Genomic DNA, 60948 nt, shown 5'->3' with positions numbered 1-60948 from the left:
TCTATTCCGTCCACAACCATTTGAACCATTTGAATTGTTCTGCAGGTTCAGCCCGTGCAATGCTTGTTCCTCTTCTTCTAGTACGTTTACTTTCTGTTGCCCTGCAATGAGGAAAACAAACTCACGTTAGTAACGTCACATGTAACGATTTATAATACTGTTACATAAAAATGTCTTGATTTGACCGCTTCTGAAAAACTTCATGCATTGTCGACGTGACGCACAAATAATCTTGCGACAGCTTGACCTTCAAGTGCTCGCAACCTCCGTCAGTGGACGATACCACTGAAGCGTTGCCTTAGTGTCTCATGTAAGTGCGCTATATATTATACAATTTTTATGCTCACCGTAGATTTAAAAGGCTTGGTCAACGCTTTTTCTAAATTGTAGTATGTATACTGTGTTTAGTACTTGCATCTAAATCTCCAATTCCGTAAATACTTTAGGTCTCAATCGGTTTTGTTTAGCAAGATTTGATTTCTATTTTGATCAACAATTAGCAGTCTAGTGTAATATTCACGAGATATCGTGTGGTGCGGCGTCTGAACATTTTTTTGAGCTCTTGATATCAACTTGTGCGCTACTGTCATTTATCCAGTTTCTCACTTCTGTTTTAGACCTGGGGACTTCAAACTTCGAAATGCCTGACACTACTCCTGCAGAGGTAAACAATATGTTCTTCTTTTTTTCTATTCTGTTTTATTCGTGTCGTTACAAAAGGGTATCGCAATAAACATGCGCCCCGTAATAAGGAAATGAGATTGTAATGACAAGGAAAGAAATGTGAGCATAATAAAAAGAACAATAGGTGAATAAAAACAAGTGAATGTGAGTAAAATGCGATGGGAAAAGTTGTACAGTTGAAAATAAAACCAAGAAGAATGCTTGTTAGAAAAGTTTCACTTTTGGGAAAGTAAAAGCAATTACTACAGGACTTCCATTGGCTTTCACTGTCAGACATGTCTATTAACATCTCAAGCCACTGTAATGCACTGTCGCTAGGACCCGAACTAAGAAATCGCGAAGGACATACAAATGAATAACACAGGTTCACCAACCTACTATCCTTATTACTGAAGACTGAAAAGCCAGTTTTGTGCTTCGTCATTCACTAAATGACCATCCCGTCTAATCCAATTAGTCCTAGCGTTGCGGATAATGCACGATATGGAGTTCGCTGGGGGGGGACATTCACAGCACATTTCCAAGCTACTGAAACTGATGTTTCAAGACTATAACACCGACTAAATTAGTCACTGTCCAAGATAATGATATAGTTAAAACACGTCCGATGTATTTTACTTTTACAAATTGGATTGTTAATATTGTGCTACTCTGGATGCATTGTAAGGTTTATAAACTCCATTCCAAAACAGTGGTTGTTGTTACCGTCTATGTTTTCTTGCTGAATCCAGTCGTTCGTGAAAAATAGTTCCATGAAATGCATCACCACGGTAGTCTTATATCTGAGTTGTCTAGAATACAAGTTGAAGGAAAGCTGAAAGCGTTCAAATCAATTTGATATCTGTAAACTAACGATTACAAGCCCAATTATTCGATTACTAGACCATCATACCTTCATAGTTTCCAAGTACTGATCTAAAAACATGGTGCTGTGAAGTATCTTTGACCATCAGTTAGTTTTTTGAGAACCATAATTCTTGATAGTATTCAAGCAAATAACATCTTTATTACTAGTAGGATAAACTGAACACTTGCAGGTGGTTTACTATTTTGTTTTAGTAATGGTCGGTATAGCATGACACCAAAGAATACGCTACTTCAGCTGTCTAATTCGGCTCTCACCAATTATGGCAAACGGTTCTAATACTCAGGTTGTGATGCATCTTATTACTTTTCAGTTTTGAATTCCATTCTTTGTCAGGTTTTCACTTGGCAACATCTGGTAATATGCTAACGTTGTAATGATATCGTTAGTTGATAAGTCGGGTTTGTATGTATGGTTGTATTTGGTTGTTACATTACATTCTCTTATAACTGTTACTTTAGTATTGTGATCAGGGTTGTCTCTATAATTAGTAGAACCTGGTACTTTAAGTAAAAGTACACAATTGCTAACTTCTAAAACCTCACTGCGTAGAATTATAATGTAATCATACCGAATATAAATCAATTGTGTCACAACTATCACAATGTAAAACATTTTATTTTTTTTGTTCCGTTCCTCCAATTTGTCATGTTTAGGCCATGCCAACTGTCAGTGAGACAGGAACACCTGCTGTTCAACAACAAGCTCAACCGAACAAATGGGGGATGTTGAAGGCATTTGCTTTCCGTCTGCTCACAGCATACTTTGTCCTCAACTTGTTTCGTCGTCCATCACCTAACCAAATGGATCCGAGCAAAACAGTTATCCCAGCTACAAATCTTTATCAGTCGGGTTCTATGATGGATTTATTTGTCTATTTAAGTGAAGATCCAACATTTCATTCCTTTAATAACTCGAATGCTTTATTTTGGTATGAACCCAATATTACGTATGGGGATTGGAATGGCGGGCCAGGCGGAGATGGTTCATATTCAAAGATCAGTGAAATTCAATGCAGTCAGGTGAGCTTTTGTGGGTCTTTTTGCTGTTTTGAGTGTGTGAACACCGTAATATAGATAAATAATAAGTTACTGTTTAACCTGTCCTTCAGTATTTTATAATGTTAACTGTCATAAAACGGTTATGCTGTTCAAATGTAGTTGACGACTTTATGAACATGTCTACATAGTTTCTGCCCACACATTCACTAATTACAGTTTTGTCCTAACTGTTATAATCTCTTTCTTACGGTTATAACCCAGCTATTCCTATTGCTTAGTATTCTTGGACACCAAATCACTCGACAAGACCCCAAATCAGAACACGGTTGAACAGGAAAGAGATTATATTCCAAATAACAAGGTTAGATGGAAGCAAGAAGCACAGTAGAGAAAACGTTAGTACATTTATAGTTTTTACATGAGAAGAATCTAGAGTATTCTCCAACTACTGACTAGTGCTGATTGGATAAGAATTAGCCAATCAACGTGCACCGAAGCAATCGTGCATTGAGCATGCTTTAATCCAGTCTATGTTCTGCAAACACCTAACAAAGTAATGGTCTTATGGATGTCTAGTCTACTTTGGAAGTCAAATGTATTCTGTATGATTAGCTTCAACATCTAGCTAACTTTAATGATAATGGAATCAAGACATAAGTAAACTTTAGAGTTCCTTGTCACCATTGGTAAGAGTGAATAATCAGACTACCACTTTGCGATCATTCCGTTTCGAGCATATGTTTATACACCTTAATGGGTCCAATGTAGTTACATTTGAAAGATCACACATCGGTAGCGATTGTATTGTATAGATAGCTAAGTCAAAAGTCTTTAATTTGAGATGGTGGGTAATATTATACATACATAGGAAAAAACTAAAAACTGTTCTGTTAGAGTGGCTAATGTAAAATAAAAGTAAAGACTGCTATTATCTTTCAACATTTCTTTTCATAGGGTGAACGAATCTCAATAACTACTTGTAAATTAATAAGTGGTTGTAAATTAATTCCGGTTTATTCAGCGAAGCACATTATAATGTGTAAGCTTAGTGAATCTAGACTAAAAGTTTTTGGCATTAAACTTAAGTGCGACAGTGGCAATATGCAATGTTAAGCGATTGTTTAAATTTATAAGAAACGAGTCTAAAAAAGGTAGCAATCTACATGGGTGTTGCTAAGAAAATTTAGTGTGACCAATTTTTATAACGACAGTTGATTTTGATAGACAGTCCAACTTGCTTCTGGCTACCTTTCCGTTGTCCACTATGCATCAGTCATGAATAAGACACTTTACCCAAAGTTAGAAATATATGAAAAGATGCCAGGCCTTCATTTAGTCACACTCAAATATATAACAGTCTACCAGCAACTAGTTTACGATATAAATTTATAACACTAAATGCGAATTTCACGTCACCTGCGTAGTCTAATCAATTTTTGTATTTTAATGACTTACAAAATCTTGGCATTTATACAAATCTCATTTACTTCTGATTATTGTTTATAGTTGAACTAAAAGCGAAATATCAGGACGATTGAGTATCCTAAGAGATTTTGTGTCACTGTACGTCTTCAAAATGATCCTATAAAAATTATGGACAGGTAGGAGTTACAAGTAGTCAATTATACGCATTTTTGAAACTGCCTGTGGATGGCAAACCATCTGGTAATTCGTGCTAGTGCTAGTTGTGCACTATTGGATAAAAAAACTTATCGATGAGGTTTTACACCTGAATTGACTGAAGCAGCTCAAAAACATTCCACACATAATTAACCGCTGGTTATAGTGATTTTATGTATTAAAGTAAGAATGGATTATAATCAAGCTATCCTAGAAAGTCATCCATCAATTTCTTGTACGACAATAAGCCTTTACGTTGAGCATTCAAGTCTTGGCGTGGTCCCTTTCTTTTAGCATATACCTCTTGGTTTTTATTACTTCAGCCTTTTCCTTAAAGTATATGCCTCTAACCTACTTATCTCTCTTTCCTTTGTCGTTTAACATACCAAGGTTTGGATAAGCGGTTAACGTAAATAACCCTCACAAAATGAATGTCATCCATTATTCATGAGTCATGAAGTATGGCAACTTAGATCGATGCACGTGTGTGCCTGGTCCTGCGTTGTAGCTGGCTGACTGACTATTCATGAGTCTATTAAGATTACCAAACTAGACTTATATTTTTGTGTAAATTGTTTAATCCTGTCCAGATTTTCGATTTTCCTGTAAATAGTAGGTTATCACGATAGAAAGTGACCAATCCTATCGACGTGTATTATTTGCCTTAAACTATGTTAAATCAATCATTCCCCCATTTTTCTCTTTTTATTTTTTTAGTTTCCCAACCTTATGTCCAATGGTTCATTGTATATACATGTATATTTTGTTAAACCTGGTTTCTCACCAGATCCGAATACGGGCAATAACTATTCACTGAAGTATACTGTATATAAATCGAAAAGTAGGTATTAAAATGCTCCTCTTTTTTTCCTTTTACCTAACATACATTTCGTACTGCTTACAACTCTATTGCAGTCATTTAAAAAAGACTCAGTTTAAATATTAACACATGGTTTATTAATTATTTTACTGTATCGTGTTTCAGTGTTGACGCGTTACAAACGTCGTCGTTTATCCCGTACCACAAATCTGATCACAGGTCATACTGATTCCCATCCAGATTTGGTAGCTGACTCTTCGACACCATCTGATGTACAATATTTACCTCCAATCACTCATTGGCATCCAAATTTAACTATTAACTTAGTCGATGACCATTCTCCATGGGTAAAAGGTTCTGTTCCAGTTCCTTTAGATCAATGTAAGTATTTTATTGTTCTCAGTGAAAAGTGGTGTACAATTTTACTTTTATCAGCTTTAATCTAATACGTATACTTGGAAGTTTAAGTTTCCTAGTACCAAACATTATTACTCTTTTATTTCAAATCACCTGTAACTCAATAAAAGAAATGTGATTTTCGTTTCATAGTGTGTCATACAATATTATCTGATAGTTGTTCATGAAGTTATCGATATATACAGTAAATATTTAATTCATCGATATATCATTTTTCAAGTTCCTACTTTTATTACAATCACTAGTGTTCAGTCTCTTAAACAGTCACTGCTCGTTTTCACATTGTTCTCTTTGTGACTTCTATCATAACAACAAATTTTTCCTACTATTAGTGCTACAATTAAAAACTCGGAGAAGTAAATTGTTTGATAAATAGTCTGCTTATTAGATTTTCAAATTTTCATGAACCTGAATATTTTCACAGGTTAATATCAAACCAGTGAAACTTGTTAACTAGGGATAAAACAGTAGGTTATTTAAGTGTATTCTGGATCAGTATGTGATCATTTTAATCTACATGTACCATTGGGACCAAATGTTTGTCGTCAAGACCAACACTAATCCAATTTCCTTTTCAAGTTCCTCAAGAAATACCCTTCCACGGTGTGGGCAGCCGGGAAGTGATATCAGCCCTCATACCCGTAACAGCACAAGAGACCAAGGTGGTCACATTCAAATCCTTCCTATACCTTCTAATACCTCTCTTATCTCCCCGACTAACCCTCCTCACGTCTCTTTATCACCTTGCACCGCTAGGGCAAACGATTCGAGTACGTGGAACGCCATTCCTGGTCTCCTGAAACCACGCTCTAAACTACACGTTGGAGCTTTTAACGTACGAACACTTTGCCAAATAGGACAGCAGGCTTCCTTAGCTAAGACTTTAGAATCTCGCGCCATCGATGTGTGCTGCGTCTCCGAAACGCGCATACAGGATCCAAGTAGCGTCATTCATTTGACCTCACCATGCTAAAATAAAGAACCGACTCGATTTACGCTTCGTGTATCTGGAAGCCCTGATTCTGCTTCCCGTGGCCTCACCGGCGTAGGTATAGCATTGAGTCCTAGGGCAGAACTAGCTCTCTTAGAGTGGATCCCAGTAGACAGTCGTTTGTGCGCTGTCCGACTGAACGGAACAGTAAGAATCCGGAAAGATAGGGACACTCGTCGTTGCCTCTTCGTCGTCTCTGCCTATTCTCCCACTGACTGCAGCTCAGATGATGTAAAAGATGAGTTCTATAGAAAGCTTTCGGACCTTCTCCGAAAAGCTAAGCGCTCGGATGTAGTAATAGTGGCCGGTGACTTTAATGCTCAAGTAAGTAAACTAAGCGATAGGGAAAGACACCTAGGTGGATCTTATGGTGTCGTGGCTCAGAGAACAGATAATGGCGACCGTCTGTTGCAGCTATGCTCAGATAACCGCCTGTTCCTTGCAAATACTAACTTTAAACATAAGGAAAAACATCTTTTAACATGGCGACCCCCTAATTCGTCCCAACGTTGGACCCAAATAGATCACATCGCTATCAGCCACCGATGGAGGGGCTCGATAGAAGACTGTCGCTCATTCTGGAGCACATGCCTAGATTCAGATCATGCTCTAGTGCGAGCACGTATTTGCTTGCGTCTTACTGGACGTAGGAAAAACGCTGCAAGGAAACCTCTTAGGGGCCTACTTAATGATAGTCAAGCTAAGAGTATATTTCAGGAACAACTAGGAAAACAGTTAGGCAGCCATGTATGTGATGCCCACCCCGATACAGCATGGAATGATATCCGAAAAGCTGTGGAAACAGCAGTGATATCTGCTAGTAAGGTAAACCAGAAGGTTAGGGAGCAACACTGGATCTCAGCATCATCTATCTCACTGATAGATGCTCGGAAACTCATTCCACCTGGCTCTGAACATAATGAAGAGCGGAGTCAGCTTAAGGGCAAGCTGACAAGAAGTCTACGCAATGATCGCGAACAGTGGTGGGTAGCGAAAGCAAGAGAGATGGAAAAGGCAGCGGCAATAGGTAATAGCAGACAATTGTTCAGACTCGTTAAGGAAACCGGAATTAGGAACCCGACCGTTAGCGAAACAATCTCAGAGAAAGATGGACATATTATTCATTCTCAATCCAGGAGATTGGATCGATGGGCAGAACACTTTAGGGATCAGTTCAACTGGCCTTCAGCCACACTTCGGTTTCCCACGATCTCTAGTCAACCTGAATGGCAAGTTAATGTAGGTCCTCCGTCCCTTTACGAAGTTGAAAAAGCCATAGGAAATCTGAAACGAGGGAGAGCAGCAGGCCCTGACAGGTTTACTCCTGAGGTTTTTAAGGATGGTGGTCCAGTATTAGCAATGAGATTAACCGAGGTCTTAGGTAGGATTTGGGAACTGGACGTAATCCCATCTGACTGGTCTCAATCACTGATTGTGCCAGTCTATAAGAAAGGACAAAAGTCCTCTTGTGACAATCACAGAGGAATCAGTTTGACTAATATAGTGTCTAAAATATTAGCTTCAATAATACTTCGGCGCCTAATCAAAGCTCGTGAAGAGCAGATTAGAGAAAACCAGGCCGGTTTTCGACCTGGACGTGGTTGTATAGATCAGATATTCACACTACGTCAGGTTCTGGAACACAGACACACATTCAGACGCCCCACAATGGTAGTATTTCTCGACCTTAAGGCGACATTCGACTCTGTTGATCGTGAGGTTCTATGGCAGTGTTTGTCACTGAAAGGAGTACCAAAGAAGTACATTAACCTTATAAAGGCTCTCTACTCGAACACAACTGGTCGAGTGAGAGCTTATGGCGAACTGTCATCAGAATTGATTACCTCAAGTGGTGTTCGTCAGGACTGTCCACTCTCCCCATTCTTGTTCAACTTTGTGGTCGACGTACTTTTAGAGATAACACTCTCCTCATCTAAATTTCCAGTGGTTGAACTTTTACCGGGAGGTTCACTTGTCGACTTAGAATATGCAGATGACATAGTTTTATTTGGTGAAGACGCTGACAAAATGCAGAGTCTTCTGACCACTCTAAGCAACAATGCAAGCATGTTCGGGATGCGATTCTCTCCCTCGAAATGCAAAATGTTGCTTCAGGATTGGGTTACATCGACACCCGAACTAGTGATAGGGAGTGAAGTAGTTGAGTGTGTCGACCGCTTCACTTATCTTGGAAGTCTCATCAGCCCTTGTGGTCTGGTGTGTGACGAAATCTCAGCGCGGATACAGAAGGCTCGACTAGCTTTTGCCAACTTGCGTCATTTATGGCGTAGGCGAGATATCCGTCTATCAACCAAAGGACGTGTTTACTGCGCAGCAGTTCGTCCCGTCCTTCTTTATGGCAGTGAAACATGGCCGGTAAGAGTAGAGGATATTCGTAGGTTACTAGTATTCGATCATAGGTGTCTTCGAAACATTGCTCGTATATCATGGGACCATCGAGTAAGTAACGCAGTTGTTAGGACACGGGTACTAGGTAAGGATGGCAAATCAATTGATGAAGTAGTGAAACTTCATCAGTTGAGATGGCTGGGACACGTGTTACGTATGTCCAACCACCGACTACCTCGACGTGCTATGTTTTGTGGTGTATGAGTAGGTTGGGAGAAAGCTAGGGGAGGCCAGACCAAAACATGGCACAAGTCCATGAAGTCACTGACAAGTGAACTGAGTCATGTTGGTAGGTGTAGACTACCTGGTTGGGGACCGCGAGATGATAGCAACCGATGGTTAGAGACCCTGAATGACATGGCTCAAAATCGTTTGCAATGGCTCAGGTGCATCCACTCTCTGTGTTCTCCCAAATTCTAATCTTCTGAATTCTTCATGTCCCTTTTTTCCTCTTTCCAAATTTATCTCACTGGATTATACTCTTTAAATAACATCTCCAAACCCTAATCTTCCCGATTACTGCTTATACTCTTATTACCTCTACCACTGTGGGATTTGAATCGACAACTGTATCTCTGTGCTAATGTGATGTGGCAACTCGAACTGATGTACGTACGTACGAAGTTCTACGTTGTTACTGACTGACTGACTGACTGTTTGTTGGGATTTGAATAACATTTCAGACAATGACAACTCAAGGTGGTAGTCTGAAATTTGGTCTCATAAAATCAATAATATTTTAAAGTTGCATTCGTAGTACATAAAGCAAAAAGAAAGTAAGGTTAACATAGCATCTATGCACGAGTATTTTGTCTATGCTCCTGAATTTGTTTTTCTTTGATTGTATCAGGTTATGTAGAAAGTTAAAGATTCACTATAAGTTGGAGTATTGGATGTTTTCAGCTCTACTTTTCATTAAATTTCATATTTAGTTGGTGTGGTTAACTTAACCGACTAGCTGCTATTGTTCCTGTTTCATATGTATGTAATTTGTAAAGCAATGGTTAATTGTTGTTGCTAACTTCTATTAAAATAGACCTTTACTTCATTTCGATGGTTAGCAGTTACAAAATTAGTCGAAAAAATTATTTTGCATGTTCGCATTATGCTTTTTTCGTTTTATGTAAATAATGGGTTCAATACAAAGTTCTATTGTATATTCCAAACTCTGGTGAAACTCTTGGCCGCCTAGTTTTAAATCCACATTCAGCTTTGTATCTAAGTTTTTTATTCTTCGGTAAATCTCATTGTTATATGTTTCAATTGATTGATCAACTTTTATTCTTTGGTGGAATTTAGTCAGAGAAAAGAAATAAGTGGTAGCTATTTTTCAATGTCATTTGCTTATTGTTTCAAAATTTGTTGTTGTATGTACTTCCACAGTAGATTAGTGACTCACATTGTATGCTGTTTATTTGTTTGTGTTAATTAAACGTGATTAAAATGCGCTTTTTGACCGTTATTTATCAAGATAATAAACATATTTAACGCAGTTTTTATGGAATGTTTTCAACATTTTGTAAGCTTGGCTTCTATCGATTTTCTAGTCTGTGCAACCAAACGTGTTCTTTGTGCACAAAGTTAAAGCGAAAAATAAAGACTAATTTATAATTTTGCATCAAGTGAACTTATAGAAAACAACGAGATTTTCTCGTCATTTAAAAGTTAAATTTTTATATTTATCATAAACTGATATTTATTGAAAATCAAAATTTCTCTGTGGTGAAATATTTGAGTTCCATTGTTATCGAGCTTTCTCACCGACTACTTACAACATCTTCCAGGGTCTAATTAAAAGATTCATGATCCCTAAGCATGCGTACTGCGCTCAGTAATTCCCTCACCGTACAGCTCTAATTCATCATTTATACAATGTGTAGATTGCGCGTCATTGATTGATACTAGTACTAACTAAAATTACACAAATTGGCATTTGTCGCATGTCTCATTTCTTTTATTCAACAGCTTTTTTGCTTAATATTTAACGTATTTCTCAAATAAAATGACGATTGTTTTTTTAAAAAAGACCTCAAAATATGCAAACTATTTTAATCGACATCGTGCTCTCGATTTCTTCATACATAGTAACCATATTTCCACTAAAAGAACATGAAATGATCAGTTGTATTCATCATGTGAATATGTATATTATGTACCGGTCGTATGACTGAATTATTTGTTGTTTTCCAATTACCTCCAATTTTTATACACATTTCTGTAAAAGGTTTTCTGTTCTCATTAATTTGATCAAAAAAGTTAGTATTTGCAGTGATCATCATTATTTTGCCTACTTCTGTATGCCCTAAATAAACTCTCATAATTACTTCCTATACTATCTCATTTAAAAGATTGTTTTCATTTGACCTTTAACATCATGGCACATGATTTTTTGTCATAATTAGAAAACTTGGACTGTTTCTAATTTGACTGGGACAACCACTTGTTTCACTACACAGGCTATACATTATACAACTGCTAGAAATGGCATAAATTCTGACTAATAATTTTTGTTATATACACTGTATATATGGATACGTATATATAACTAGTCTTCTTTATAAGTTAACGAACGGACATTTCTGAAATCGCTTGGGTCTTTACTAATTTTCCAGTTATCGAGTTCTATTCACCGACCAATGAATATTATCCTGTTGTTTATCTGAATGATTATTGGAATTTAAATGAAGATTATAAACCAGTGAATGAAACTACGCCAATACTACCAATTCATATTACTTTAGCACCTTTATCTCTATTTAAATGGCAGTTGTACGCTGCACAGACAGCTAAGAAAACTTGGTTCAACCAGTTGATGGCCACTTCTATGTTACCGTCAGAAAATGAAAATGATGAGGAACAAGATACAATAAAGGTAAAATTAATGATATTGGAGTACAAAGGTTTTGCTTCTTTTTGAGTTTTAGCATGAACTTCGTTCTTGTTTTCATAAAACAGTTCGCTAATTATTTTGATCTTTTATTGTTTCTGTGAATATAAACAGTTTTTGTTATGATTAGATCTATAAATTTGAACGTAATACATAACCAACATTACTGTTTGCATTTTCGTTGTGGAAGTGAAATTCAGGTATAAGCCATAGGTAAGTCTTCGAAATGTCACACTTGTCCACACAATTTAGCGAAAATATACTAGTTACTGAATCTTGTTTCAGTAGTTTAAGTAAACTGAAGAGACAACAAAAAGTGTAATTGAACAGAATTACCATCATTTACTGTTCTATTGAATTTTGTTTGTTCACAAATGTTTTATCAATCAGCGTGTATGATGAGGAATTAACGACCTATCGTTGTACTCTACACAGAATAATCTTTAACCATTCAGCCAAGAAGCAATTGAAACCAAATTATGGCTACTCAAGGCTATCTTTCTGCATCATTTTTCTGTCTGATCCGTAAATTAGTTTCACATAGTGAGTCTATTGGATTAACCAGCTATAAGTTACATCCACACAAATATGACTTGAAATATACTGAGGTGTCTTTTATTTATGTTGAATTATCTGCACCAGTCTTTCAGTAACCAAAGTAATTTTTTGTGGGCATGGAAGGTGTGTTAAAGTTCTTTTGAATATTGGGTATATTGCATTTACCCATTTTGTACAAATTGTAAATCAATATGACATTTTTCATTTATAAATCGACAAACTAAATACTAACCACTATTTTGCAACTGGGGAATTAAGAATGAAAAAGATTTGATTCACTAACCAACCAGACTCCTTGAACAGAACGTCATCTATCTGCCGTCCATTTTCATTTCCTTATAGGCTTTTAGCACTTAGTTATCGGTAGTTTAGGGGAGTTCAACTCTTTACGGTATCGTACTCCATACTTGTTTGATACTTATTGCTTCTGAACTCAGGTGACCGTTCATTGAGAAATATAGTATTGAAATTTTGTCATAAATAGTTGACTGTTTACTTGTAGAAACGTTCCTTTTCAAACTAAAAGTAGGTTATAAAAGTTGTTATATCTAAAGCTTATATTCTTGACATACCGCGTATTACTTGAGCACTAGAACGCTAGAACCCTTCCAACTCGCAATGACAGAAAACTAGTGAAAGGAATATTATTCCAGACCGTGTCTAATTATGGTACAAAACCGTCAGGTATTTATAGTTTTTAGTAAAAACAAAATCATTATTATAGCTATCCAATCCTCACACAGGGGGTTATAAGCATTGTTCAATCGGGAAGCCACACGTAGCGATTCCAGAATATTCGTCCAAAAGGTGGTTGGATGGAATATCTTCGGCTCTTTCTGAGCTTCTTACAGCTTCCTCGAGTTCACCCGTGGACTGTCCTCACAGAAGTGTAGAATTTAGTGCCGAAATTCTAAAATGGGTCGGAAGGGGTATTTTGGTATTACCTAGTTGCTTAACTTTCAGGAGTGAAGCAGATATTTTTAAAACGTTTCGTTGATAATTAACAGTTAATCACTTTAAAAAATTAACCGCCGTCAAATAAAACTCAATAATGACGGAACGATTAGTTTTTTCAATGAGGCGTTATATTTTCTCGTACATTATGTTAAGGTGTGGGTTGATAGACATATTATGAATGGTCAAAATTTTGTAAGTGCATACTAATAAATTGCAACTAGAGTGATCAACAACAAAAACACATACATCAGAAAACATTTCTCACTAATTTGGATTATAAAATTTCCTGAATATCAATGAAGCAACTCATGACTGCACCGAAGTTTGCGGAAAATAATTTGTAATATAATGGATAAAAATTAAGCAGGATATCTGGGTTTTAATTTCAATATCATGTCAGTGACTTGAAAATATCGAATCGGTTGTACGTTAACTGTGACGTAATAGTGTTTATGTCTGTGCTAATTTTTCTCAGATTAACATTCACTAAAACGTTACGTATCAAATTAACCTGTTTTTTTGTACATCAGTTCATTTAAAGAGTGTCGTTAGTAATACGGTTTTGCTCGTAGCTTTCATTCAGTCATAGTGTATCATTGTGCATCATCTGTCTAATAATACCAACTAAGACATGCTGATCACAAACTTGCCTTCTATAACAACTTGTCAAACAATATCGTTAGTCATGACACTTTTTATATCGCTAATCAACAATTTATTATGTGTACTTTATTTCAACCTTTATTTGTTATTCTATGCTTGATTTTTCCCTTTTCCTCTTCGTGTTATATATAGAAAGCACTGATCGAAACAAATCCTTTGCTTTTAGCTGTAACAGTTGTCGTATCGATTGTCCATAGCGTTTTTGAATTGTTAGCATTTAAAAATGGTGAGTTCAATAAGTCATGTCATATTTCCTTACTAACTTCCTGTTTTCACGCTGGTTTAAAACAAATATTGTTTTGACTGTAGAGTCAGTGTGAGCATCGTAAAAACTATTTTGGTAAATTTCAATATATATATACCGGCAAGACACCTGATTTTATAGTTAGATGTTTTCATACTCTACATAGTGGCTAGATAATACATTAGTTAAAAAACACTCATCTATTGTCTGAAAGTTTGGTATTTTCATTCATAGAAGAGAAAAATCAAACCACTCTAGTGTCTTAAGACTTTGTGGTTGTTGGTTAAAATGTATTTATAGGGTTTATGCTTCTGCGAACAATTCTTATTTGATCTAATTGATTTCGTGTTTAAGTGTGAAATGCATTTCTTTTACAACCCTTTAGATATACAGTTTTGGAAAACAAGAGAATCACTGGAAGGTCTCTCAGTTCGCTCTGTGTTTTTCAATGTCTTCCAGTCATTCATTGTTGTGCTGTACGTACTTGATAACGATACCAATTTTGTTATAAAACTATCAGTTGTTTTTGGACTGCTAATTGAGATCTGGAAAATCAAGAAAGTCCTTTCTTTCAGAGTAAGTTGAATTATACAAACACAAAGAGATTCTATGAATGATCGGTCTTTCTGTTTAATTAGCAATTTTTTTGTAAATAGAAAACCTAAAGTTATATAATCTTATCTGAGAAACATTGACTCAATAAACATATTTAAAACAAAATTATTGGAAAAAGTCATACATAGTTATCTGAAAATGAACAATTTTGTTTATCTAACGAGTGGATTTCTTAAACTAGGTATTCACAGGTTATCAACCATCAGAGTCCATATAGAAAAGTTGGATAATTTTTCATGTACTTTTGTCCCAAATTCATTTCAAGTGCCTCAGATGTATTCATTCCTTTATCTTCCTATAGTTATTAAGTTGTTTCTACTTATCATATGTTTTATACCTACATTGATCTTTGTACAGCATACAATTCTAAGCATCAATTGTGCAGTATTACGACAAATAATTGCTTATCAGTACGGGTGTGTGCAGATTGTTTGATGTCATAGATATCAGAAACTAACCTAAGTTAAACAATTCGTAGCCGAAAAGCACTAGACAACTGTTTTGCTCTAGTATGGAACTCCTCAGTAATGCACATCTACGACCCCATCTGGGATCAATTCCGAAACATTTGAGTCTCAAGGCGCCAGTTTTGCGCTTAGAACACTGAGCTGACACCCAGTGGTTGCACGTCTAGTTTCTGTCGATTCACAATATTCAGCAACTATCTTTTATTGTTTTTAGTGGGTAATTTCTTCACCCAACGAGTTTGAACTTCGCTGGCCATAACCTCTCACCAGAACTCCTTGAATTACCTCTTGAGACCAGTTAGCTACTCTGAAACTACTCAAAATTTCTAAACAGCCTGAATGGAACACTGAAGTTGGCCCCCCAACTCTAGTTGAAGTTCAAAGATCTATGGCTAAACTAAAACGGGGAAGAGCATCTGGTCTACATGGATTAAATCCAGAGGTTTTTAAGTATGATGGTCCAGTTTTAGCGATTAGGTTGACTAATATTTTAGCTAGAATCTGGGAGTTAGACGTTATTCCATCTGACTGGTCGCAATCACTGATTGTCTCAATAAATAAGAAGGGGTTAAACTTATCCTGTGCTAACCATAGAGGGATTAGTTTGACTAGTATAGCATCTAAAATACTAGCCTCAATAATTATCGGACGCCGAAATAAGACCCGTGAACTGCAAACATGAGAAAATCAGTCTGGCTTCAGACCTGGTCGTGGCTGCATCGACCACATATTCACCATTCGTCAGGTTTTAGAACACAAGTATACTTATCGGCGTCCGACAATGGTGGGTCGGTAGAAGATTGTCGTTCATTCTGGAGCACCTGCTTGGACTCCGACCATGCCCTAATACGGGCACGCATCTGCTTGCGCCTCACTGGACGCAAAAAAGCCACATTAAAAAGACCCGTTAGAACTGAGTTGAGTAACGAGAAAACCAAAAGTAGGTTCCAGGAACAACTGAGGTCACAGTTAGGTAGTTGTGAAGACGAGGCTGACCCAGATGTTGCTTGGAAAGCTATACAAACAGCTGTGGAAACAGCAGTGACATCTATTAGTGACTTAAACCACAGAGTTACAAGGAACCAGTGGATTTCTTCAAGGTCTGTCACACTGATGGATTCTCGCAAACTCGTCCCATCAGGTTCTGAACATGATGAAGAGCGTAAACAAATCAGATCTAGGTTAAGAAAAAGTCTAAGGAACGACCGTGAGCAGTGGTGGGTAACGAAAGCAAAAGAGATGGAAAAGGCGGCGACTATAGGGAACACAAGACAGCTTTACAGACTAATAAAAGAAACTGGAATTAATAAGTCAAGTGTAAGTGAGATTATTTCGGAAAAAGATGATACTCTCATCTGCTCCCAGTCCAGACGTTTAGAACGATGGGCGGAACATTTTAGAGAACAGTTCAGCTGGCCTTCAGCTACTCTACAACTACCCTCCATTCCCAGACAAAGTGAATGGAACATTGAAGTAGGTCCCCCAACTCTTGCTGAAGTTGAGAAGGCTATAGTTAATCTGGAACGAGGAAGGGCAGCTGGTCCAGATGGATTGGCTCCAGAGGTCTTTAAGGATGGTGGTCCAATTTTAGCGATTAGGTTGACTAATATTTTAGCTAAGATCTGGGAGTTAGACGTTATTCCATCTGACTGGTCTCAATCACTTATCGTCCCAATATATAAGAAAGGGTCAAAATCATCCTGTGACAACCACAGAGGGATTAGTTTAACAAACATAGTATCTAAAATACTGGCCTCGATAATTATCAAACGCCTAACTAAGACTCGTGAACTACAAACACGAGAGAACCAAGCTGGCTTTAGACCTGGTCGTGGCTGCATCGACCACATATTCACCATTCGTCAGGTTCTAGAACACAAGCATACCTATCGGCGTCCGACGATGGTGGTCTTTCTTGACTTAAAAGCAGCATTTGACTCTGTAGACCGCGAAACTCTGTGGCAGTGTCTGTCATTGAAAGGCGTACCTCAGAAGTACATAAACCTTGTGAAGGCTCTTTACTCGAACACTACCAGTCGAGTCAGGGCTTATGGCGAACTGTCATCTACTTTTGCAACCTCAAGTGGTGTCCGTCAAGGCTGCCCACTTTCTCCATTTTTGTTTAACTTCATCATAGACCTATTGATGGAAATAACACTCTCGTCGACTGAATTCTCGGGTATTGATCTCCTTCCAGGAGGTCCACTTATCGACTTAGAATATGCAGATGACATAGTCCTGTTTGGTGAAGACGCTGACAAAATGCAGAGTCTTCTGGTAGCACTAAGCAACAATGCCAGAATGTTTGGAATGCACTTCTCTCCCTCTAAATGCAAGTTGTTGCTTCAGGACTGGTCTGCGTCAACACCTGAACTAAGGATAGGGAGTGAAGTAGTCGAACGAGTTGACAACTTCACTTATCTTGGAAGTCTGATCAGCCCTAATGGGTTGGTATCGGACGAAATCTCAGCACGGATTCGTAAAGCTCGTTTGGCTTTTGCCAACTTACGTCACCTTTGGCGGAGGCGAGATATCCGTCTATCAATAAAAGGACGAGTATACTGCGCGGCAGTCCGTTCTGTTTTAATTTACGGCAGCGAAACATGGCCATTAAGAGTAGAAGACACCCGTAAGCTATTAGTATTTGACCACAGATGCCTTAGAAATATTGCTGGCATCTGCTGGGATCACCGGGTAAGTAATAGTGAGGTTAGATGCAGGGTATTAGGGAATGATGGTAAATCAGTTGATGAGGTTGTGAATCTTCATCGACTGAGATGGTTGGGCCACGTATTACGTATGCCTGAACACCGATTACCGCGACGTGCAATGCTAACCGGTGTAGGGGATGGTTGGAAGAAAGTTAGGGGCGGCCAAACCAAAACGTGGCATCAGTGCCTGAAGTCACTAACTTCTAGTCTGAGCCATGTTGGTAGATGCAGACTACTTGGTTGGGGTCCGCGTGACTTTCGTAACCAATGGTTGGAGACCCTTGGTGACATGGCTCAGAATCGATCACAATGGCGTCGGTGTATACACTCTCTGTCTTCTCTTAAACTAAGAGATTAAGATCACTTCACATCTTTCTTTCTACGAACTAATTCTTTCTTCCTATACTATATCCTTATTGCAATCTTTCTCCTATATATTACCACCTTTGACCTAACCACTCCTATGAATCCGGTGTTTATCTTGCTGTGCTAATGAGGTATGGCAACCTGGGCCGATGCATACATGTGCCTGGTCCTACGTTGTAGCTGACTGACTGACTTAAAAGCAGCATTTGACTCTGTTGACCGAGATGTTCTGTGGCAGTGTCTATCATTGAAAGTCGTACCTCAAAAGTACATTAATCTTGTGAAGGCTCTTTACTCAAACACTACCAGGCGAACTGTCATCTGATTTTGTAACTTCAAGTGGTGTCCGTCAAGGCTGCCCACTTTCTCCATTTTTGTTCAACTTCATCATAGACCTACTGATGGAAATAAAATTCTCATCGACTGAATTCTCGGGTATTGATCTCCTTCCAGGAGGTCCACTTATCGACTTAGAATACGCAGATGACATAGTTCTGTTTGGTGAAGACCCTGATAAAATGCAGAATCTTCTGACCACTCTCAGCAACAATGCAAGCATGTTCGGAATGCACTTCTCTCCCTCTAACTGCGTGTTGTTGCTTCAGGACTGGTCTGCGTCAACATCTGAACTAAGAATAGGTAGTGAGACAGTCGAACGCGTTACCAACTTCACATATCTTTGAAGTGTGATCAGCCCTAATGGGTTGGTGTCTGACGATATCTCAGCACGGATTCGAAAAGCTCGTTTGGCTTTTGCCAACTTACATCACCTGTGGCGAAGGCGATATATCCGTCTATCAATTAAAGGACGAGTATACTGGATGGTAGTTCGTTCTGTTTTGCTTTATGGCTGCGAAACAAGGCCATTAAGAGTGCAGGATACTCGTAAGTTACTAATATTTGGTCACAAATGCCTTAGAAATATTGCTCGCATCTGCTGGGATCACCGGGTAAATAATAGTGATGTTAGACCCAGGGTATTAGGGAATGATGGTAAATTAGTTGATAAGGTTATAAATCTTCATCGACTGAGATGGTTAGACCACGTGTTGCGTATGCTTGAACATCGATTACCACGACGCGCAATGCTGACTAGTGTTGGAGATGGTTGTAAGAAAGTTAGGGGTGGCCAAACCAAGACGTGGCATCAGTGCTTGAAGTCACTGAATTCTAGTTTTAGCCATGTTGGTAGATGCAGACTACTTGGTTGGGGTCCACGTGACTGTCATAACCAATGATTGGAGACTCTGGGTGACATGGCTGAGGATCGATCACAATGGCGTCGGTGTATACATCCTTTGCCTGTCCTTAAACGGTGAGATTAAAATTGTTTTATACCTTTATTTCCACGAACTAATTCTTTCTTCCTGTATTATATCCTTATACACAATTTTTCCTTTATACATTGCTACCATTGAAGTGACTAGTTCTATGAATTTGGTGTTCATTTTTTCGTGCTAATGAGGTGTAGCAACTTGGACCGACGCGTATATGCGCCTGGTCCTACATTATAGATGACTTACTGAGACCAGTCACTAGTGTGCACATGATTATTTTTAATATATGGGGCTTGTAGACTGGTCCCTTTACTATTCCGTTCAAATAAATATGGAACAGTTATTTTAGTTGAATTATTTACACAGTTGAAAAATAAGTGTTGCAAGTGGTTGAGCAGGTCTCCTGGCTTTAGTCCATCAGGCTATATTACCAAATTTGAACACATCTAAAATAATTTATATTTCACTAAAAGAGTGTAAAGCTCTTTGCCTTCCTCCCTCTGTCGTATGTATTGACTATAAAATTAATGGCATAATTAAATGCATTTCCATACAGCTTCTGATGATATTTTTTGAAATGATCTCTTACACTTTCAGTAGTATCACCTCATTTTATTTTCCTTATTTCGTTGATGTAGTTGGATTATGATTCGTTGGTATTCAATGTATTTCCACGTGTTCATGTGGATTACCAATCATCATATGTAGAAAGTGATACGAAAAAATATGATCAGGTAAATTATATTATATTGAAATTTTCTCTTGTTATAATGTTTATATAGTAAAGCGTGTTAGGAAAATTCAACAATGCCACACACACTCGTTAAACATTATATTATTATACTCAGTCACCTGTAATGTAGTTTATAATACCAGAGTTATTGAACATTTAGTCTGTTTTATGACAATATATGGAAGAATGATGAATATAATTAATCTGTTGTTGTTTAAAACTGAATTCTAGTCCATAAATCTCTCCCAGAATAATGCACAAAGATAGCTTCTCTTTAGTGTTGAAAAAGCAGTCGTGTTATATATGATGTAGTTTTCCAGTATTAAGACAGACTCTGTTCACAAGTTCATATAACCTTCCAGCATACCAAGCTTTATTGTTTTTATTGGCGTCTATTATAATATACTCAGTTTATCACCTCTGTTGTATCAGTTTCTTGGCATTTACATATCTTGAGAGAAAAACTATATGTGAATTTCTAATATTTTCCAGATGGCTTTCCGATATTTATCGTGGATTTTATTCCCATTGTTAGCAGCTTATTGTGGATATTCATTAATATATGAAGAGCATCGTGGTTGGTATTCGTGGATACTTTCTGTCTCTTACGGTTTCCTGTTGACATTCGGTAAGTTTATGTTATACACTTGGAATGAGCCACTAATTTCTATCGAAGTAGCGTTTACAGCGTTCAAATCGTCAATTCATTCATCTTTCATTGGGTTACAGCGTAATATATTTTGATCACATGACAATCATTGTCGATTAAAATAAATCAAGCGAACGGTGTGTATTTACGCTATATAATTTAATACAATAGTATAAAGGCGTATATATATATATATATATATATATATATATATATATATATATATATATATATACTATTTTCACACAATAAACTAGACTTTATCATTTTCTTATTAAACTCAATCATCAATCATTTACTAAATAATCAACACCGAACTTTTCCACTCAGTTTTGTTACGCATTACTAATAATATCTTTTATTGCCAATGGTTGAGTGATGTCCACAAGTCCATTATCGAATTTTAGATTTCCCGAATAACTATTCTCTCAATGTTAGATTTTCACATTTCATGGAATTTTTGCTGTTTGATGTCTTTAACTTAATAAAATCTCAATTTTCTATTTCTCTAAACATCTAAAATTAATAAGACACTATTGTGATATGTAAACGACAAGCATGTACTAAAATCAGTGGTCTCTACAACAATTTACTTCTTGGCTGTATTCAATAAGTTACTTGGGTAGTAAGATCCTTACCTTACTGATGATAAATTATATATATATATATAATTTGTGGCTAGCAATCCTAATAGCAGATACCAGGTGTTTTAGTTCACCAGACTAATTTAAGTGGAATAAATTTATGTTTTAGTGTCGTCTGTTGTGAACCGGTGTATCAGTAGTTGTTTAATGTTTGTGGTAATTATGTTACTAAAATTCTAATTTATCGGTCAACGTTTAGCAAATACACATTTTACAGTTAGATGAGGTGAAATTTATTGGGATCACGAACTCTTTTCTGTTTCGAACTTATTAATTGACAATGTTTTGCTTAGTTTTGTACATAGGATCCATTAACTGTTGGTGTTTAAATGGCTACTTGTTTGTGATCAAGTACGACAGTCCCTTTCAGGTCTAATCATTCTTGCTTATGACTGCTGTTTTTTTTTATTGAGACCCATTTGTATCTTAAAACATTAATTTTTATTACTAGTTATGTTGTCTATGAAACTAAATTTCCATGTAGTTTATTAACACATTCCTGAACGTAGTTGGTACATTGACTTGATAGTTGAACTTAAATGTCGTGGAACACTCGTTCAATTAGGTTCTACTTTGCGGATCAGGTTAGTCGGAAAGCAATAAAACTAAAAGCAGCAAACTCAGTTTTTGAAGGTAAAGTCGTACTGCACTATAATGTGACGGCACTAAGATGTTTCTTTTAGATAACCATCATGTGCAAAGATGCCTCCATTCTGCAGGAGAAAGAGAAGGCTAAAAAAGTCTGGTTTTGAAAATATCACACCTCACCTTACCACACAGACTGCCGTCCCCAACAGTTAGGCCTTAAAAGTATGGAGCTAGCTCATCCAAAGCTACTCACAAAAGGTTATGTTTAACTGACCTCAAGCAAAATTGTTCCTTGTTCACTGTAGTTACTCTACCATGCCGTCAAAACAACACTTGATTCGTTTTTTTCATGTGTTTTAAGACGAAGTATCCTTCCACGACTGAGCAACCGGAAAATAAAAACCACCCATACTTTTAACAACACTTGATTACTTCTCTGCAATAAATCATAATCTAAACGGGCTTTATGGTTCAAATAAATGGATCCAATAACCTTATCAGCAAATTAATCTTGCTGTACATTTCGATTAGTTGTCAGTAATGAGAAGGATATTTTACGAAGTATTCAATAAATCCTACATCACACAGTATGATATCTAACATTTAAACCTTTTTTATTTGGTATATTTTGAAGGTTTCATCATGATGACCCCACAATTGTTTATCAATTATAAAATGAAATCTGTTGCTCATCTTCCCTGGAGAATGTTAACATACAAAGCACTGAATACATTTATTGATGATTTATTTGCGTTTGTTATCCGCATGCCTACTCTGTATCGAATTGGATGTCTACGTGACGGTAAGACTCAATTTTTAAGAATATGTTTTTTAGCTTAGTCCAAAACTGTTGACATAAAAGGTAGTGTCTTGAAAAACCCAGTGTAATATTTCGATTTTCAAAAAATTAAAAAATCTATCATTTTGATTGGTCTGGATTGTTTCGTTTGTACAAATTATTTAATGTCACAGTTGGTGGAAATCAAGTTATGCTACTGTCGTTAATTAAGTATATATTGAACAATATATTCAACATTGAATTGCCTTATCAGTGTAGCAGATGTATTTAGACGAATATCATTCTCTTTAGAAAAAATATTTCAATTATTAGAACAAAATAATCACACACACTGCTATATTATGATAGTTTGGTTTTCTTTTTTGCACTTCACCTTTAAATCACTACATTAATTGTACGCAGTTTAATATCACACTTTTCATATGTTGGTGAATTTTTATTCAAACATAAACTATAATCTTGAAATAAATAAAAATAATGTATTTGTAATATCCCAATGGGTAGAAGAATTAGATTTTCTGACGTTTCGTGACTCAGTGTAAGCCACTTCTTCAGAGAATAACTAAAATTAACCCAAGTTTAAATAGTATAAGGGAACAAAGCAAGAATATTAGGTGCGACCAATTAAAAATAGAGTGGTGTAAGGTACTTATATCATAGGCCTGATTAGAATTTTCACTGTTATTTCTTACTTTCCTTTTAGACGTGATATTTTTCATCTACTTATATCAACGTTGGATATATCCAATGGATCCCAATCGTATTAATGAATTTGGAGTCAGTAAGGAGATGCTCGACGCTCATATCAAATGTGAACCGAGGCAGTCCGACATCGATAGCGAAACAACGCCTGCTTTATCTTCCACTTCTTCGGATCCAAATCCAACCCTTTCCGATTCTGATGATCAGAGTGACGTTACATCGTCTGTGCGTAAACGAAAATCAGGTTCACTCAAGAAGTGATTCTCTCTTTAATTCTGTCTTCATATCCTCCTTTCCCTTTTCCTTTGTTTTTTTAATTCGTTGACGAAAATGTTTTTTGTATGTTATTTATTCAGTTCATCCTGTTTATCAACTTTAACTTCCAAAATTTTTGTTGTTCAATATAATCTTGTTAACATATTTTCAAAACAAATTGTTTTCTGTTGTGATTGCTTCCTCGTTCTCCCAACTAATCCTTAATTTTCCCCTCTATATATACCGATGTGGGATTCCTAAACCATTAGGGCTACTTGAGTTTAATACTAGAAAGCTATCGTTGGAGAAATCAATGCCCACTTTAGGGCCAACCTACTATTCAATCTTTATTTTTGTTCTATCCGACTCATCAATCCGAGTATGTTGCACACACTGTGTTCGCTTTGATTCCCATCTTTTTTTACTAATCATTTATTTGTTAGTATGCATACTACACATCACCTGCTTTTCGTTTTCTTGTGACATTTTTCAGTGTCCATTATCTTATCTTTTTTAGATTTAAGAAGGATGACTTTTATTCAGATGAGTTAGTTCTGTATGTTTTTCACTAAACATATGCGACACTTCATTCATGATTGCTGTTTAACAAGTCTCATTTTGATTTGTTAATTACGTTTCAAATTATATCAACGACATCTGCATTTCTCATTGCGAATGTAATTAAAATGCCTGATTGGCCCTTAGCTGTAGTTTCAATTTTCGGGATATCTCTAACGTTTTACTGAACTGTATTGATGAGCATAAGATGTACAAACTCTGTAGCAGAAATATATTGGAATATCTTAAAAATAAACAATTGTTATAACAAATTGCTTGAGCTCTTAGTGTTATGTACCATAGTTTGTGTTATTTGATGGGACTGTATATACAATTGATGTGTCTCATGATAGATATTTGGCCTTATGAATAACATTACTTGTAGTTGTAGTGACTATCTTCTTGTTAACAGTGATTATCTTTTTTATTCCAACCCAATCCTTAGAATCGTTTGGTGATTGAATTACTTACCAAATGCATCACTGATGTATTTGCTCGGTTTTCGGAATAATGGATTTATGTGTGTGGATATTTGATTGAAGATCCATTTCTGAATGGTATCTACAAATGAATTACTTTTCAGTAATCCAAGCTTCTAGACAACATTTCCCGTTGAACATGAAAAGTAGTATTATTCAAATAACCCAGTTTCAGATTATAAACAGTAAATAAAATATCTTGCGAATCAGAAAAGGTATGAACGTTACAAACCTAAAAAGTAAACTAAAGTTATTGGTTGTGTGGATAAGAAACAACAAATAAATGTAGTAAATTATCGCAAAAATCACAATTCAGATTTCACAAGTGAAAATCTAGAGTTGTTAACAAATACGATTTGTTCTATTCAAGTCTATTTCCTACATATTCCAATTATTATCGTTACATGGAAATGTGAGTTATTTTGTTGGAGTACAAAGATACGTAAACGGGAATGAACATGATTTCCATTCATCTTAATAATTTTTACGGAAATAATCTGATTTTTTTTTGTATTTCTAGTTTTAATGGTATACTATGAGTCGAAACCTTTTCAATGTTGAACTGGGCTGATACTGTCCATCGTAGACAGCTTTCAATAGTTATAACCGTTTGGTGTTTTATTCCGATTACAAAGTAATTAGGGGGAGGAATAAGTATTTGTGAATAATTTTCTCTCTAGAAACTTACCATATCATACAGGTGTTAGAAATATTTTTCTCCAGCTTTCTGTGTAATAGTGTCTACAAGTTGGTATGTAGAAATCGAGGTTTGAAAAAGACAAATGTTACAATAGATAATGTTTCACAGATGACATATCTATCATACCATGCTCCCAAATATGTGAGGGTGATATGTCAAAAGAACTAAAATAATCAAATATCTGTCAGTCCACTTAAATTATAACTAAAACGTAATACCTGTGGATTCACACCTTAAAAGTGATTTTAATATTTTCTGTGATCATCCACCTACTTACTTTACTTACATACGCCAGTTAGTCACAATAGAGCATAGGCCGCCGACCAGCATTCTTCAACCCACTCTGTCCTGGGCCTTCTTTTCTACTGTCCAGTTGTTGTTCATTCTTCTTATGTGTCTCCATTTCTCGGCGTAATGTGTTTTTTGGCCTTGAGGATTCCATATGAGGGCTTGCTTTGTGATGCAATTGGGTGCTTTCCTCAATGTGTGTCCTATCCACTTCCAGCGGTTCTTCCTCCGTTGTAATCTGGTTTGTTCTCTCACACAGTAGGTTGTTGCTGATAGTGTCTGGTCAACGAATCCAAAGTATTTTGCGTAGACAACTGTCAATAAACACTTGTATCTTCTGGATGATGGCTTTTGTAGTTCTCAAAGTTTCCGCCCCATACAGTAGAACTGTTTTGACATTTGTATTTGTTAGGTTTGAAGCTTCACGAGTTCACTTAATCTGCGAACGAGAACAAGACTCAGTGACCAAAGACCAGTAATCTAGCTATTGATGCGTTCCAGCCCCGCTACCTAGAAGTAGAAGTCCAAGCTTGGTATGGAAAATATATTCTTCAAACAGCCAGAAAACGAGCGAGCCCACAAACACAATTTAAAACGTATATATACAAATATATATAATCAATATTGTCATGGGAAATTTAAAACATTAATCAATGAGTTCATAAATTGACTGCTATTAATTATTTAATCGATATGATAAAATTACAAATATGAGTTTTTGGGATGTATCGTCCCCAACAGTATTGAAAATTCTGACCTTGGTGTTGGTTGACAGTTGTTTTGAGTTCGAGATGTTCTTCAGTTGTGGATATGCTGCTCTTGCTCTGCCGATTCACGCCTTCACATCTGCATCAGATCCACCATGTTTATCAGTGATACTATCCAGATATGCAAAGGTTTTGACATCTTCCGAATCTTCTCTGTCAAGTGTGATTTGTTTGGTGCATGTTGTATTGCGTCAGAGAATTTTGCTCTTCCCTTTGTGTATGTTGAAATCTACTGCTGCTTCACTGGTTGTCTTCTCCTGTATTTGTTGTTGCGTGTGCGATAGAACAGCCAGATCATCTGTCAGGTCTAGATCGTCCAGCTGCATCCTAGATGTCCACTGTATCCCATGCTTCTCCTCAGATGTTGACGTCTTCACGATCCAGTCGATCACTAGGAGAAAGAGAAAGGGTGAGAGTAAGCAACCTTGCCTGACACCGGTCTTCACTTCGAACGACTTTGTCAACTGTCCTCCATGCACAATTTTGCAGTGTAATCCATCATATGAGTTCTGTATGATATTGACTACCTTCTCAGGTACGCCATAGTGTCGAAGAAGCCTCCATAGTGTTGTTCTGTCCACGCTATCAAATGCCTTTTCATAGTCAATGAAGTTGATGTAGAGTGATGAATTCCATTCAATTGATTGTTCCACGATGATCCGTAGAGTTGCGATTTGGTCTGTACACGATCTATACTTACGGAATCCTGCCTGTTGGTCACGAAGTTGGGCGTCTACGCAGTCCTTCACCCTGTTTAACAATACCCTGTTGAAGACTTTTCCCGGTATTGAGAGAAGAGTGATGCCCCTGTAGTTATCACACTTGCTGAGATCGCCTTTCTTCGGTATTTTGATCAGAAGTCCTTCTTTCCAGTCTGTTGGTACTTGTTCCTCATCCCAAATCTTATTGAAGAGAATGTGGAGTATCCTTGCAGTTGCCGCTACGTCTGCTTTTAGTGCCTCTGCTGGGATGTTGTCCGGTCCTGCTGCTTTGCCACTCTTGATTTGTCTGATGGCCATGCTGATTTCTTCAATTGTTGGTGGGTCAACATTGATTGGGAGGTCCGTGGGTGCTGCTTCGATGTTGGGTGGGTTTAGTGGAGCTGATCGATTCAAGAGTTCTTTGAAGTGTTCTACCCACCTGTTTTGTTGCTCTTCAATGTTGGTGATTACCTTGCCTTCCTTGCTTTCCACTGGTCGTTCTGGTTTGCGGCGATTTCCAGAGAGTTTCTTTGTCGTGTCATACAATTGTCTCATGTTTCCTTCTCTTGGAGCCTTTTCCGCCGCCGTTGCTAAATCTTCCACATATTTACGCTTGTCGGTTTTGATGCTCATCTTCACTTGTTTGTTAACTTCTGTGTATTCAGCTTGTGCCTTGGCTTTTTCTGCTCTTGTTCGACTGGTATTGATTGCTGCTTTCTTGTTCCTCCTTTCTTGAATCTTATCCAGTGTATCAACAGTGATCCATTCCTTGTGATGGTGCTTCTTGTGACTCAGGACCTCATGACATGTTGAAGTGATTGCCTCTTTGATCCCCTTCCAGTTGCTCTCCACAGTAGTTTCTTCTCCATTGTGTAGATCATGAAAGGCCTGGAACTTGTTGCTGAGGACTATCTTGAATTTGTTGAGTTTGTTAGTATCCTGAAGAAAGGCCGTATTGAACTTTTATGATATTGTCCGCCCCGTTGTCCAGTGCTTCTTGAGTTTCAATTTCATCTTGGCGACCAGCAAGTGATGATCTGATGCTATATCAGCTCCTCTCTTGGTTCGCAGGTCCTCCATCGTCCTCCTGAACGTTTTGTTGATGCAAATATGGTCGATTTGGTTTTGCGTGGTGTGATCCGGTGAAGTCCATGTGGTTTTGTGTATGTGTTTATGTGGGAATATGGTGCCGCCTATGACCAGTTTATTGAAGGCACATAGATTTGCAAATCTCTCACCGTTTTCGTTTCTTTCTCCCAGTCCGTGTCGTCCCATGATGTCTTCATATCCAGTGCTGTCCGTTCCAACCTTGTCATTGAAATCTCCCATCAGAATAGTCAGGTCCTTTGTTGAGCACTTCTCGACGATTGACTGCAGCTTATCGTACAATTGATCTTTAGCGTCTTCATTGTAGTCGTTGGTAGGCGCATAGCATTGGATGATGTTCATTGAAATGCCTTCCTTCTTTGTTTTGAAGGAGGCTTTGATGATCCTTGGTCCTTGAGATTCCCATCCTATAAGTGCGTTTTGTGCTCGTTTGGACAGCATCAATGCAACTCCTTGTGTGTGGGGGGTATTTTCTTCTTCTTGGCCGGAGTGTAACAGAAGGTTTTCTGAAGCTAGTCGTTGTTGTTCAACCTGCATCCAATGTGTTTCACTGATCCCAAGCACCTCCTGGTTGTACCTCTTCATTTCTGCAGCAATTTGGAAGACCCTCTCGGTCTTCCACATTGTACGAGCGTTCAATGTACCTAAATTAATGGTTGCTCTGGTTGTCAGAAGGGGTATCAGCCTCATGACTTCCGAAGGAACTCGGCTCTGACCATGAGACGTCATAACGTTTCTAAATGAAGACCTTCTGACTCTCAGGGTAGAGTTTAAATATTTTGAATTATTCTTTCTGGTTAGCGATTTTTAACGAGTTTTCTACAAGATGGGGTCACTAATCTCATGCCCAACCCTCCTCCTTTATCTGGGCTTGAAACTGGCAGTAGCCCCAGAGGGGCTCCAGGCGAACTTATCCACCTACTATGTAGAACTAAATCATTGACTACATAATTCACCAATTTCTTTTGCGAAATTGAAATTTAGGCTGTTTTCTTACTCAGCGAAGTGATTTAACCCAGTATTTTCTACTAGAATTTCACACTTATCATGACAATCTGATTTGATATTCTCAAGTAGTTTAAATCATATATTTTCAAGTATTTTGATGCATTTTAACTCAAAATCTAAAAAAAAATATTTAATATCAGCAATTTCATTCTATTTACTGAAGTAGGAAAAATACCGCAATTTGAATTATTTTCATTTTTCATAACTAGTCTTAACATTTAATTTGGTCGTTTAACTTGTGCTTTGATTTTGATAAATTAACTGACTATATATATACATTCCCATGCTTTCTTGTTCACATGGATCTTATTCCTTCTTATATGTTTGAATATTCTTTTCGTTCAGTTTTTATTTTCTCAACACTGTATGTCCTGTTTTGTAAGTTCGTTCTGTTTATTGTTTAATGATTACTTGTTTATTTATTTATACAGTAAACTAGATTAAAATAAGCTAGCTGTTAGGAATAACAAGTATAAATAAAATATTAGCCAACCGTCAGTCTGTTTTGTTTTGTTTTTTCTTTGTAAAAATAAATATTTGTTATCTGATATGTCATAATATTTGTGATTATTTTTATTCGGTCAATTATTCAATCTGTTGATCAATTTCAATTCGTCATATAGGTAGTAGTACTGATGTATGTTTGTAGATTGAGCCTGGTAATTATAATTTTCCTCATATGCGTTAGTATGATAATGAATAGTTAACTATTATCAATTTAATAAACATCTTGCTAACTGTTTATTAACAATTGTATCGCTATTATAATTGGAAATTGATGCTACAACTTTTAAGTAAGAAACAGAAATAATCTGGCTATTTATAATGCAATGAATTTATTACATTTTAGTGGATACATAAATATAGCTGGATAACCCAACTGACGGAATTATACTTTTAAATGATTTAAAACTTGAATGTTGGTTGGTATATTGATGAAAATTATTTCAAGGCACGGGAACAAGTCGAATGTGATAATGAAATGTGTTCAGCAGGCGATTTCAAATTCATCTATTATAATTGTAATAAATTGTCGTAAGTAAACTATGCAGAATGAGTGTTCAATATAAAGAAGTACTTAATGTTTTTTCGGCGATAGTAAATAAATCTACCTTCCGTAACTTCCGTTATCACATTGCGATGTGGAAATCCAAGGTAATCCATACCTTCTTGGGAATTCAAAATCAGCTAACTTAACTTAAAACACTTCAATAATAAAGAAACTGTAGTTTGCTCTCAGAAGAATTCTTATATGCGATTGTAGTTTCGGATACTACGTTCAGGTCATATAAATTATTCTAGCATCTGAACTGGTCAATTTATCCATTCTTCTCAAGCTACATTTTGACTGTGTTAATTAGTCACTTAGTAACCCTGACCTTTTATATGAGCGTATGTGTGTGAACATCTTATCCCACTCATCACATATCTGTAGCTTATTTTTGTGTGACTATAAATATTGATTAACGATTGATTAAATTGAGTTGGTTCACGCGCCTTCTTCACTGAGCGACCTTCTGTTTCTCTTTGCTCTCTCTTCTTCGCTTCATTCACTGCGATTCTCTGATTGTCTGTTCCAATCCACGAGTGTACAAAGTATACGTATTCAAACATCTTTTCTCACATTTGACTTATTTAATTCTGTCGATAACTATGTACGACGATTGACGATATGTGTATTTTAATAACAATTAATCATGCGATCTACTTGGGCCATTAAACGGTATAATCTTGATGTCGCATTATTATGATCTGAGCTTGTTTGTAACGTCTAGAATTGTTGTGTCGAACATTCTTAGTTTGAGCGTTACATCCATAAAGGCTGGAAATCATACCTACTTCATTCAAGTGAAAGATTACATTACACACAATTAGATAAACTCTGATCAGCATTTTGAACGAGATCATGTCGTTATTAACTATCTGATAAGTGGTTTAAATGTATGTACTTTATAACGGATGGGAAACTAATTGATTTCTGGACGCTCTGTGTTCATACATGTCTTCAGTGAATTCATCCCTTGTTTGGGCAATGAAATCCTTTAATTTAATGAACTGGGATGATTTTGTATTTAACTTCCGCTTACCAGTTATAGTATTTCGTTGAAAAGGTTTGTTATTCCCTTGGACAATATATTTTTAAATGTATCAACTATTTTCGAATAAATCGTCATTAATCACTTAATGATCGATCAAGTATATGATTTTGTTGTTATTGTCTTGAATGTCAAAACAACAATGCTGATAAAAATTTCCTGTTCCATATCATTTAATGTATTTAGTTTGTTTATATTATTTTTGACAACGACTAATCTGATAATCCATAGTGAAACTTTTAACTTCTTGTTTTTAGATCTGAATCCAATTGTATATTTATATCTTTGCAGGACTTAATGATCACAAATTGAATGAAAGTTCTAATTGGAGATTATGGCTTTTTTTTTCTAAATATCGAGCAAAATAAAGTATTTTGCATTCATATAAATCTAGTTGTAAAGAAAACTACCTTGTAATCATATACTGATTTGAATAAGACTAAATGAAGTTGAATAAACTATGGGTAATATGTAAAAACAAGATTGATTTACACTTTACAAATATTTAATTAAGTTACATGATGACATTAATCGAAGTTTTCCTATTCGTTGTTGTTGTCGTCGTCCTGAATAAGATAAAGATAACTTGTTTATTAAGTGATAAATTTTCTTTATAATCATTTCAATTATTGTCACGTATAATTTAATGTTGTCTAATCAGTATTAGCATAAATTAATTATTCTATTATCATACTTAATAGTTGTGTCTCAGAAAAAAACATAACAATATCACCTTGTTCTCTTCCACTTGTATCTCACAATATAACGCCCATGACAAGGAATCAATAGATTTCTGTGAATGTATGAGAGTTCTTTTTTAAAATACAAATGTGTTTATTATTAGCATAATAGAAAACATATTTCTTTTATTTGTCACTATTCAATTGAATATTACTGAAAGTTAGAACATTAACTGAATAATTTTTCCTATGCGTGAAAAAACGTGACAGTTTGACATTAGTGTCAAATGTAAAATATTGATTACTTTAAACCATTCATATTATATGGATTTAGAAATCGACATAAAATATGATCGTATCACTATTTTTAAAAAAAACATACAGAAGTCATGGTTAGCATTTATAGAGTATCTCAATTATTTAGTCTAACATAAAATTCTGAGGATACAAAGTGTTTATTTACTTACTTAAGCCTATTGCCTCTCTTGAGGTTTAAGGCACCTTTCAGGAATCTCAAGGCATCTTTGTCCCTGGCTCTCCCTTCAAGTTGTCAACGATTTCTGTTCATGATTTCGATGTCTGCATCCAATTCTTAACACGATATATTCTTCGGTCTGCTTCATTTCCTACTGTATTGAACATCCCAAGATAAAACTTGCAATATGATGCGTTCTGATAGCTTCCGTATGGTGTGTCCTATTAACTTCCAGAATCTTTCCATATTTTCGCCTCAAATGGTACCTGATTTGTGCTCTATCAAAGTAGGTTACTGCTGATGATCGCTGGCCAGTGGATCTGGAATATCTTACAGAGACAGCTCTCTAAGTTCCAGACATTCTTCAGTTGTAGGTATGTTGTCTTTTCTTTACTGATTCATCCATTTCCATATACATCAAATCCTACTTGTTCATCAGAGATGCCACACAGTTACCTAAAGAATTTCACTTTTTGAAGAGATTCACCATCATGTATGATTTGGTTGGTACTCATTGTGTTGTATTTCAGAATCTTACTTTCCTCCTTACTGCGGCCGAAGTTGAGGTTACATTAGCTGTTTTCCTCTAAATTTGTTGTGTATGCGATAGAAGGACTAAGCTATCTGCAAAGTCCAAATCACCCAGTTGCATTTAGAATATGGAGGTCCTCATAATCCAGTCAACTATCAAAGGAAAGAGAAAAGACGAGAGTAGGGAGCCTTGTCTGACGCCTGTTCTCATTTGAAATAAATCCGCCTAAATAAGTAAGTTATCTTTGGGGAATTCGGTGTTCAGTGCATTGATGTGCGATGACTTCAGTGACGTTGGTCTATTCATGGGTTCTTAAAGAGCTCTATCCAACTGTTCCACTGCTCTCGGTCCTGAGAGATTTGTTGGACCTGTTTGCTCCCAGCTGATCTCTACGGTTTTCCTGCACGTTTCAGTTGTATCATGTAGTAGCTTCATATGTCTTCTTTTAGCTTGTTGTGCCATATTTGAAAAATTCTCTCAGTATTTCCGTTTATAGGCTCAAATAGCGTTGTTTGCTCACTTGTTTTCTTGTGCGGATTCAGTCTGCCCATTTACTTTCCATGTTCTTGTTCAGTTGATGTTGACTCCTATCTTCTTGTGTTTGCTTTCTTTGATCATGCCCACGTCTTCTACAGAGACCTGGATGTTGATGCTTCACTGGGTCTAGTACTTCGTGGTATGTTGAAGTTATGGCTTCTCAAATCCCTTTCCAGTTGATATCCTTAGTGGTTTTCTTTCAGTAAATCTTGTAAGACTTGGAACTTTTTACTGAAAGCTACCTTGAACTCAGTGATCTTTTAACTCTCTTGAAAGAGACTAGAATGAGCCTTAGTTGTGCTGTGTGTCCAATCCTATAAGGTTTGTTTAGTTTCAATTTTGACTTGACCGCTACCAGGTGTTAATGTGAGGCGAAATCAGATCCTCCTTCCTTTCTTCGTCTCTAGTGGGTCTTTTATATTGCTAGTTATGTATACGTAATCAGTCTGGTCCAGAAAAACACAAGTAGATTTGCGTACGCATTTGTGTTGGAAAATGTTGCCGCTTTAGAACATAATGTTAAAAGTACACAAATCTACTAGCCCCTCATCATTCATGTTCTTTTTCCCAGTCGATATATTCTTATAATGACTCATACTTGGTGCTTCTTTGTTATGAACCTGAAGGTATGACTTCCCCTTCCCATAAACCCTTCTTGTGTGTGGGGGGGCATATCTATCTTCATGATCAGAACGTAAGAGCTCCTCTCCTGAAGTTAGAATTTTCTGTTCAAATTTTATTCAATGGGTTTAACTTATTTCGAACAGAGTCAGGTTGTATCTTGTCAGTTTGGTTACTATTTGGTTGACTTCTGATTTCCCACATTTTCTGGACGTTCCATATACCTATATCATTTATTGTCTGGTTTTCAGTGGGAACATCTTGTTCGTGCGTTTAGAAGAATCTTGGGTTTTACCAATGAAGCGTTATAACTCTTCTATCTGAATACTTTTTAACTCCCAGATCAGAGTTTGACTGATCTTACTGATTTTGCTGGTTACTTTTTATGTAGCAGAGTTTTTTTTAGCGATATGCGTCAACCAAAACTACAACCGAATTTTCTGGTTTACCCGGGAATGGAAACTTGCAACAGCCCCAAAAAGGGACTTCAACTGAACTTAGAGTAATTTATTAAATGTAATTATTTCAGATAATTGTTAACTGATTAGGTGTATAATTTCAAACAGACTTTAGTTTTATCCTTCAAAATAAACCATATTTTACTAAGCTGCATTTAAAACATAAGAAAGTCGGCAGTCATGTAAAGCTCTCTCATAACGTGTGCAAAATAATTACATGAAATAAAATTTAAGTATTGATGGAACTTGTTTTGGATGAAATATTAAACCTATCACTTTTCTTTCACGATAATATCGATCATTTATTTTGTCATTCATTAAAGGTATGCTCTTGATCTGGATTTTGTACATGGTAGTGCTTATTAATATGTATATATATGTACTAACTTCTAATAGATTACACTGTATGTTATGTAATACTTTGTCATTCAATGAACCTTATTAGTCATTCTGTGTTGTTTGGATGATTGTCTCTAATCGACACTCAGTATGAGACATTAATTATTCGGTGAAAAAAAGAAATAAACTCCTATCTACCACTTAAATTACTGTCAAACATTGAATAAGCGACAATCTAAAATGAGGCACCAATAATGAATATCCAAATGCCAAGCCTTGGAATTATAGTCAGAATAAATGTTTAATTTTTACCTTGAATAATAATGGGAACATCTTAGAAAATTATACGTATTTTGTGTCAAACAGACTCAAAAAAGAAACGAAATCTGCATCAGTTGTTATTTTAGTGAATACAAATATACAATAAATTGAGCGGCAATCATTTCACTGTACTATTTCATTACATAATCTTTTGTCATAATACATTTTAACCAATTTCTTTTCTATAATATTTAAAGTTATCAATTTGAGTTTAATGGTTCAACAACAGTTCAGAATGAATAATTGATAAGTAACTGGTGAATAGTAATAATTCCCTATATAGGCAAGTTATATATGTGGAACAATTAGGACAAACAATGTATAAATAATATCAATGGTTAAGATCATGAGTCAGTTGAAGCTAGACAACCATGGAAAACCTGGAAACACTGGATGGCCGTTTCGTCCCATTGTGGGACTCCTCAGCAGCGCGCACCCACGACCTCGCCCCCTGCGGAATTCTAACCCAGGACCTACTGGTTTCGCGCGTGAGTACTTAACCATTAGACCGCTGAGCTGGCATCCAACGGTGTTAATGTCTAACTTCAACTAATGCACGAAATTAAGCGACACATCCACCATTGTCTTCATTGAGTTACTATTTCACAACAGACCAGGTTGAACTCCACTGGTCACTACTTCTCACTAGAACTCCAGGATATACCTCGTGAAGCCAGTCACTAGTGAGCACATGTTGATTAATATCAGATGGGTTATGGACGCACACTGCTGAGGAGTCCCACAATAGGACGAAATGGCCGTCCAGTGCTTCCAGGTTTTCCATGGTGGTCTAGCTTCAACTAACTCATGATCTTAACCATTGAAATTACTACAATATCCACAAAACCCATCTGGTATAAATAATAATTTGAATTTCTAATTATAAAGCTTGATGAAGAAGTTATCGAAAACTATCGTTCATTCCAGTACTTCGTATTCCTAAATTTACAATTAATTAACTTAGAACCGTACACTATGCAGATTTTCATTTGACAATCCAAACTGTACAGCTCAATTCCGCTTGCAAGGTAGTGTCTGGCTCTTCTGCTAAACGGGATTGAGATGTACTGTTTTCATTGTCACTTGAAAGTCTGCGTGCTTTTCGGTTCTCCTAAAAACTAATGTAAAATTATCCTAGCCTATAAGGGTAAACTATATATACTTCAGCTTTTTTTGAACTATAATCTCTCACTTTACTTTTCTACTAAAATGATTTCTATTATTTCAATTATTTCTTTCTATATTGTTAATTTCCATTTACTGTTTTGATATAAATTGTGACTACTTAAGTCGATACATATTTATTTCAGGCCATATGTTAAAAATGAACATATGAAGTAAACGGTATAACTTGATTTAGTGAACATTGAACGTGATTAATAATAATAGTTTTAACTTCAGTATTTCAAGACTGTTAGTCTATTTTATGTTCATTATATTTCATGATTACTATTGAAAAACAAGCATGAAAATCCACTTAATATTGATGATTTAATTGAAAATAGATTTAACATTTGTTTTTACTCTGAAATAGTAATCTATGTTATCAGTTAAACTGAAACTGTTAATCAAATTTTGTGAATAAACACGTAATCTCAGTAGTGATTGCATATTAGAAATGAAAATTATTGTTTAACAAATAACAGGGTTTTGTTTTATGTTTTGAATTCAGTCACAAAATATGTTGAAGATTCGTATCGATAGAAATTTTCATATTGCGATAACCTGATCCTTAAGTTTTTTAAGGTTCAGTGAATGTCCATTTAGAATCTTATCATGGTTATATCAATTTCTCTAAGAGAAACTAGAAATAGAGAATTTTTAAACAAGTGATACATGAATGAACAAGTGGCTGTCGGGACTCAATAGCTAAATGGATAACGCGATGGCGTTTGAAGAGAACATTAATTTCGAGTCCCAGAGTAAACATCAACTCTGAGATGCAGGTACACCCCGCTGACGAGTCCAAAATAGGACGAAACAGGCGTCCTGGATTCCGCTGCTAGCTACTATACATTTTGCACTATATTTTAGCGTTTGTTCTCTGATATATCATATTTATATTCATTACTAATTTACTCACTGTAATATTTAAATTCCAAGCACAGTATTATAGCTGAGGCGTTTAATAAGAAAAGACATTTTACAAGTTATAAAAACAATCACCAATAAAATTTAAGTGTAATTACATTAATTATAGTGTGAACAAATAATTATAATATGAACGTTATCCAGAATCTAGTACTATTTCAATATACGCTTCATTGAATAAACTAATCAACACATCATTTCACAAGTTAGATTGACGTCGTATTCTAATTTAATGCATTCAAAATTATTTTAATCCATATTAACCCGATTAATTCTGGATTCCTTTGCATGATTAATGAAATATGTACATAGTAAACGTATACACTAAAACAGCAGTTAAACACCTTTATTATAAAAAAAAACTAAAATATTAGAGTAGCATATCACTTTGAAAAATTGACTTAATTTATATGATCTCATAATAATCATCATTACCTACAACAATTACCAACACTAATACTACTACGAATAATAACAGTAGTAGTAGTACACCATTACATATTATACTACACATTCGTATTGATTATTTTTTTGTCTTCATTTTGATACTTTCTATATTTTACCATATCCTATAAATAAATTATGAGGTATCTAAACAGAATTTTTGGGTGGAACTGAATTGAAGACGTCTAAATTGTAGGATATAAGAAAAAGAATACTATAACATAAAACAATAGATATAATCATTTGTTTCCTACTTATCTAGAGACTTAGTTATATAAATCATTAAACTTGTTTTGAAAGATTACGATTATTAACGGCTATTTTATAATTCACATATGAAAAACATTTATTTAATTTATTATTAGTGAATAATATTTCACTTGAATAAAGAAGTATAGAAAGGCCTTATTTTGATGGAGTTTTGTTCTCTAAGGTAGATGGTTTGGTCGTGGAGCTTTGATCGTTGTTCTCAACGATATCATCAGCACAAACTTTAGGGAGAAGTTTGATGATGTCGTTCAGAAGAACGATGAAAGCTCCACGACCAAACTATCCAGCTCAGAGAACGAAATTCCCTCAAAATCACCCACCTGAGATACAAATCTTCTCCACCATCTCAGAAAGGCCTTATTAATAATTTTGGATATTAAATACACAGTAAAACAATTTAGTCATGTAAATAAAATCAGTATTCAGCGAGTGTATTTGCACTATTTGTAATATGTAAGAGATATTATATTAAGTGAATGATCTACAAAACAGTAACCAGGTTCATACAGATAGTTAGCGTAATATAATTTAGATGATTGTTTACTTTCATATGCCTCCATATTTACAGACATTTAATGACATTTATTATAAGTAACGGATTCAGATATATGAAAGAAATATAAGTAGTTTATTCTTTGTAACTTTCACAAATGTATTGTGGAATTCTGTCAGGTTGTAACAAGAAAGAACTATCATCCTTATTCATGATGTTAAAACTATCATCATGAGAATAGGTAGAGTTACTTGTTTATTTGAAAGTGATTGTTAAATAATGAACATCTGTGTAAACTGAATACATTATTCTGTAGATTTTAAGAAATCAGTGACTTTATTTAATATTAACTAAACACTGTTGTGGTATAAGATATGTAATTCTGTAACAAAATCTTCATAGACAAGTAATTAATTAACTATACAATCTATTTCCCTCACATGGAATCCTCAAGGCCAAAGGAAAGGAGGAAGACCAAAGAACACATTACGTCAAGAAATGGAGACAGACATGAGAAAAATGAACAAAATTGGATAGAAGTAGAAAGGACGGCATAGGACAAAGTGGGTTGGAGAATGGTGGTCGGCGGCCTATGCTCCATTGGGTGTAACAGGCGTAAGTAAGTCATACAATCTATTTACAATAAACAGTTTTAATTCATTTGACGTTTAGTCATCATTTTTAATAATAAAACAATAACAGACAAATCGAAGATTGTCAAATGCATCGCCGGTTAGTTTATAAAAACTCTTCCTTTATTAATTTCGTTATAAGATAATGTGTTCAAGAAAGTGATGAATTCGGAAACTTCTTTTGAAGTTCTTAAAACTATTAATAAACAATAAAGTACTAAACATTGTATTTATTTCATTCATTTTCGCATTAAATTTCAGTGTACTCACTACAAATACCTGAATTATAATAAACCCCTGAAACTGAGTAAGTAAGACTTGAGTGTGCATCACCATTTCAGTAGTGTTTTGTTTCTTTACCTAGATGATTTAATGGGGTACGTTTAGGTGGTGTGTAGACGCAACGTTGGTTATCTTGAAGGGTGATAAACACGATAATACTCTTAAGTCAATGGTTTGTAACATCTCTAATATTTTGTTTTTCTGTGAAATCGAATCCAGTAACGTTATTTCAATAAATTTACCGATGATTGACAAACGATATAGATTTTGAAGTATCATCTTGATTTTTCTACTGGTGTTCTATAGGTGAAATCACGAGTCGATAAAATAATGTAATTAAAACCTCCACGGAATATAATTTTATCTGCCGAAAGACTGTTTTGTTCTACATAGTAATATGTCCCCAACAATTGCTTCTGGTGGAGTTTTGTTCTCTGAGCTGGATGGTTTGGTCGTGGAGCTTTCATCGTTCTTCTGAATGACATCATCAGCACAAACTTCAAATAGAAGTGAAGTGTTTGAATTTCTCCATATATGTTTCAAAGCTTGTTCTGTGCACCTCGATGTTACTGGGTTCTTACTGACCTTAAATTTGTCATTGTTTACTTCTTTGTTTTGGTTGTGTCTCCCATTGTTTTGACTTTTGTTCTTATGTTTGTGCATGATTTTTCTGATTGGTTGATAAATTGGATTGATTTCAATATGCTTGTTGATTGCTGATTGACCTGAGTGTCAGGCTCCTAAAAATTCTCTGGTGTTTTTGGAGATTCCTCTGTCTAAGATTTCCACATTTTTCCAATCGAATGAGTGTCCGCAGTTGTCCATGTGTATTGATATAAGTGAGGAGATATCATGGCGTTTGACTGCTAATTGATGTTCATGTAGGCGCAGGTGAAGGGGGCGTCCCCTCTGTCCGACGTAGTGTTTTTCGCAGTTGGCACAATTTATTTGGTAGATGATGTTTGATTTGTTCTCCTTTGTTATCTCATCTTTTGGTTTGCATAGGATTGATTGTAGTGATTTTGTCGGTTTGTGTGCTACACCTATTCCGAAGGTTTTCAGCAGTCTCGTTGCAGTTTCTGATATTCCTTGTATGTACGGTAGGGTGATCCTTTTACTGATTTTTGTGCCTGACTTGGGTTGTGATGCTGTGTGCCGTTGGTGCTTTTTGATAAAGTTGATTGGGTAGCCGTTCTTTTGAAATATGTCCTTCAGGTATTTCTCTTCATTTCTTCGTGCTGCCAGTGTGCTGCAGTGTGTCCTCGCCCTCTTGAACAATGTGTGTACGCAGTTGATTTTGTGAGCCCTTGGGTTGTTGCTGTTGTAGTTGAGAATTTGATCTGTATGGGTCGGTTTCCTATATACTTGAGTTTCCAGTTTTCCTGTGTCGTTTCTAGTGATCAATATATCCAAGAATGCTAGTTTGTTGTTTGACTCCTGTTTCATCGTGAACTTGATGTCATCGAAGACGTTGTTGATCAGTTTGTGTTTCCTAGTTCATTCTTTTTGACGATGACGAAGGTGTTGTCCACATAACGAATCCAAATTTTTGGTTTGATCGCTGGTAATATAGCGGCTTCTAGTCTTTGTATCACTGCCTCTACGATCAATCCTGATATTGGTGATCCCATTGGTGTCCCTTTCGTTTGTTCGTAGATTTTGTTGTTGAATTGAAAATATGTTGTTAGGCATAAATTGATGAGTTGCTGTAGACTTTGAATTTGAAGCTTCGTGTATTTAGTGAGGTTTGTGTCGTTGTTGAGCAGCAGGGATATAGTTTCTTTTGCTAATTTTGGTTCAATTGAGGTGAATAGTGCTGTTACGTCGAAGGATATAATCATTTCATCGTTGTTGATTTGAATGTCTTTAATTTGGTCCAGGAACTGTGTAAGGGATTTGATGGAGTGGTTGGCTGAATCTACTAAATGTCTCAGCATTCTTGAAATTTCTTTTGACAAATTGTACGTTGGTGTTCCGGGAAGTGCTACAATTGGACGTAGTGGGATGTTTGGTTTGTGTATTTTGGGTCTGCCGTAGAATCAAGGGAGTACTGGTCCGTTGGATTTCATTCTCCATTGTTCTTGTTTTGTTATTTCTCCACCATCTCACAATTGCTTCATTAGACAAACGAATTTGAATGGAATGATTATTTATTGGTATTTAGATAATTTCTTTGTGTTAGATATTCTAAGAATTTGATGGAAAAACTCCATCCATAAAAAACAGGATTGACCAAAAGAAGAGACATATATCGAGTGAAAAACTAGACCATGGTCATTTCTTGCTGTGAATTCAGTGAAAAACAATAATACACAGTAGGTAATTTCCAATTGTCATCTCTAAAATTACTTCATATAACTTTGTAATGTGTCTCATAGCATAAAATCAGAATCTATCCTTCATATACGAAGCAATAGACTTATGCTAATTAGATGCAGTATAGTTTTGCTTATTGATATTTTCAAACTCGTTGAACAACAAAATTGTATTCTTTCTGAAGGTGGATGGATTGATTTAGGATTACTTCCAAAGATCAAACTCATTCTTTTAGTGTCATTAAAATGAAAACGAACAGATTTACACATTTACAAAACAATCATTTTCAACCATCAGTGTTTATCTAACAAAATTGTTTTATAGAAACAAATAACATTTATCTCAATTCATTCTAGGTTTTCACTTCATTTTTTGTTTAATGTATTGAAAGTAGGAAAAACAGTCTGAAAGCATTTTAACAGTATTGTTTATTTCAAAATTTTATTATTATTATTATTACTATTATTATTATTATTATTATTATTATTGGCAGTAGTAGTAGTAATGTAGTGAAGGAGAACACAGGTGAGGACAACCAAATTATATATTTAGCACAAAATTACAAAGTTACTTGGTAAAATAGGAAAAACCATACTATAATACTTAATCTGCAAAAATGTTCAATAATTGTTTCGAACTTCATTGTTCTTGCATTTCCATACTAATTGCTTTCTATTCCCGTTCTTCCTTTCTTGATCTTCCCCATCTTCTGCTGCCAGACATTACATCCCTGACTCGCGTCATATACTACTTATATCAATATAAGTAGCACGCACCAGAGTAGTAGTAGTAGTAGTAGTAGTACTATGCGATATACACTGAAACAAAGTTCAAACAAACAATATATTTCCCTTTTCCATGTTTCACTATGTTTATATATATTTGACACAACTCTATAATTTTATTTTGTCTTGAAGAAACAAAAACAAAAAGAAATTAAATATTTTTCAAATGAAATAGAAAACATCAACTAAACAATTCTGAATAGTTTGTTAAAATAACTTTAGTTATTAATTACACTATTTGAATTTTCATAATAATAAACAAGTCATTTTTGTCAGTTTATAAATAGAAAGATGCTTACTGTATATATATATATATATATATATATATATATATATATATATATATTATAAATGATTTATATCATAGAATGTAACTTCAATGATGAATCTAACTAAATCATTATAAGAACACATTTGTTATTATCATTCAATATTTAAGAAATAAACAAAAATGTCAATATTAATGATACAGTTGTTACTTTTTATTAAAAAAAAAACAAATTAGGAAACTTTACCTAAAACGGAACTACTCGGTTACAATTGATTAGTCAATGAGTTGTCATCCTAATTTATTCATAAATGATTGAAACATACTTATTCACATATTTACCTATTTATAGATTAGTGAAATGTAATTTTATGGAATATTTTCAAGATTTCTAATGATAATATTTACCTTTTTATATTGTTCTTTGTATTAATATTGTATATTCAAGTATTATTGTAATGTCATACTATATACACATGTCAAAATATTAAACATTAAATAAATGTACTTTAAGAATATAACTAATAAGTCACCAATTTTGACTAAATAAAATTTGATGAGTTAGTGAAAAGTTCATTTGATTTTTAATTTTAATAACATTAAATTATGTAACTGGCTATGTATATAATCTCTTTTAGGGTCAATGAAATGTCACTGAGCCCTAGTCAAATCATCCGGCAGTTGGGTCAATGAATATCAAACAGATCATCTATTCCTATCAAGGTCAAGGACAAACAACGAACATCAGTTAATTGTATGCCATGGACTGATGCATGCGGTGGTGATCTTACTATTATATTTCCTTAATAATATCCTTTATGTTATACGGTCTTCAAAACAGCCATAGTACTTTAATACGTCAAAGGGGCAATCCACCATATATGTTGACAGCAAAGTGTGACTTCGAAATCAGCTGATTTTTCACACCATTCTCGTCTAACTCCAGTAGGCCTCCAACCATTCGACATAGATCATCTACCTTAGTGATCTACACTCTTTCATTATGAGGTATATGAGTTAAATATTTTCTATTATCATTAAGTTTCTGTTTTTAAATAAGTTAACAGTAGAGATTTTTGTCTCAAACTGTTTTATTAAATTATTAGAATTTTCGTTGAGTTTGATGTGTTTTAATGACTAGTCAGACAGTCAGTTATGTTCAAAACGAAACCTTGCCTATAGATTATTATTAAACACTAGATATCAAACGTTTAACTGTTTGTTATCCTGTCAAGGTGAGATATTTGTTGGTAATTGTTAAAGGCAACTCTTAGTAAAATGATATATATTGGCCATCAGATTTACGTGACTTGATGGTAGACCTTATTAAATGTTTCATCTGAGAAAACTAAGGCCACCACTGCACTTGGAATTTCCTAGGACAGGTGATTATGGCACATGATCATTAATTGTTGTATATTAAAAGATATTGACTACAGAATTCGAACCAAATGTTTTGATTATAAAATATTCTATGAAGTTTGCATATAGTTTAGTTATATGTGTGGTCACAAAAATAATCAAATCCGAAATCAACTGATTTTTCATCGTACATTGATTTGTGTCATTTGATAAAGAGAACATAACATAACAGACAAGCCATCAGTGATTCATCTTAAACAAACCAACTTATCAAAATAATGATTATTCACTGCAGTTTGATTCAAGAGCCATTACAATGCTGCTATGGCAACTAAACACGTTTTGTTGCTATAACTATATTGGAGATTAGCGTTAGTTCACGTTTATTTCTACAGCATTATATTTCATTTCGAGTCTGTAAACTGGTATGGATTCCGTGGCTACCTTAAGAGTATAATTGTTTGTTATTTATTATTGTGATTTATGTGTAACATTGTGAATGAACTGAAATTGGAAATATGAACTATTGGATGTCACTTCATTGGTCTAAAAGTAACATACTTTATGAGGAGCCCATTGGTCTTGAGTTCAGTTTCAGACGGACGGCTAAGTAAGAACAACTAATGGTACCCATGCTAAGATAAAATAGCTGTCCAGTACATCGTGGTGTTAAACGGCTTATTAAATTCAGTCCCCGTTTGGTGTGTATTATTTGTATAGACAGATATAAGTAGTATGTATCAGGGACTGAAAGTAGAATTCTTATGGGTAAAGGAAGAAAATGAAGAGAGGGGAAAGGGAAACAACAAGCAATCAAATTAAAAACAGGAATAAAAGAATGATGGAGTTTGTAAGAAACAACTCAAGGAAGATGGGCAAATACTGCATTTAACGTATTGTTGTCATACTTTACAAATCTAGTGTGTAATGTTGCATATGATAATAAATTGGGTCACCACCCAAGATTTCGCTTATTTCGCCTGGTTTGAATTATCTTCTAAATTAATAAAGTATTGAGTAAAGACGTATAAAGATAAACATTTGTGTGAACTGGATACACTAAAATGTGCACAATTGAAATATGTATTTAGATCCAAAATTAATTGATTTCTACGACGAAGCTAACGGAACTTGTAATGTAAAACATCAACCAGTTTAAAACAATCTTCTCTTCAGTAAAATCTGTCAGATATTAGTAAGAATAGTATGGAGATGAAGATAGTATTTCTATCTTTTTTAGAATATTAGATGCAATTGAGTAAATAGAGACAAGGAAAAATTTTGAAGTCATAAATCATAACATTTGTCAACTTTAAGAGATGATAAGTTATACAATTTCTCTTCACCAAACTTCCCGACATATGACCATCAAAACTCATGTATTCTGAACGGAATTTAATCAAGTATGTAAGATATAAACATTTCTTTTAGTCCAAACTACTTGATTTAAAATGAACTAAATATTTAAATCTTTGCACTACATAGGCACAACTCCGCCTGTAGCTCTTCTAGAGTTAGTGCCGGTCCCAAGCCCGGGTAAAGGAGGAGGGTTGGGCATGATATTGGCATCCCCATCCCGTAGAACACTAACTCGCTAAAAAAACGCTTACCAGAAAACATAATTCAAACCATTTTAAGTAATTACATAGGCACATGAAAGTAAGCAGTTCGTTCTTTATCATAATTCTCCTTAGTGTTATAAATATCGAATTTACAATGGAATAGTGTATCGCTGTGACATTAGAGCAATTAACAGAACATTGATTTACTAGTAATAGCTATGTTGATTCAGAACTATCTTAAAATGAGAATTTCTATATAACAAGACACTTGGTAACGTAAACTGACGTATAAATAAACATATTAACTTTACAATGTAACTCCTTAATAGAGCGAGGCGACAGTCGTTAGAATAAAATGAATAAGCAATCAGAAATACCGACAAAATCAATTATTTATCTCAAAATTTGCATCCCTACAGTGTTTATAAAAAAAGATTAAGTTGTAAAATATTAAAGTAATAACTAACTAACTAACCGACCAATTAACGTAAAAGCAACAATATTGATCAAGATCCAAACAATGAAAGAAATTATATCTTCAACTAAAACATTTAAATAACGGCGACGTTCATGAATATAGTCAATAAAATGAAGTAGAAATATCCTAATTTTAAAATAATTTAAGATATCAAAAATGGGAATTCAGATTCAATACATTATTTTGTATTGTATGTTACTAGGGGACTCTCATTACATAAGTAATAATCTATTGTAAGTGGATAACGTTTATTAATGAAAATAATTAAATGAATCCTACAGTAGAAAAAGTTGTTTTTGTGAATCACATTAGAATGATGATAAGAATAAAAGATTCTTCGTCAATGCATTAACTAATCAAAAGTAGTTAGAGATTCCTTGGTCAGTTTAATATATATGTGGTGGTCGGTATTCGATATATCCCTTAAACTTCGTATACAATTCGTCTTGATAACCGTCCTATTTAACCCCAACGGTATATTATTCAGAAGGCGAATACGAAGCGTTGATTACGTTTATTTCGAGACCACACACACAGATGTCCAAAATTTACAGATGCATTAAACGAGCATTAAGAGTTGTGTCGAACGGCAAACAGGCAAGCAAGCGACTGAGCGAATGTAAGTAATCGAGTACAATCAAGCGAGCGAGAAAGCAGAGTCAGCCATATGAATAACATGGACATATATATAGCATGTGAAATTAATGAGTAATCGAATCAAATAAGCGGTTAGTAGTGAGACTAGCAGAGTGAATAAATGCGTAGGCCGTAAGCAATATTCAAGCATGAGTATTTCATACAAGCACAAAATAATAATAAGGGTACAATAAATTGTTATAGTGCGGATGGCTTTGTCCGCTAAATAAGTTAGCAAAAGGGCTTAACTGAGTTAAATGAGAATAAACCCATTTGCACGTGAGTCGCTATAATAGCTCCCCCCTGCAAACAAAGATATATGGAAAATGTCTGTGTTTGCATAAAAAAAATAGTAGACTGAATAGGGTCGTTTCAATTGTTTGAAAAAAATGGCTTATACAAAATTAAGATGAAGTTATAATTAATATTTAAAATAGTAGATCATTAATAAAAAATCGTAGCGACATATTGTTGGGGCCATCTTACTCTGCGGCCGGATCTTGTTGTTATCGGAGTCTTGTCTTTTTGTTGCGTTAACGTTGTTGATTTTTGGGACTCGTGTTTCGCTGGTGTGACCATCTTAGATGAGTCTGTACTTGTTGATTGATTATCGCTATCGATGAAAGCTGGCTTTACTCGATCGATGCTAATTACATCTGTCTTCCCAGCTTTTTCTATGGTAACCGTTTTATTTGTCCTATCACTTTAAATGGGCCGTCGTAACTCGGTTGAAGAGGTGGTTGTATTTTATCTCTTTTGATGAATACGTGAGAGCTGTTATGCAGTTCCTGTGGTATGAATACCCGTCGTTGTTGTGGTCTGGGAGGTGTTATTTTTAAATCGCTCATGTGCTTTCTCAGGCGTTGCACATAGCTGGTTACATCAGTCGGGACATTTTTACTTGAAGTGAAAAATTCTCCGGGTAACCGTAGGGTAGTTCCGTAAACTAACTCGGCTGGACAACATCCCATGTCTTGTTTAATTGTTGCTCTTAGAGCTAACGTTACTAGGGGAAGTTTATTAGACCAATCGTTGTTAACGATGACGGCTGTAAGGGACGCTTTTAATTGCCTATGTAGGCGTTCGACCATTCCGTTTGCCATTGGATGGTACGATGTCGTTCGGATTCGTTTAATACCGAGAAGTTCTGTAAGCTGCTGAAAGAGTCGACTTTCGAATTGTGCTCCTCTATCAGTTGTGATAATCGTTGGTACACCGTAGTAAGAAATCCAATTTTCAACTAGGGTTTTGGCTACCGTTTCAGCTGAGGTGTCTTTTATCGGCACTGCTACCGGCCATCGTGTAAACCTATCGATGCATGTAAAGATATAGTTGTATCCATTTGAAACGGGCAATAGTCCTACAATATCGATGTGTATATGTTCAAATCTAGTGTCTGGGTGCGAAAACGGACCTACTGCAGAGCTAGTATGACGATGTACCTTGACTTTTTGGCACTTCATGCATGCTTGTGTCCAATTACGTACATCGTGATTCATGTTTGTCCATACGAATCGTTCACTAATCAGCTTTATCGTGGCTTTTATTCCTGGGTGCGACATGTTGTGCATGCTTTCGAATATTTTGTGTCGCAACATTTTCGGGATAAATGGTCGCGGTCGGCCTGTTGATGTATCGCAAATTACTTTCGTGTTACCAAACTGCACCTCTTCGAGTACTAATGATGTTGAACCACCGGATCTGAGTTTATTTAGCTCGATGTCTCTCTCCTGCAACTTTGCTAGACCGTTATAATCAATTCCACTTGCCATAAGTTTGCTTATCGTTGCTCGTGACAATGCGTCGGCCACATCGTTTTCTTGTCCTTTAACGTACTGTATGTCGGACGTGAACTGTGAAATGAACTCTAGTTGTCGGATCTCTCTCGGGGAATAATTGTCTTGCTTTGCGCTTAATGCTTTCGTTAGTGGTTTGTGGTCTGTATAGACGGTAAAACTTATGCCTTCGACCATATGACGGAAGTGTTTTATTGCTAAGTAGATTGCTAATAATTCTCTTCCAAACGTACTATATCTCGTTTGGGTAGGATTTAATCTTTTCGAGAAAAATGAAAGTGGCTCCCATGCACCGTTTACTAACTGCTGCAAAACGGCTCCTACTGCTAAGTTCGATGCGTCTATCATTACTGCTAATGGTGCTTCGTTCTTTCGTCGTACCAACATCATCTCGTTTAGCGCTCGCTTAGCGTTCTCAAAAGCCTGTATAGCATCAGCTGAAAGACGGAATGTTCGAGTATGTCCTCGCAAGGCGTCCGTCAATGGCTGTAATATTGCTGCGCAGTTTGGGATAAATCGTCTATAATAGTTTATTAGCCCCAAGAATCTTCGTAATTTTCTTTGTGAATCGGGCAACGGATAATTACGAATAGCAGCAACTTCTGTCGGAACTGGCATGATACCATGTGAATTTATCATATGCCCTAGGAATTGCAATGATTCCTTTCCAAATTCACACTTTTCCACGTTAATAGTGACGCCATGTTCTTGAAGTTTCGTAAACAACTGTCGTAGATGTTGTAGATGTTCTTCCCTGGTAGAGCTAGCTACTAGTATATCATCGATATATGCGTGAACTCCTGTCAAACCCCTGACGACCTGATCGATGAATCTTTGGAAGGTTTGGGCTGCATTAGTTGATCCGAAGGGCATTCGCAAAAACTCGAATAACCCAAATGGAGTAGTTATAGCCGTTTTAGATATATCTGCCGCTACGGGAATATAGTAATAAGCTCGAACGAGATCGATTTTCGAAAATATCGTGGCACCTTCCATATTGGTAGTAATGTCGTGGATATGTGGTATCGGATATCTGTCTGCTATCGTTTGCTTGTTAAGGGCTCTATAGTCTCCGCATGGCCTGATTTCCCCATTCTTCTTCGAAACCATATGCAACGGGGACGCCCAGGGTCTATTAGAAGGTCTTATGATACCAAGCTTCGTCAACTTTTCGAACTCTCGTTTCGCGACATTCAACCTTTTCGGGTCTAGACTTGGTGGTCTTGATTTGGTCGGTGGACCTTTCGTTATAATATGGTGCTGTACCGTATGTTTAAGATCTCTGTTATTGTATGATACCTTCGTCAGATCGGCATACTTGTTTAGAAGCGATCTATATGGCTCGCTTTTGTCTTTTGACACTACTAAATTCATGGATGCGTGATCAGTCGTCACTCCTCTTATCACTACTGAATGGTCGCCGTTCACGAGCCGGTTTCGTCGGGTATCCACTAGTAAGTCAAAATTCTTTAAGAAATCAATGCCAATTATAGGTACGGATACATCTGCGATAATGAATTCCCAGCGGAATGAGGTAGTACGACCGAAATTCAAGGTTACTTTTCGCTTGCCATATGTTTTTATATCGGATTTATTTGCTGCCTTAGGCGTTAGCGCTGTGTCGATATTTCGTGTTTCGTTACTTACTGGAGGCAGACGCTTACTTCTGCTCCCGTATCCAATAAGAATTGAGCGCCTGTTACTCTATCCTGAACGTAAAATAAACGACTGTTTCTAGGAGCTGTTGTAGTTGTTGCGGCGGTTATCGACAATCGGTGTGTTCGTTTGAATTTACATGGTGATCTACAGTTTCGAGCTTTATCGCCGAAAGTTTGATGGTACCAACATATTGTAGGAGCTGAGCGTCTCCTAGAACGTGATCGACTTCTTTCCGTTGATCTACTTCGTGACCATCCTCTTTGCGTATCGCTCTGATTTAGTTTCGTCAGCTTGTGGCGTAAAACATTAATCTCCTTTTGTAATGCATCGATTCGTCCATCTATTGTGGTACTATGCCTTTGCGGACTCGTTTGTTTCATTCTCCCATAAATCCTATCGGCTATTTTAGCGATGTTGTCTATATCGACATCGCTGTCCTCAACCGCAAGGATCTGCTGCACGTTCGCTGGAAGTCGTCGTAACCACAACTGATAAAATATGTTTTTATCTACTTTTCTGTCATCGATTATGCTTCTCATGTAGTTTTTAGTTGAGATGGAGTCCTATCTCCTATCTGCACTTGACTGAGAAGTTGTTCGATGGCTTGCCGGTCGCTTAATGAGACGGCTTTAATCACTGCCTGTTTTAATGCGTTGTATGGCTTTTCTATGTCTGGCTTGATTAAAATCTCTCGTACATTATCTGCTACTTCATCTGGAAGTAGCGAGCTCGCGTGGCCAAATTTATCTCGCTGTGTATGAACACGATTAGCTACAAAGTAATGTTCAAGTCTGATAAACCAAAGTTGAGGATCTGTGACCTTAAAAGGAGGAATAGTTACATTAATGGACCTCACGGACGGCGTTTGGGAAAGTTCTATTGTATCGTTACTTAAAGACATATTTATAAAGATCAAAAAGTACACGAATATAATGCGAATGTCACAGAGAAAAGTGAGTCGATAAAAACAATGATAAAAACAAATGGTACAATTTATAACAAAGAACGGACTTACTAAATTGCACCAAAATATCAATTGTTTGTAAATATATCGTTGTTTATTATGAATATTATCGTTATGTTCTATCATGTTTGTGAGATAATGTACGTATAATTAAAATAATGAGATAATAAATCCACAGTTATGATTATAATCCAAATGATAGTTACAATTGTAATCGAGTACGTTGGATTTCAGGAATTGGATTATGTCGTTGAAGATTGTTTCGTGTTCGCGCGTCGGGATCGCCAATTATGTGGTGGTCGGTATTCGATATATCCCTTAAACTTCGTATACAATTCGTCTTGATAACCGTCCTATTTAACCCCAACGGTATATTATTCAGAAGGCGAATACGAAGCGTTGATTACGTTTATTTCGAGACCACACACACAGATGTCCAAAATTTACAGATGCATTAAACGAGCATTAAGAGTTGTGTCGAACGGCAAACAGGCAAGCAAGCGACTGAGCGAATGTAAGTAATCGAGTACAATCAAGCGAGCGAGAAAGCAGAGTCAGCCATATGAATAACATGGACATATATATAGCATGTGAAATTAATGAGTAATCGAATCAAATAAGCGGTTAGTAGTGAGACTAGCAGAGTGAATAAATGCGTAGGCCGTAAGCAATATTCAAGCATGAGTATTTCATACAAGCACAAAATAATAATAAGGGTACAATAAATTGTTATAGTGCGGATGGCTTTGTCCGCTAAATAAGTTAGCAAAAGGGCTTAACTGAGTTAAATGAGAATAAACCCATTTGCACGTGAGTCGCTATATATATCATAATCAATTATTTTACCATTGGTTTCATTCAACAGTTTACATAATACAAGAACAATATTTGAGAAAACGATTAATTTTTATTACAGGTGTACAGAAATTCAAGGAAATGGACATTGGCAAAGTAATATCTGACAGAAATGTGAAGTGACTTATATTATTGTTAATCATGACGACAGAGAAAGAATTAAACAGATGAAATGAAAGTTAATCAGAATAATTTTATCATAAGCAGTGTAAAAGAAAAATAAAAGACTAAAAAGGAGATAATGGATAAATACACCTGTGTAATCGTAAGTGAACATCGTCTAGATTATAGTTATCTGGTAAGCCTCAACACTAGAGAATATACTTTGTGATCCAGTTCACCACAATAGTTAATCAATTTATGGATTAGAATATCTTTGTCTTGCCCATTATAAAATTTTATCTACCTAGTTTTTACTCCAGAAATGTCAAGAAAAGTTATTATTATGATCCACGATACTACTTAGTCGATGTTATATTGATAACCAAATCAACTCTGTATGATGTCATCGAAGACAGCGTACAATGATATTACAGGATATTATGTTTTTCCAGTGACATAAGATTGAAACACTGAATTTCCTAACTTGCGTAAGTGATCGTGTGTAGTATTTTAACACCCAAATCGTTAGCTCTGTTTTTATTTGTAACAAACAAATCAGTTGAAGAGAGATTGACAAAAATAAAACAAAAACATTGAAAGCGTATTTAAAAATTGATGTTGAACCGCATGTGGTAACCTTATGTAAATCTTTTGTGACCTCTATTTCAATTTTAATGAAGGCACTATTTCTGAGGTATAATCTTATTAGTGTAGAATATATGACTGGTTCCGAACACTAATACATCCAACAGTATGAAGTATGAACACTGAGTTGAATCATATTGCTTGTCGACTGACCTGTATTTATGGTAGAATTTTAAGACTTCATCTATGTAGTCTTTATAATCCTATTAAATTGTTACAATAGGCTATAGTGATCAATGTCTCATATTCAGAAGACATTGATGTTCAAGTAACACGTATATCTCGCATGGTAAAGATTTAGTAGTAAAAGTAATAATTAAGTTCTCATGTGGGAATCTTGCATACTAGAACTAGATGAAATTGCGCGGTAAGTAGTGATGTATTTTATTCAGACAATTGAGAACAGTCAATCAAGACCATTCAGTGGAAAATAACCTCATGAGAACTGGTAAATTAAAGAATCAACACAGTATTACTGTAGTGAACGAGAACACGGGTGCGGACTATAGAATGAACTTAACATCCCAATTACAAAGCATCTCAATAAAATCTGAGAACCATAAATCGAATTTTAATTTGCAAAATATCCACCAATTGTTTCAAAATGCCTCAGACCTCATTGTTCTTGTATTTTCATACAAATTGCATTCTATTCCCGCTCTTGCTTTCTTGATCTTCCCTATCTTCTGCTGCCAGACATTACATTCTTGACTAGCGTCATATACTACTTATATCAATATAAGTAGCACACACCACATTACTATCGGTTGATTATTATGGACAGTTGAACGTTCAATGATTTAACAATTCAAACGTCAGTAAAAAAAATAGACTTAGACCAGTGTGGTAATTTAACAAAGATAAAACAAAATTAATGGTCTTTGTAAATGTAAATATTCATGTGATCTATAATCAATTGAGAGAATAACACTAAAGCATGACATCAAGCTGATTATTTCTTACAAGGTTTCGTAGGAAGACACAAGTCAGGATAGGCAATCTAAACACCAAATGTTCTTTTTTTGTTTGTGATGTGTGATAAAAGACAGTGAATATTATTTTCAAAATATTGTTAATGATAGTGTTTCTTTTGAATTCATTTCCTTTATTGAAGATATTCTATGCGTCTGAAGTTTAGTAGTGATGCTTAACTATTACCAAGCCGAATGCTTTGTATGAAAAAATCATAGTCATATATATATATTTAATTCGTGGACAAATTATTTTTACTTTACATGGATTCTGAGAATGAAAGTGGTTAATATGTTCCTAACAATGTTACATCAAGGTAACACTGTTAACTAAAATAAGTAGAAAATATCCCCTTAATTAATTAATGTGTTAGAGTTACACTCCAACCGATTTAAATCATTTAAACGTCAATAGAAAAGAAAACTATTTATCACAGCTTTATATTGTCGTATATATATGCTATTCAGAAATGAAAATGTCACTTTTCAGTAAGATTATTTACATGCATACTTCATATATTCATGAATGTCACATCTGAAATCTACATTATTATTCGTAGTAATTCAATATGCATAGTTCATTAGCTGAACAAAAGGTAAACAATAGAAGTGTTTGTATACAAAAAATAGATATATATGTCAATTATGATTTTCTTCCATATATCACTAAATTACCATTAAATTACATTATTGAGATAAAACATTAAAACAATCATACCATTTCTAGAAATCTTGTATTACTCCTGACTTTACATACATTTATATTACACTATGATTAAAATGGAGTTGTAAAAATGAATGATCATCGTATTCTTTTGTTTTGACTAAGAGTGTTTACAGAATTTCTAAGTTAAATATTGAATTTTTTTATTAAGATCATGGACTGATTACTGTTAGACCACCACTGAAAACCTGGATGCACTGGACGGTCGTTTCATCCTATTGTGAGGCTCCTCAGCAGTGTGTATACACGATCCCACCTCGTGGGATTTGGACCCAGGGCCTTCAACCTCGCACGCGAACGCTTGACTTCTAAATTACTGAGTCGGCATCCAACGGTGTTAATGTCTAATCTCGATCAATCCGCGAAATTGCATGACCATCTTTCATTGTACTGAGGTAGATACCTGTCTTTACCTGATACGGATTATCTCCATTGGTTACGTGTTGAATTTACAAAAATCTTTATGGAATATCTACATCGTACAGTGCGACGATACGATTTGGCGTAGATACACTTTATACATTTGTTCCATAACAGACTGATAACATTTCGAATTTAATAAGTAGTACAAAATTTAAAACAAATAATGTAGATAAAGTGTTTAAATGATTAAAAAGTATATTAAAACTACGGCTTTATCTGTTTGTTAAATTTGACATTTTATAAAATGTAAGTAAGTCTATGGATTGATTTCATGAAATACATGTCAGATATTGTCGTTTTGCTATTTAAGCTTTTTTAAAATTTAAAACACACAAAAGATAACTAAGGAAAGATCAGACAAGAAACATGTCCAACTTCTCAAAAGCCTTGAAAATCAACCGGTTGAAAATAAATTTCCGACTGAGTCAAAAAGGTATGTGCATAATTTTTCCGGTACTGAATTAAATAAATAAAAATTTAAAGTATTAGTACTAGGTCTAAGGTTCTGTGATATACGAAACTGTAATTATGTGTATAGATACGGACAACCGATTTGAAAACTTAAATCGTCAGACATCAGATCTAGTCCCGACTTCCAATCAAGAACTTGAACGTTTCAAATCAAACCTAGTTATCTGCTGCTATCAGTTTAAGAACAGGAGATATGACTAAAGAAGCATTTTAACTAATAAAAAAACACAAGAAGGCTATCAATGAACTCATTAATGACGAGAATTTGATAAAAGAATAGAAACTGTCCTATTTAACAAAAAAGACTACGTTGACAAGATGGATAACATCTTGAATGATCACCACAAAATTTCAGAAATTGAATAACTAAAACAGATGTCAATCATAGGATAGAGAATGAGCTGAGCAGATCTTTTAAAAAAAATGCTCACAGATCAACCAATGATCTCACCAAACATGTATGAATTAATATCAGATGGGTTTTTTGGATACTACAGTAATTTCAATGCTTAAGCTCATGAGTCTGCTGAAGCTAGATCATCATGGAAGTAGTGACCAGTGGAGTTCAACCAAGTCTATTGTGAGATAGTAACTCACTGAAGACAATGGTGGATGTGTCGCTCAATTTCGTGGATTAGTTGAAGTTAGACATTAACACCGTTGGTTCCCGGCTCAGTGGTCTAGTGGTTAAATGCTCGAGCGCGAAACCAGTAGGTCCCGGGTTCGAACTGCGTGAGGCGGGGTCGTGGATGCGCACTGTTGAGGAGTCCCACAGTAGGACGAAATGGCCATCCAGTGTTTCCAGGTTTTCCATGGTTGTCTAGCTTCAACTGACTCATGATCTTAACTATTGAAATTATATATGAATTAATTAAACCGATAAGGTTCATATAATTGTGTTTTAATATAATGGGAATTTTTCAGTGATTTTTTTGAAAAAAAATTTGTTGAATGAAATTCATATAGGTGAATTTTTTTAATTAACAGGTAGTTAATCTGTATGTAGTAGTTTTAAACAGAAAACTATTGCATATAAAGTAATATCTGAAATAAGTGTTAAGCATGAAGGAAATTAGTATTTTACTTCACTATAAAAATTATCATTCATCTTGATATATTTGTTGTAATATCATAATTGGATTTAAATTGCATTTAAACAACTGTTCAATAATAAATTTGTGTAGAACTGAAAATTACATGAGTTCGTGTTTATACGATACAGAATAAAAGTAGTATAAACTTATCAAGATTCAAAAGTCACGTTTAATTAGTAATGTTGTTTATTTTATATTATTTCAATGACATTTTTAAGAATATGAATTGTTGACAAATAGTGAAATTTCATCTATTGAAGTCATGAGTCAATTGACGCTAGACCACCATGGAAAACCTGGAAGCATTGGACGGCCGTTTCGTCCTATTGTGGGACTCCTCAGCAGTGCGCATCCAGGAGTCCCATACTATGACGAAACAGCCGTCCAGTGCTTCCAGGTTTCCAAAGGTGGTCTAACATCAATCGGTTCATGATCTCAATCAAAAACTTAATAATCTCCACAACCCCTATACTAGTAAAAATGTTTGTGTTGGACATTCTTATAAACAAAGTCATATTTATTAAAACATAGTAAACTATAATTTTATTTTTCATATTTGAAGAAATGATTGACAATTAAAGGGACATTTGCATGATGTGTTACATATCTTTATTTCAGCATTGAAGATTTAGTACTGTACATAGTATCTGAATACACACATAAAATATTGCATAATTTTTATAAGTCTTGTGACATAAAGAATTATTTTTCTAGAAAAACTATCAAAGCTTTAAAGAATATGTATAAACCAAAAATAATAAACCTTTCATAATCATATAATCTGATCAATGATCCAACTTACATTGAAAAAAAGCTTTGAAGATAAATATTACGGAGAAAAACAGTGAACAAAACAATGGTAAGTTTAATAATAAATGATAACGACAGTCGAAATCATACCTTTAACAAGTGATGATGAATTCAGTTTTAATTAGGTAACTGAAATACATAAGCAGTTCTGCAGAGAGTTACTCAAGGAATGAAACATTCTTCTTATAATTATTAAAATGATAAAACAGCGCATCAGTTTCAGTTTGGAAAGGACAGGAGGCTTGATGGCCTGTGTTAGTCCTGGCAGTAGTGGTCTCTCAGTTGATCCAACTTTCTTTCGAAAAAGTAGACGGATGGATCCTTAACCACACGCTGAGGTAATGAATTCCACTCGTTGATGATTCGATAGGAAAGTCAATAGTCAACTGACAAGTAATCTGTTCTGGACTTGTGAACATTTTTTGGAGTGTCCTCGTAAATTTTGTGTTTCGGAAGGCAAGAAAAATGAGGGCATATCAAGTGCAAATTTATCACTAATCAATTTGAAAACTAATCAAATCGCCTCTAGTTCTTCGATATGACAATGGGACTAGGTTTAGCTTGGCCAGTCGAGATTCATACGGAAGCTTCGCTACGAAGCTGATTGCAAATAAATTATGCTACCAAGTTGTTAATCAAGAAACACTGATCACTATCATTTTAGGAAGAGATAAAAGGACGATACGAGGTAAAAATGAAGATATGAAGTACACGATTAATTTATTTTTGCATTTGTTATTTGAATCTTTCCATTGATGTTGAAAACTGTAATTGATGTCTCTTATAGGCATATGTGCATCCTGAACGGATTGCCTTAATATTGTCTTAAATCACAAGTAGATAAAATAAACTCTGGGATGCAGGTATATCCACCTGACGAGTCCCAAATAGAACAAAACATGCATTCTGTATTCCACTGTTAACCATTATGCATCTCTGCTCAGAAATATTGCTTATGAAAATGAATAACAGATACAGTATTTAGAAAATACAGTCTTTTGATCGTTTTTTTTTTTACTTCATCACGCACTTATTAATTAGGGATCTTAGTTTTAAAAGATTTCGATTTCTTAATGCTTCAGTTGTCAACATAATTTATCGTGAATCCATTAAGTGTAAGATATTCATTTATTTACTAATTGTAAGATGTATTTACTGTTTGTTTGTTATTATTATTCTCCTCCATCACTTTTCTGATAATTTTCAGTTATATTTTCATCATAATACATTGTTGATTTCTCAAAGATGACACTACTTTTCACTTATATAAATAATCTCAGTATTTTTTTTTTGTTTAAGAACTAAAGAGAATATCAGTGAATTAGTTAATCTAGTAAATAATTCAGACTGATTTGTTTTAATGATTCAAATTTATTTAAAGATTTTTGTAATTCATTTTCAAAACAATCATCGTGTTTAAAAACAAAAACAAACATTAGTGATACTATCGTGTTAAATATAGTTGTAAAAAGTTGAATCAGTAAAGTATAATGAATGATAATTGACTAGTAGTTGTTTTTTTTTAAATTTTTACATTGACGTAAGATATAGTGTTGAAACAAATGACATAAGTAAATGTAAAGGTTATCAATAATAACTGTATATACCAATTTACATGTACGTGCCAAAATACATACACTGGAAGAACCGAGAGAAGAGTACATGTTCGCATTTCAAAGAAAGAGAGACTGCAAGGGGCAAGCGCTGTTAACAGTGCAATTGCTCAGCATTTGCTTAACATCGGACATACCATTAACATTTCTCAAGCTTATAAAATTATTAGCAAACAAAGTAATACTGCTTCTCTTAGGTTTGCTGAAGCGATTGCTATAAAAACTCAAACCCGATCTATGTATTCAAAAAGATCCAGTAATAAACCTATTACTACCTTGGTAATTCAAGTTTTAATCATTATTTTTATTTTGTTAATGTTTACTTTGTTATATTTCTGTTTCATTATCGAATTCTTATTTTATTTACATTTAAATCAATACTCTTCACTCATACATTCCGATTCACTCAGTTTTCTTAAATTATGTGACCTCATCAAAACTTGTTTAATTATTACGCAACCCATCTTACCAGTTTTTTTTATTTCTTGTGCAAACCCTTCATTACCCCTAAAATTATTACACAATTTATCTTATCTGTCACTGAACTTTACTCAATTATTACATTACCCACCCCTCATGTTTCTTGATTCTAACACCAAGTGACTAACGACCTGTTCTTGCACACATATATATAGTTATTACTGATAACCTTTGTCATTCCATTTCTTTACATTCACTTATGCCAATTGTTTCACGCTATATCTTACCTCAATGTAAAATTTTAATACATATTTGGTTGTAAGCAGTCGATAAGAAACCACGAAATATAATGAATTCATGTTCTTCTGCATCCATGTTTGTCTTGGTTTTGTTTAAATTCGTAAAGGGAACTAATTTCATGAGGTTTTTAATATATCAGTAAAAATCGTTTAATTAAAGATGGATGGTGGCTAGCAATGCAATCCAGGACTCACTTGTGACTTAAGGCAATATCGGGGCTATCCGTACAGGATGCATATATGCTAATAAGAGACTAATCAATTACAGTTCTCAATATCAATGGAAAGATTCAAACAACCAATATAAAAAATGAACTAAATATTTCTGAACTTTATTTATTTGTCAAATTTTTCAGACGCAAAAATATTTACACTATTAGTGGGAACTGATACGATTACTTCACAGACATGAATTTAAGAGGTTACTGAAAGTTTTTCCTATTGTGATATAAAAATAACAAATCAAAATGCCAAAATGAATTACAGCTTACCTTTATGAGATAATAAATGATCTGTTAAATTCATATCGTTTAATTACTTACACTATAAGGCAATTTCAGTAACGTTTGTTTTGTTCAGAATACTTTGTATATAAGTAATTTTGAAACATATAGGAAATGATTTAGGTATACAAACCATTTATACTATTGTATGATATATGTTTAATCGTATAGTATTTACAAGTGATCCTCATTTGGCAAAAATTTTCATTATAAGAGATCTATCGTACACCTAGGAATTCATACATGTTTCACTCACAACCAATCAACACCGATTTTTTAAATCAAAAACTACAATCCTTAAAGGCAAACATATTTCATATTAAAACAAATATTACCTATACACTGTATTCTTAATCAACTGTAAATGTGTCCTTTGAAATATTGAATAAAT

The 60948-nt window shown here is 35.1% G+C and overlaps 1 protein-coding gene across 2 annotated transcripts; it reads left to right on the top strand.

Annotated features, from left to right (window-relative positions):
• The first annotated feature begins 221 nt into the window (after positions 1–221).
• CLPTM1_1 (Cleft lip and palate transmembrane protein 1 like protein) lies at positions 222–43932 on the top strand. 2 transcript variants are annotated; one of them, XM_012941059.3, is made up of 14 exons: positions 222–310; positions 618–664; positions 2206–2571; positions 4888–5011; positions 5156–5371; positions 11420–11679; positions 14005–14098; positions 14502–14692; positions 20191–20286; positions 20778–20913; positions 22801–22968; positions 23669–25371; positions 39342–39506; positions 43809–43932. In XM_012941059.3, exons 2-12 carry the CDS (start codon positions 641–643, stop codon positions 23926–23928), a joined length of 1935 nt encoding a protein of 644 aa, XP_012796513.1. In that variant the 5' UTR covers positions 222–310; positions 618–640; the 3' UTR covers positions 23929–25371; positions 39342–39506; positions 43809–43932. The 2 variants fall into 2 exon arrangements, with proteins under 2 accessions (XP_012796513.1, XP_051072177.1); XM_051212036.1 differs by lacking the exons at positions 23669–25371; positions 39342–39506; positions 43809–43932 and adding an exon at positions 353–389 and having other exon boundaries at positions 447–664; positions 22801–23393.
• The last annotated feature ends 17016 nt before the right edge of the window (positions 43933–60948 follow it).

The sequence above is a fragment of the Schistosoma haematobium genome, chromosome ZW, assembly GCF_000699445.3.
Source record: "Schistosoma haematobium chromosome ZW, whole genome shotgun sequence".
Taxonomy (NCBI): domain Eukaryota; kingdom Metazoa; phylum Platyhelminthes; class Trematoda; order Strigeidida; family Schistosomatidae; genus Schistosoma; species Schistosoma haematobium.
Note: the sequence above shows the minus strand (reverse complement) of the source record. Positions and strands in the feature narration are given on the sequence as shown.

Excerpts from the sequence above, each read along its gene's own strand:
- CLPTM1_1 (XM_012941059.3), top strand. The coding sequence starts at position 641 with ATGCCTGACACTACTCCTGCAGAG. Across the intron at positions 11,680-14,004 it reads AGGAACAAGATACAATAAAG|AAAGCACTGATCGAAACAAA; the intron begins GTAAAATTAATG and ends TGTTATATATAG. Across the intron at positions 14,099-14,501 it reads ATTGTTAGCATTTAAAAATG|ATATACAGTTTTGGAAAACA; the intron begins GTGAGTTCAATA and ends ACAACCCTTTAG.